The sequence below is a fragment of the Xenopus laevis genome, chromosome 9_10L, assembly GCF_017654675.1.
Source record: "Xenopus laevis strain J_2021 chromosome 9_10L, Xenopus_laevis_v10.1, whole genome shotgun sequence".
NCBI lineage: Eukaryota > Metazoa > Chordata > Amphibia > Anura > Pipidae > Xenopus > Xenopus laevis.
Window position 1 is genome coordinate 117,139,142 of NC_054387.1, and position 60,948 is coordinate 117,200,089.

General features: G+C 40.4%; 3 protein-coding genes across 3 annotated transcripts; 2 read left to right on the top strand and 1 right to left on the bottom strand.

The window, feature by feature from the left end:
- Nucleotides 1-8,206: 8,206 nt before the first annotated feature.
- Nucleotides 8,207-24,861, top strand: dnase1l2.L (deoxyribonuclease I-like 2 L homeolog). The gene is made up of 9 exons (XM_018236544.2): nt 8,207-8,369; nt 15,166-15,305; nt 18,653-18,741; nt 19,510-19,596; nt 20,057-20,172; nt 21,243-21,355; nt 22,168-22,322; nt 23,493-23,589; nt 24,281-24,861. The coding sequence occupies exons 1-9, from the start codon at nt 8,357-8,359 to the stop codon at nt 24,332-24,334; spliced, it is 864 nt and encodes a 287-aa protein (XP_018092033.1). The 5' UTR covers nt 8,207-8,356; the 3' UTR covers nt 24,335-24,861.
- A 1,838-nt stretch (nt 24,862-26,699) lies between these two features.
- On the bottom strand, nt 26,700-35,820 carry eci1.L (enoyl-CoA delta isomerase 1 L homeolog). The gene is made up of 7 exons (NM_001091567.1): nt 35,745-35,820; nt 31,624-31,725; nt 30,421-30,548; nt 29,427-29,573; nt 29,023-29,144; nt 28,027-28,205; nt 26,700-27,121 (listed from the first exon to the last, which is right to left on the bottom strand). The coding sequence occupies exons 1-7, from the start codon at nt 35,797-35,799 to the stop codon at nt 26,958-26,960; spliced, it is 897 nt and encodes a 298-aa protein (NP_001085036.1). The 5' UTR covers nt 35,800-35,820; the 3' UTR covers nt 26,700-26,957.
- A 12,419-nt stretch (nt 35,821-48,239) lies between these two features.
- Nucleotides 48,240-59,785, top strand: ndufab1.L (NADH:ubiquinone oxidoreductase subunit AB1 L homeolog). Its single transcript, XM_041576715.1, has 5 exons — nt 48,240-48,989; nt 55,050-55,172; nt 57,224-57,311; nt 59,219-59,338; nt 59,554-59,785. Exons 1-4 carry the CDS (start codon nt 48,843-48,845, stop codon nt 59,308-59,310), a joined length of 450 nt encoding a protein of 149 aa, XP_041432649.1. The 5' UTR covers nt 48,240-48,842; the 3' UTR covers nt 59,311-59,338; nt 59,554-59,785.
- Nucleotides 59,786-60,948: the final 1,163 nt, after the last annotated feature.

Consider the following 60,948-nt stretch of genomic DNA (forward strand, 5'->3'; position numbering starts at 1 on the left):
AGGTTAGTGCAACAATTACACACACAAACACACCAACACACACTTATTACAGTAATACACACTTAGATTCACACTTACACACACTTACACATACATTTTTGGGGATTGGGGGGGTCACTTACACTCACTGCACTTACACACACGTGTACACGCGCGCACATAACATGTAATTTACCATTTGTACACACGCACGCACATACATGGCATTGTGGCTTTTTTTTTTTTTTTCTTATCGCATCGTCTCTTTTTTTGGCTGAAAAAAATGTTTTATTGCCATTACGAATAGCGTATTCGCTAACCGTACTGTGCAATATCTTTTTTATGTTATTTCGGTGATTATATTGCAATTTTGGGTATTTTGGTGCATTTTTAGCCATTTTATTGAATTTTTAGCCATTTTATTGCATTTTCAGCTCTGCGTATGTTGTGTTCACTTGTTTCTAGCCGTATAACCTGTTTGGCCCAGCTAAAATATTCAAACTGTGATTCTGATGGCCGATAACACTAGTCTGGAAAAAAAACATTGATTTTTGTGGTTTTATTGGATTTTTTTGCATTTCACTCTTTACTGCCTTATTTTGTTTTACCTTGTAAATTTTATCTACTATATATCCATTTGGGGGTCTCTGTGCGCCACATAGTTTGGTATATCTATGCATATTGGGCATCAAAGTGTTCAGTAGACCCCTGGCGTTCATATTTAGGATGTTTTATGCTGATACGTTACGAAATGTGGGGCATATAATGCGGTAGAATTCAAGCTTTGTGACGATTTTCAAAAATTTGATAAAAACCGTTACGTTCAGCGTTGCTTTGCAGTTTGGCAGTTTGCAGTAGAAACACTTATTTACCCATATTGGATTCGTCAGAATGTGTACTTTCTGAAAATATATGGTTTTCTGGGGTCTCTGTACTGTTATGGGGGTCTAATGTCGCATAATACACACACCAGGTGCTCATATTGCAGCAGCCAGCGCGTCAGCCGTGAAAATGTATATACACTATTGTCATTTGGGGGTCTCTGTGCGCCACATAGTTTGGTATATCTATGCATATTGGGCATCAAAGTGTTCAGTAGACCCCTGGCGTTCATATTTAGGATGTTTTATGCTGATACGTTACGAAATGTGGGGCATATAATGGGGTAAAATTCAAGCTTTGTGACGATTTTCAGAAATTTGATAAAAACCGTTATGTTCAGCATTGCTTTGCAGTTTGGCAGTTTGCAGTAGAAACACTTATTTACCCATATTGGATTCGTCAGAATGTGTACTTTCTGAAAATATATGGTTTTCTAGGGTCTCTGTACTGTTAGGGGGGTCTAATGTCGCATAATACACACACCAGGTGCTCATATTGCAGCAGCCAGCGCGTCAGCCGTGAAAATGTATATACACTATTGTCATTTGGGGGTCTCTGTGCGCCACATAGTTTGGTATATCTATGCATATTGGGCATCAAAGTGTTCAGTAGACCCCTGGCGTTCATATTTAGGATGTTTTATGCTGATACGTTACGAAATGTGGGGCATATAATGGGGTAAAATTCAAGCTTTGTGACGATTTTCAGAAATTTGATAAAAACCGTTATGTTCAGCATTGCTTTGCAGTTTGGCAGTTTGCAGTAGAAACACTTATTTACCCATATTGGATTCGTCAGAATGTGTACTTTCTGAAAATATATGGTTTTCTAGGGTCTCTGTACTGTTAGGGGGGTCTAATGTCGCATAATACACACACCAGGTGCTCATATTGCAGCAGCCAGCGCGTCAGCCGTGAAAATGTATATACACTATTGTCATTTGGGGGTCTCTGTGCGCCACATAGTTTGGTATATCTATGCATATTGGGCATCAAAGTGTTCAGTAGACCCCTGGCGTTCATATTTAGGATGTTTTATGCTGATACGTTACGAAATGTGGGGCATATAATGCGGTAGAATTCAAGCTTTGTGACGATTTTCAAAAATTTGATAAAAACCGTTACGTTCAGCATTGCTTTGCAGTTTGGCAGTTTGCAGTAGAAACACTTATTTACCCATATTGGATTCGTCAGAATGTGTACTTTCTGAAAATATATGGTTTTCTGGGGTCTCTGTACTGTTAGGGGGGTCTAATGTCGCATAATACACACACCAGGTGCTCATATTGCAGCAGCCAGCGCGTCAGCCGTGAAAATGTATATACACTATTGTCATTTGGGGGTCTCTGTGCGCCACATAGTTTGGTATATCTATGCATATTGGGCATCAAAGTGTTCAGTAGACCCCTGGCGTTCATATTTAGGATGTTTTATGCTGATACGTTACGAAATGTGGGGCATATAATGGGGTAAAATTCAAGCTTTGTGACGATTTTCAGAAATTTGATAAAAACCGTTATGTTCAGCATTGCTTTGCAGTTTGGCAGTTTGCAGTAGAAACACTTATTTACCCATATTGGATTCGTCAGAATGTTTACTTTCTGAAAATATATGGTTTTCTGGGGTCTCTGTACTGTTAGGTGGTCTAATGTCGCATAATACACACACCGGGTGGTTATATTGCAGCAGCCAGCGCGTCAGCCGTGAAAATGTCTATACATATTGTCATTTGGGGGTCTCTGTGCGCCACATAGTTTGGTATATCTATGCACATTGGGCATCAAACTGTTTAGTAGACCCATATGTTTATATTTAGGATGCTTTATGCTGGTAATGATACATGGACAATACGATGCTGAAAAGTTGAAGCTTTGAGGCAATTTCCAGATATTTCACCAAAACCGCCAAATTTGGCAAAGCCTTGCGACTCAGTAGTTTGGAGCAGAAAGGCATGGGTACCCATTTTAGATTCTGTAGAATGTGTACTTTCCAAAAATATATGGGGTTGGGGGGTAAACACATATTTTTGTGTTTTTACCCCACAAAAATGCAGTCAATGTGTTGATTTTTCATTAGCTGAAGTTACCCACCGGACAATTTGTATGTGCTAAATTCATTTTGGGGCCTCTAAATGCCATATACTTTGGTAAACTTATGAACAATGGCCACCAAAATGTTCAGAGGAACCCTGGCAATCATATTTAGGGTGCTTTTTCTTAGTACGTAATGACACATGGGTGATATGGTGCTGGGAAGTTGAAGCTTTGAGGCAATTTTCAGATATTTCACCAAAACCGACAACTTTGGGAAAGCCTTGCGACTCAGTAGTTTGGAGCAATAAGGCATGGGTACCCATTTTAGATTCTGTAGAATGTGTACTTTCCAAAAATGTATGGGTTTGGGGGGTAAACATATATTTCTGTGTTTTTACCCCACAAAAATGCAGTCAATGTGTTGATTTTTCATTAGCTGAAGTTACCCACGGGACTGTCTGTATGCGCTAACTTCATTTTGGGGCCTCTAAATGCCAGATACTTTGGTAAACCTATGAACAATGGCCACCAAACTGTTCGGAGGAACCCTGGCAATCATATTTAGGGTGCTTTTTCTTAGTACGTAATGACACATGGGTGATATGGTGCTGGGAATTTGAAGCTTTGAGGCAATTTTCAGATATTTCACCAAAACCGACAACTTTGGGAAAGCCTTGCGACTCAGTAGTTTGGAGCAATAAGGCATGGGTACCCATTTTAGATTCGGTAGAATGTGTACTTTCCAAAAACGTATGGGTTTGGGGGGTAAACATATATTTCTGTGTTTTTACCCCACAAAAATGCAGACAATGTGTTGATTTTTCATTAGCTGAAGTTACCCACGGGACTGTTTGTATGCGCTAACTTCATTTTGGGGCCTCTAAATGCCAGATACTTTGGTAAACCTATGAACAATGGCCACCAAACTGTTCGGAGGAACCCTGGCAATCATATTTAGGGTGCTTTTTCTTGGTGCATAACGATACATGGGTGATATGGTGCTGAGAAGTTGAAGCTTTGAGGCAATTTTCAGATATTTCACCAAAACCGACAATTGTGGGAAAGCCTTGCGACTCAGTAGTTTGGAGCAGAAAGGCATGGGTACCCATTTTAGATTCTGTAGAATGTGTACTTTCCAAAAATATATGGGTTTTGGGGGGTAAACATATATTTCTGTGTTTTTACCCCACAAAAATGCAGTCAATGTGTTGATTTTTCATTAGCTGAAGTTACCCACGGGACTGTTTGTATGCGCTAACTTCATTTTGGGGACTCTAAATGCCAGATACTTTGGTAAACTTATGAACAATGGCCACCAAAATGTTCAGAGGAACCCTGGCAATCATATTTAGGGTGCTTTTTCTTAGTACGTAATGACACATGGGTGATATGGTGCTGGGAAGTTGAAGCTTTGAGGCAATTTTCAGATATTTCACCAAAACCGACAACTTTGGGAAAGCCTTGCGACTCAGTAGTTTGGAGCAGAAAGGCATGGGTACCCATTTTAGATTCAGTAGAATGTGTACTTTCCAAAAATATATGGGTTTGGGGGGTAAACATATATTTCTGTGTTTTTACCCCACAAAAAATGCAGTCAATGTGTTGATTTCTCAGTAGCTGAAGTAAAGTCCTGAACAATTTGGATGTGCTAACTACATATTGGTGTCTCTAAATGCCAGATACTTTGGTAAACCTATGCATAATGGGTATCAAACTGTTCAGTGGACCCCTGGCAATCATATTTCAGGTGCTTTTTCTTGGTACCTAATATAGTTTGGGATATGCGGAGCAGCAAAATAAAACCTTTGAAATGATTTTTCAGAATTTTGAATTTTTTGTTGAAAAACCGCTATGTTCAGACAAGCTTTTATGTTTGGTAGTTGGGAGTAGAGAGACATAGTTACCCATTTTGTAATCGGCAGGATGTGTACTTTTCAAAAATGTATGGTTTTCTGGGGTAAACCTACGGTTTCAGGATTTTTTGCCTTGGAATCTAAAGCATGCCGTTTTCTGCCTTAGTGCTTTCAAAATTTGGTAATATACTGCCGGGAGTTTTTGCTGTACAGAAATCCTAAATCTCCCTAAAACTATACATATCTGGTATTGGCACGTTCGAGAGACATAAGGCTTTCCAAATCAGTTGGATTTTCATCCGTAAAATGAAATATTTTTCTGGTATAAATTGATATACGATGAAAAATGGTAATTTTTCATTTTTTTTTGGTATTTAGCACTATAAATTTTTTTGCACAGGTGTAAATACATGAAAACTCAGGCAGATTTAGAAAGCTCAGTTTCTACCGAAAAAAACAATGTATAGTTTTCCTAGGTAAACTATAGGTTTCCCCTCAGAAAATGCCCCTAAAGTGAGAGAGCACAAAATGTTTCAAAAACGGCTGGCATTTCGCGTAACCAAAATGTGAAATTCTGCTGGCACTTAAAGGGTTAAAAACCAGGCATAGGATGGATTAGTGGGCTATTAGTATAGTGAGCGTTATAATTGCACTAAATACCCAACAAGAGGCATTTACATTGGAGAAACTGGACAAAGCCTCAGAAAAAGAACCAATCACCACCAATTCAATAAACAATAAAAAATTGGACACACCAGTGTCATCAAAGGCAATTTCAAAACAAAAAAATGAACGCAAAGTGTGGGAATACAAACTTATGCAAACCTTCAGGAGTCTGGAGACAGGACTAAATTTAGACCATGGATTCATGGCAAATTACCAAGACTAGCAACAAACACATTCATTTATTCTGTGGAGACAACAAACTACTACGGGAATCTGTTATCTACTTCACACTGTGGGTCTAATTTGTGCCTAGTCTTCACTACTTTGCATAACCCACCTCTCTGTAAATCTGTCCCTGCTTGTAATACAAATTATGCTTATGTGTTGTTTCTCCTTTTGTCCCTCACAGTCTTCTTTGTAAACAAAATGCTGTATATATGTCAGTGCCAACAGAGCTTCATTGTAATCAGCTTTGAAGAAGGAACTGCAATGTTCTGGAAGCTTGCTGTGATTATCATCTTGGTTAGCCAATAAAGGTATCACCTTTACACCACTTTTGTTATGTTTCATATAAAAAGCTCTTCCCTATAACTTTCTCAACGGGCTAACACGGTGCAAAAAAACTTAACCTGACCACCAAATTCTTTAAACATAAACTGTGCTAAGTAGCAATTCCAGAACCCTCCCTTCCAGCCATTCCCCACTACGTGGGGAGCAAGTGGGAGCTATCTGCCCACCGTCCACCTATGCCACCCGCCCAACGCGTTTCACCGTATTAAACGGCTTCTTCAGGGGCATAAGTGCCGGGTGCGCGTCCCAATAAGGTTTAAATAGATGTCCATAATCACTCGATGCCAATGTTATTAATAGAAAAAAATGGCAAGAATATAGGAAGGCCGGTATTTTTTTCCAGAAAAGGTGGCAACCCTATTGGGGACCCCTGCTGTATATTGTGATTACTTTCTGTGCTTCATGTTAATTTGAAGAAGGTCCCATATGGAGCTCTGCTGGATGCTGTCTTACAAAAGGATCTTACAAAAGGCCAACTTCGGTTTGTCAGCTGAATACTCCTGGGCAGCATGACAGTCACTGCCCAAATCCTGGAAACTAAAGTCAATACATTTTCACAGGCTTCAAACCGAAAATAGACTGGATGTTTGTTTGAAAAATCAACTATTATTACATTAGACCAGGGGTCCCCAACCTTTTTTTACCTGTGAGCCACATTCAAATGTAAAAAGAGTTGGAGAGCAACACAAGCATAAAATAGTCCCTTGGGGTGCCAAATAAGGGCTGTGATTGGCTCTTTGGTTGCCACTATGTGGACTGGCAGCCTACAAGAGGCTCTACTATACTTAGTTTTTATGCAATTAAAACTTTCTTCCAAGCCTGGAATTCAAAAATAAAAATTCTGCTTTGAGGACACAGAGAGCAACATCCAAGGGGCTGGAGAGCAACATGTTGCTCGCGAGCTACTGGTTGGGGATCACTGCATTAGACTATCAAATAACCAATTACAGCCCTTATTGGGAACCCCTAGGAATTTGTTTCATGCCTGTATTGCTCCCCAACGTTTTTATATTTAAATGTGACTCACAGGTAAAAAGTGGGGACCCCTGCATAAGACAAACACACACAATTTTGGAAAATATAGCAGCCCTGGATTGCTTACAGGTTTACAGCCTCCTCTTAGCAGAGAAAGGCTACCTTTTCTATTTTATTATTCACCTGTTGCATTTTTGGAATGATCATTAATGCACTGCTTTAAACTTCTCTTGTTGTACACTTAGGGGCAGATTTATGAAAGTCGGAATGGTAAATTCGTATTTGAATTTGAATTTGAAAGCACCAACTCGAAAGTAAATTTGAATGTGAGATCAGTTCTAATTCAAATATTCGCCACCTAAATCTGTTGAATTAATTTACAAGCCATTAATTTACAGAGGTCTGTTGACCCATTTGAAGATGTTAATAGCCTTCCTAACATTCGAGTTTTTTTCAGACGAAAATTCAAATATTCAGATAATTCGTATTCGATTAGAATAATATTAGAATTTTTGGGTCCTTCATCTTCGATCATATTTTAGATGTTCACAGTTTTTTTCATAAATAACCTCCAAAATGTGAGTACATTTGAATTTATTAGAATAAAATCAAATTCACATCAATTCGAAATTCGACCTTTGATAAATAACCCCCTTATTGTGCAATTTTTTCCTATGATTAAAAAATTAAAAATGATTGAAACAGAAAAGAGACTATGAGAAAAAAGAGGTTGAGTTAGGAGAGGAGGAAAAAAAGTTTGGTGAGGGATCCATGCTCTAATGTTTTCTGGTGGGCCCCTGGCATCCCAGTACAACACTGGCTATAAGGGGGTAGACCACACAGCTATGGGCTTGCACTAGGGGAAAGATGGCCCAGTAAGTTTCTGGAAGTCTTCCACTGCTCTCAAGCCAATCTGTATCATACCCCTAGCTGAAGCACTGTGCTTATTTGTTCCCATTTAATTAAAGTCTGCATAAGTATCCTATATGAAGCACTGCAATATCTTTCTGATGATAAAGACATTTGACTGATAAATACATTATAATGTCTGTCTGGTCTAACCTAAGTTTCATGTAAGGTGGTTTCCTTGTATCTAGTATACCTGGTATGATCAGATAATATTTCTACAGTTACCATTCATCTGGCCTTATCTCAGTGGACCTTGAGTTTTGTTATAATGAAAACAAATAGAGTGCTGGAGTAGGGCAGTAAGGCGTGCCTAGAAATGCCTTTGGGTATGAGATAAAAGGAGCTTGGGATGAGCAGCATTACTAAAATTTGGGTGACATGCATTTGTGTGTGGGAGGATCATATAAATACTATCAGAGGCTCCCATTAAGCAGCAATCCCAGAGACACCCGTGTCAGGTAGAACAGAAGGCAACACCAGCAAGATCACAATGGCTCCAGCAAGTGAGTACCGGGGAAAGGCACAAGCACTGATGGACTGTCTAATAACCCAATTGGTATTATTCCATGGGTGCACAGTCTGTGTATTTATACAGTATTATCTCTGTTTCTATGGCTTTACTCTAGTTATGTCATCATTGCTCCTTGCAAGCTCATCAATTGTTTCCACATCTATAGTTTAATGTAGGTCTCTCTGTCCTTACATAGCTACCTATCAATTGTATGTGCCCCTTACCACTGTCTCTACCGTTATACCATGATCTGTCTTCCAACAGCACAATCTAGTTTTGCTTCACTTGAGTACTTACTTTCACTCTCCTCACCAATAGTAAACTCTCTGTGTATCACTAAATACTCTATACTGTCTGTCTCCTCACCTCCAGAAAGTACCATGTTGCTCTTGCATGTTTTCTAGCATGTTTGTTGTATCTCACCCATAGTAAATTATACTCCCTGAAACCTACTGTATTGTCTTGTTTTTCATCAGTATTCTCCCTTATCACAAGTATTCTGCCTCTTCCTGCTAATAGTATTCAAACTCATTCATAGTTATGGTTTTAAGTATTTTCTCTTTCTTTTTACCTAGTATTGTGCTTCTCCTGATCATCACTTTGTTAATTGTGTGTGAGTGGGGGGGGGCAGACATTATTTGTTCTATGTATATACAGTAAGTAGCAATAGTGAAAATGGGTTTTATGTTTTGTTGTTTTAAACATTTGTGTATAATATTACAAAAATCAATACTATGACTGTGAAATAGCAGGTATGCTAGGGAGAGATGGTGCCTATAGTAACAGTTGGATAATAATCTCTGGGAAGGGAGTGTGACTGTGGGATAGCAGGTATAGTAGGGAGAGATGGTGCCTATAGTAACAGTGGAATAATAGTCTCTGGGAAGGGACTGTGGCTGTGGGATAGCAGGTATAGTAGGGAGAGATGGTGCCTATAGTAACAGTGGAATAATAGTCTCTGGGAAGGGAGTGTGACTGTGGGATAACAGGTATAGTAGGGAGAGATGGTGTCTATAGTAACAGTGGGATAATAGTCTCTGGGAAGGGAATGTGACTGTGGGATAGCAGGTATAGTAGGGAGAGATGGTGTCTATAGTAACAGTGGGATAATAGTCTCTGGGAATGGAGTGTGACTGTGGGATAGCAGGTATAGTAGGGAGAGATGGTGCCTATAGTAACAGTGGGATAATAGTCTCTGGGAAGGGAGTATGACTGTGGGATAACAGGTATAGTAGGGAGAGATGGTGCCTATAGTAACAGTGGGATAATAGTCTCTGGGAAGGGACTGTGGATGTTGGACAGTTAGATAGTAGTATGACATGGTGCCCATAGTAGCAATGGTGATTACACTTGTGTGTGATGTCACAGCATCTGGAGGGTGAAATTATAAAATGGGAAAATAAAGCAAAGTTATCTGACAGTAAACCTACAGCTCTGTGCATTGCATTGTAATGAAGCTGTCCTGTAATTTGCATTGGAATGCCAATTATTACTATTTCTTTGCAGCACAAGAATCCATATGATGTTGTTTAGCTTGTTACCAATGCCATGTCGTAGAGATATGTTTTGACCTGCTTACAGCACCAGTTTTCCAACTGTATATATCTGGGCCTCTTTTCAATCATTTGGTCAACATGCCAATATGTAAACAAGAAAATCTATCAATCCCAGGAGATCACATGCTGCTAATGTGCAGCTAATAAAGGTTATGGGTCACAATCAGGGAACTAATATAAAACTCATCTCCAAATCAGATGCTCCATCAAAATATATAGAACTGACCACAACCTCCACCCTGCATCTGTTAGTTCTAGCTTGCACACTATTTAACTCAGTAATCCCCAAACAGTGGCTCATATTGCTTACCAACCCCTTGGATGTTGCTCCCAGTGGCCTCAAAGCAGACACTTATTTTTGAATTCCAGGCTTGGAGGCAACTTTTGGTTGCATAAAACCAGACATATTGCCAAACAGAGTCTCCTGTAGGCTGCCAGTCCACATAGGGGCTACCAAATAGCCAATCACATCCCTAATTTGGCACCCCCTGGAACTTTTTTCATGTTTGTGTTGCTTTCATTCATTGTGGCACATGGGTAAAAAAGGTTGGGGACCCCTGATTTAACAGATACTATGCAACATCCCACAGACATAGCAAAGTGTTGCAAAGCTTGCTCCATACAGAATTCCATAGGAACCAATCAGCAAGTAGCATTTACTCTTCAACATTTTATTGGTTGAAATGAGTTACTAGTACTAAAGTAAACTTTGCTCTACCTAAAACTTTAGCCTCATAGTTTCATAAAAAGTGATTCCTTCCTTGTTTGTTATATACATTAATTCTGAAACTGAATTTGCTGTAAATAATTTACCTAGAGCCAACAATGGAATTCCAGGGGTTTACTTCTCCTTTAAAGGTTTCATCTGACATGGGTGGTTTAAAATGGTACTACAGGTTGTAAGATATGCTATGTTAAAGGAAACAGTTGTTAAAAGGTTGCATAATCTAAGGAGAGCTAAAGAAGCATTTAATGGTGGCCATACCTATGGAGATCTGCACCTTCCACCCCTTCAGGTGGGTGATATCAGGCTGATCTGATCTTGCCGCATCAACGAACCGTTGCAGTCCCTGATCTGACGGGATTTTTAAGCCCAGCCAATTGACATCTGCCCGACTTTCGGCAAAAAATCATAATCATATAAACATAGTAAAGTGTTGCAAAGCAAGTAGCATTTACTCTTCAACATTTTATTGGATGAAATTAGTTACTAGAACTAAAGTAAACTTTGCCCTACCTAAAAGGTTAGCCGCATAGTCTCATTAAAAGTGACTCCTTCCTTGTTCGTTATATACATTCATTCTGAAACTGAATTTGCTGTAAATAATTTACCTAGAGCCTGTCGTATTTACTTTTATGTCCAACTCCAATATAATATATATTATCAAATATAAATGATCATATGAATATATTCTTATATATATTATTGCTCGTGTATTGATATGATTCTCAACTAGGGATATATGATTCTCGCCCACAATGAATAAGTCTCTCTTGGATTTAAATAAATACTTACTCAAATCGAGCCTGGCCCCAAAGTTCCCCCTGGGCCTGACTTGAACCATTCAGATTCACTCAGGATATTAACCAGACAGCTTTATTTGAGGTATATTTTGAGCCCACTGAGCATGTGAGTGTCACAGACACTTTCCAAGATGGTGACCCCCTGTGACAAGTTTGAAGTCCTGGATCATTGCTGCTATTGACAAGCTGAAACTTTAGGCTGGTGCAATAAGTTCACTATATAAAATATGGCATTTTTATTCATATTCATGTTTAGGGTTTACTTCTCCTTTAGAGGTTTCATCTGACATGGGTGGTTTAAAATAGTACTACAGGTTGTAAGATATGCTATGTTAAAGGAAACAGTTGTTTAAAGGTTGCAGAATCTTAGGAGAGCTAAAGAAGCAAGTAATGGTGGCCATACTTATGGAGATCTGCCCCTATATGCTGATCTGATCTTGCTCAACAATCACATCACAACAAGGTGAAAATGGGGCAGTTGGATCGAGGACGAACCGTTGCAGTTCTCGATCTGACTGGATTTTTTAGCCCGGCCAATTGACATCTGCCCAACTTTCGGCCAGATATCTATCGGGGAAGCCCATTGGATAGCCCCATACACTGGGCTATAAACTGCCGGCTTGATCTGTCGGCAGTTTATATCTGCCCGTGTATGGGGGCCAAGGCATTTCCGGCAGCAGATTTTGTAATAGGCTGTAGTGGGCAAAGGTGAAGAGCATGAGATCCAGAGGTCCAAGTGGGATGGGATTCAAGTAAAAATTAATACATTTATAGTGGCATGATAGAGGAGATGATGGATCTTGGTGGTATTGTAGAGGGGGATTGAAAAGGTTTTAGAAGGGTCTAGTGCTGATATAGTGCTAAAAGAAGAGAGAGAGAAAAGAGCCCCATGAGTGCCACGGTTGCAGCAATGGCGTAAGGTCCATCACATAATTAGCATCATTATTCCTGAAGCTTACAGCACAGTCTTTCCTAATAGCACAAACTATTTGTAAACACCACTCTCTGTTAAAGAGGAAGTTCCTGCCATGAATACCTACATATGAAATGCATTAATTACCTTGAAAGCCAATTAAACGTTGCCAACCAACAGGCAGCCAGGTGGAACGTCCGTGTAGATGTGTCACCTGCATACTCATATGATAAAGCAACAGGCTTATTAGAACACCACAGGCATGTTGATACATGTTTTGCGACTTAATGTGGGACCTTCTTCCTCCTTTAGAATGTGACACCCATTTCTTTATTTCCCTACATTTGCATCTGAAGACTATATATATATCTGAAATCCAATGGGGTTATGCTGCTGGTATTAATCATTCGGCTGGCAGGAAAAAAATTATTTATGATTCATTTCTGTATAAATATCCCTTCCTGGTAAACAGGAGGTTTGCATAGTGTTTGTGTTTTGGTTATTCTGATTCATTAATATTTTGCTGTGCATAAGCAACAAGATGGGGCCCCACATTCTGGTTTTATTTTAAGGCAGCCTTTCATTGTGAGTAGGATCCCCTCTCTAAAAGGCGTTGTTCACCTTTGTACGTTGCAGAGAGTGATATTCTGAGACCATTTGCAATTGGTTTTCATTTTTTATTATTTATGCTTTCTGAGTTATTTAGCTTTTTATTTAGTGGCTCTCCAGTTTGCAATTTCAGCAACCATGCATTGATTTGAATTAGAGACTGGAATATGAATAGGAGAGGCCTGAATAGAAATATTAATAATAAAAAGTGGCAATAACAACACATTTGTAGCCTTACAGAGCATTTGTTTTTAGATGGGGTCAGTGACCCCCTTTTGAAAGCTGAAAAGAGTCAGAAGAAGAAGGTAAATACTTAAAAATGAAGACGGATTAATTGCTTAGAATTAATAACATACTAAAAATATTTTGAGGAATCTTGGAAGAACCATGTTACACTATTATAGACCAGATAGTTCTCTTCCTTCTTTCTATTAATCTATATACACACGTGTAGGCAAGTGCTTTGTCTTTGAGGAAGATTGTGGAATTCAACAGAATGATACAGGTTATGTAGAAGTCTCCCAGATTAGGGGGTTTACATTTTACATCCTCTGATTTGAAGTTTCCCCTCATATTACACCATTGTGGTCCCACTTATATATAATGCATAATAAAAAAATTCTGGTTCCCTGAAAAATGCAAAATGGGGGTTCCACTGCTATCGTTACACCACCTGAATACACTTCTCACTCCATTTTTAACTGCTCACATGGGTAGCATTAATTAACAAGACTTTGCAATTTATGAGAGATGCCCTATATTGACATCTCTAGTGATGGGTGAATTTGTCCTGTTTCGCTGAAAAATTTGTGAATTCCCCTTAAATTTTTTTGACGCTTGCATAAATTTTCACGCCGGCGTCAAAGTCAATGGGTGTCTGAATAATGTTGACAAGCGATGGTTTTGACTTTTCCAACGCAAATTTTTTTTGACACCGGCAAATTTTTGCGCGCAAAACATGAAAATTTGCCGCCAATTCGCACCGGCTGAATTTATTTGCCCATCACTATACATCCTCAAACGGTAAAGCCATGCCAAAGCTTCCCTCCATAGAAGGTGGTGTGAAGGTTAAATTCTGAAGCCTTACTTGTAGCTTCCAGGTAGGGAAGTAGGATCATGGAACCAAATTACAGAGGAGACTTTTTTGTGGTTGATATAATGAATAGATATAATGTGTTTCTGGGCATGTCATTTTTATTGAATGGTTTATTGATTGGGAGGTTTCTTTGGGACCATAATTTGAAAGTGAAATATGCACTGTGCCTGCTACAACCACTCTGTGAAAACACAACTTAGTAGTAGGTAGCTGTAGGACCTCATACATCATTTTAATTATCGGCTGTTGTTACTGGGGAGGTGCTGCTTGTCCGCTCCAGGGGGGGCAAGAGTCTAGAAAGTGTCCAGAACTGAACAACGATTTCACCATGCCTGAATGTGCGATAGTATTCCAGAGGTTTTCTTTTTGTTTTTTAATTAATCTGATGTGTGTATGTGTTTTTACATTTTTAAGTATTGCTCTGGGGTAATAAGAAAATTCCAGTGTGCCCTATATAAAGAATCTCTTTTCCTCTGCTGAATATGTCATTTTTATCCAGGTCCGACTAGCAATCAGGGAACTCTGGCAAATGCCAAAAGGGCTGCTGTCATAAATCAAAACATTTTGGGCCGGTTTGGGACTATATGGGCCATTGTGTACTTTAAATGGCAGGCCCTATTTTGAATCTCAATCCAGACATGTCTTTGTCATAACATTTCTCATTACCAAACTGGAAGGGAATATAGTTCAGAACATTCATATCATATAAATACCATGGATTTTATATGGACCCTAGAAGCCAATCTACAGTCTCCTTACCTTGTAGAAAACAGATACAGTCCTGATAAGGGCACCTCCGTATTCTGGAAAGCTTCCAATTAAAAATTCCAATTTTAATTAACTTTTTTGAGAATAAACGAGACTAGCAACAGCAGACTTGAGTGTCCTAGAATTATACAGAGCTCAACATGAGAATTTACTAAAGGACGAAAACCACGTACAATATATTTAGAGAAAACAGATCATTGGAGGGCCTTAAAATACATTTGTTGGCTTCACTGTGCATAACTTGAAGTCTGAAACAATATATACACAAATATATTGCAACAATGGACAAATGTGCAAGACTGAATGTGTTTGTCTCTTGTAGGGGTGATGCTACTCATCTGTGGCCTGACACTGATTCTTAACTTGAGCGACATCTCTGCTTTGAAGATCGGGGCATTCAACATTAGGGCTTTCGGAGACTCAAAGATAAAAAACCCAGCAGTATCGTCAGTTCTTATGAAGGTAGGACGTGCTATATAGTAATGTTTGCTTTGTATTTGTTCATAGAGTGATGTTGTATTTTAGGGAATTAGAAACACTGAGAAAGTCACATGACCATATCCTCAAGCTGAGTACATTTATATAGATCTTGTATACAATCTTGTATTTAAAGCTGAGACTTCTATCAAAGTCATATTGGATAGAAGTGGCATCACAAAACACTAAAAAAATCTAACTTATTTCTACACCACCATGGAAGGTTAGTAATGAGGTGGACTATAAGATGCCAGAAATCCCTATGCTGGTTCGTTTTTGCCATCTTTATACTAACCTTTCTGGTTCTTCTGTCTGGCTAAGTTCCAAATCTGAATCCTAACATCTTGTTTAATAGCATAATTGCAATAACTTGTAAGTATGGATTTATGGTCACGTTACATCTGATGAAAGAGTACACAGAGCTGAGACAGGGAGTGTCCAAGGAAGGACAAACATCTACACCACTACACCTTCAGATTAATATGTGCATATAAATCTAAAGGCCACAGCCCATGTGGGACACTAGACAGAGAGTTCTAAGGCCATTATTGCAGTTGGAGATACACAAGATTTGTTGCATTTAATTGAAAATGGACAATTAAACAGCGATACAATCCAATAATCATTTTCTGGAATTGAGCCCCTTCTGTTTCCCAAAATGGTTGTGCCCTAGGCAGCTGTTTATGTTGCCTTCCCATTGTTCCAGTCCTGGTACAAACCAGAAATACTTTTGTGTTATAATCCATAAGGCAGAGGTTCCCAAGAGGTGCTAATTTATGTGATTATTTATTAAGGTTTGAGTAGTGTTTTCCACAGAAGTTCGTGTTTTCGTTCTGATTTATTTGGTCAAAATTAAAATTAAAAACTCAAATTTTTTGAGATGTATCATATCATACCCTGACCTTGGAAATAACTGGAATCCAAAAAAATACACCATCTAAAACCTATCATGTAGGAGTCAATGGCAGAGGTCCCTTCAACCATTTGAAGATGTTTGAGATTTTTGCTAGGGATTTGCCCAAAAACTTGATCAGTTTGAGCCACTCGATCAATTCAAGTTTTGGGTTTTGCAACTGGAATTTACAGAATCAAGTTTTTCCCAATGGAGTTTTTTCTTAAATAAGAAACCATTCCAGTAGTGAGTTCATTCGAGGTATAAAAAACTCTTCCTCTCTCTAAGCATCCTGGGATTTGTGTTTTTTTTAGACATGTTAGCCTCTTCCTTACGTAACCTTCAGTTAGGGAAGGTAATTTACAAGACCACAGTCCCAGGTACATTGTGGCGTCCCGGAAGTAGAAAAAGAACAACTTAGTTTCTTGGGACAACTCCACCCTCAATTAATTTCATTTTCTCTTCTTTTTTAATGAAATGAGCTGCTAGTTAACTGATTTGAAGGATTGGTATTTTACTATTTAACAAGGTATCAGCACAAGCCACTTTATTATTAATGGTTACATCCTAAGGACCTATCCATTTATTTATTTGAGCACTGCACTTTAGTTACCTCAATTAATTGAGATAGGTTTTATTAATTGCACTAAATTACCGCTTATTGAAAGGTTTTTGTTACCGTATATACTCGCGTATAAGCCGAGTTTTTCAGCACCCAAAATGTGCTGAAAAACTCGACCTCGGCTTATACGCGGGTCATACCGTAGCAACAGTAGCCAATCCCTCACCGGCCGCAGATACGCTCCTTCCGCGGCCCCAACACACCTCCCTCTCCCATAGCGCAGGACTGTCTGTGTGATCGCCGCCCGGAGCAGGTCCAGGAGCTCCGGGCGGCGCGTCCTTCCCTGCCGGCGTTCGCTCTCAAAATGGCGGCGCCCATGGCCGCCACGTGGGTAGCGGCCGGCGCCGTTTTAGATAGATTTCTATGCCATAAAACATGATTACACATTTACACATTTTGAAATCTGACATGGGGCCCCTAGGCTTATACACGAGTCAATACATTTTTCCAGTTTTCTTAGGTAAATTAGGTACCTCGGCTTATACACGGGTCGGCTTATACACGAGTATATACGGTAACCTATATCACGGATAATCAAGTTGTTGGGACATCGGATTAAGTATAAAAAAAATGTTTTGGTAATTTTAAATTAATTACGGTTATTAATGGGTTTATGAATTTGAGTTGGTAAATTAATTTATTAATAGAAAACCACATTATCACGGGAATCAACTGTATAAATTGATTAGATACCTAACATAAATCAAAAGGGGTTCTTTTTCTTCACAAACGCTGAAGTTGGGGACCCTGCCTGCAGCCAAATTAAAGTGAACTTTGTGTAAAATGATTAAATCTTTTCTATACAGATCTGGAAATTCATACTGGGGGTCAGTTAGGGTGAGAAGCAGGTTGAAGTATTACTTGAGCTACTAGATTTTTGTGGAACCAGCATTGAGTTACTGATAAAGATGCACCAAATCCACTATTTGGGATTCCGAATCCTTGGTGAAAGATTCGGCCGAATACCGAACCGAATTCTAATTTGCATATGCAAATTAGGGGCAGGAAAGGAAAAAGTGGATAAAATTCTTCTTTTGTGATGAAAAGTCATGTGATTTCCCTACCTGCCCCTAATTTACATATGCAAATCAGGATTCGGATTTGGTTCGGCCAGGCACAAGGATTCTGCCGAATCCTGTTTGTACATATGTTTGTAACCTTATTATAGACTGTGGGTTCCTGAGTAAATATTGGACCTTAAAAAGGGGGTTCAACCAAAAGAGTCAGAACCTCAACCTTTAGTCAATACAGTAATTAAGGGCAGATTTATCAATGGTCGAATTGAAAAATCTAATTTTTAAATTCGGATTTCGAGCTAATTTTAGTGTCTATATGTTAATATCAAAATTTATCATGTACTGTCTCTTTAAAAATCGACTTTGCCATCTAAAACCTGCCAAATTGCTGTTTTAGCCTATGGAGGACCTCCTAGAACCTATTTGGAGATATTTGGTGGATTTTTTTTTTTCTAAAATACTTCAAATCGAATTCAATCAAAGACAATCCAAATTCGATTCGAACGATCATCCATACAGCTTATTCACTCGTATTTAAAAAATTAGATTTTTATTTTTTTAATACATTTCGGTTGTTCTTTTTTTATTCGAATTTCCAGTTAATGGAAATTAAAAAAAAACTCCCATCACCTCGAAATTCAACCCTTGATTAATCTGCCCCTAAATGTAGTATTGAATTAAAAAAAGCTTCTATTGTTTTTATGCACAGTGGTGGGATTTTTGGTTTCTTTCAACCCAAACCATCCTAAGCTTGTTGTTTTTTCCAAATGGCCATGTCATACCTCCTGTGTGTCTGTTGCAGATATTGCCTCGCTATGATATCGTCGTTATTCAGGAAGTCAGAGATGCTGACCACAGCGCGGTGAAGTTACTCATGCAGAAAATAAACAGGTTCGTCCAGCCTGATCCTTATGAAAAGAATGTGACAATTATATACTGAACATCTACTAATCTTATATAACCATTTAAAGGAGAAACAAAGCCACATTTCCAGATGAAGTCATAGATTGTATATTTATAATAAGGCTATTAAAAGGGTAGCTTAAAGGAACAGTAAAACCAAAAAATGAAAATCGTTTAAAGTAATGAAAATATAATGTATCGTTGTGCTGTACTGGTAAAACTGGTGTGTTTGCTTCAGAAACTCTACAATAGTTTATATTAACAGCCTGGTTTGTAGCCATGGGGGCAGCCATTCAAAGCTGAAAAAGGAGAAAAGGCACAGTATACATAGCAGATAACAGATAAGCTCTGTAGTATACAATGGGATTCTTCAGAACTTATCTGTTATCTACTGAGTACCTGTGCTTGAATGGCTGCCCCCATGGCTACACAGCAGCTTGTTTATATAAACTATAGTAGTGTTTCTGAAGCAAAACAAACCAGTTTTACCAGTGCAGGGCAACACTACATTATATTGTCATTCTTTTAAAACACTTTTGTTTTTTGTTATTGTTCCTTTAATGCATGCTGATAGCAAATCTTTGAACTGCCCAAGCCTGATGTTGAACTTCAGTTTCCAGCTAAGGAACGCTGGGATTCACAGTGCAGAAACAGCTGGAGAGACAGTATAGCCATAGGTTGGGAAACCTTGTTTAGATATCTGCAAAACCAAACCCTGTCTGAAACCTTTGCATTTCTTGACCTGTGGTTCCACAGCTTGAACACCGGACCTGTGTATTCCCATGTGATCAGTGACACGTTAGGACGGGACGCATATAAGGAGCAGTACCTCTTTGTCTACAGGTGAGCTTTTCATGTGGTTTAGGGTATTGCAAGGTCCTACACACAACATAGTGCTGACACTTTCCCTGATTTATAGCCAAATGGAACCCATATAAATTCTTGCACCTCTTTCCTGCATCATTATCTACAATAACCAGTGCAACTATGGGTGTTTGGGGTGCGGAAGAAAGGGTGTTAGTGCTCCTGTTTTATTTTTCCTCCCCGATCAGCAACACATATGTATAGGTTAACAGGTACATATAGCTATTTTCTGCTTCTATCTTTCTGTCTGTCAGTCTGGCTGTCTATTTATTAGATATGAGAGCCCTATTGTTTTACTTGAGTTAGAAAATTCATGCAGGAACATTGATTCATTCCAAGTTAGTGAAATTGTTAGTAGACTAAGCATATATTTATGCACTTGCGATTTGAGCTTGCATAAAATGCTCATGATTAAGCTGTTATAAACCCTGCCTCCCAGGAATGACAAAGTGACTGTGCAAGATTCCTACCACTACCACGACCACTGCATGTACACTGGAGAAGACACTTTCAGCCGGGAACCTTTTGTGGTCAAGTTTAACGCTCAAGGCACAGGTGAGAGCCTATGGAATTGATTTAGTCTCAAGATGGACAATAAGGAGGTTCTGACATGATCAGGGCCTGAACAATGGTTGGGCAGCAGATGCACCTGCCTAGGGTGCAACCAGTTCATGGAAACGTATTTATTGAGGTGTCCCCAGCAGTATACTCTCCAAGTGGTTCATCATTAGACCATCTCTTTATCTCTGCTCACCCTTCCCATGTAAACTGTTTGGTATCCTTCAAGACTGGGTATAATGGTGTGGTGGGTCTGTGGGGGCTTTGAGTTCTACACCTCCCTGTCCTGGCTCTAGTGATTAGAGAAATATTCTTTGTTTTGCCCTGGTAGAGTTTCCCATTGCAACCAATCAATAGCTATCTAATATAGCACACAAGAATAAAACCCACACATTTGAGAGGATGTTTTTACTAGACTAGGTTGCAATGGCTAGTAGATAACGCTGTTGGTCAACAGCATATGCACTAGGGATGCACCAAATCCACTATTTGGGATTCAACCGAATCCCCAAAATGCGGCCACATTCTCAACTGATTCCTAATTTGCATATGCAAATTAGGGCTGGAAGGGGAAACATTTCTTACTTCCTTGTTTTTGTGACAAAAAGGAATGCGATTTCCCTTCCTGACCCTAATTTGCATATGAATTTAGGATTTGGGATGGCGAGACACAAGGTTTTAGCCAAATCCTGCTGAAAAGGCCGAATCCCAAACCAAATCTTGGATTCGGTGTATCTCTAGCTATAACAACAGGGACAGTAGTCACACTACATCTGCCTCTGAGTGTTCACAAGAGATGAATTTTGACCTGAATATACACAATTGTGGATTTTCAGGTCAAAGTAAGAACTGAGAGGAAGATGCGGTTCGTGTGAGTGCTCGTGTGAGTGCTCGTGTGAGTGCTCACAGAACTTGGATCATCTTGCCATTTCTCTGCCCTAGTTACTGTAGGTGTATGAAGCCCCAAGATTTCTGTTGGAGGACTTTGGTAATGAAAATGTCACTCTGTGATCTTCTGGCCCCTATTCCTTCTTGTTATTAGGTGCTTCCATGTCTCTGTCTTTCAGTTATTGAAGACTTTGTGCTGATCCCACTGCACTCTGCACCCAAGGATGCTGTTCGGGAGATAGATGCACTGTATGATGTCTATGAAGATGTATGGAACAAGTGGCAAACTGATGTAGGTGGTATGGCGTTTTAAGTGGAATGTGGTGTAACATAACCCTGGTGTTACATATAGCATACAGTGGTGTTACATATAGCATACAGTGGCATAACTATAGAGCAGGAGTCCCCAACCTTTTATTACTTGTGAGCCACAAGTGTAAAATAATGTTGGAGAGCAACATAAGCATGCAAAATGTTCCTGGGACTTCCAAATAAGGGCTGTGATTGGGTATTGGTAGCTCCTATGTGGACTTCAAGCCAACAGGATTATCTGTTTGGCAGTACACATGGATTTTATGCAAGTAATGCTTGTCTTTAAAGTAGCACCTGCTTGGAGGCCACTGGGAGCAACATCCAAGGGGTCAGAGAGCAACATTTTGCTCATGAGCCACTGGTTGGCGATCACTGCTATAGAGGAAGCAGACCCTGCAGTCGCAGGGGGGCCCAGATTGTGGGGTCTGCTTCCTCTATAGCTGATAAAAAAAACCTCCTCCCCAGCCGCTCTCTTACCTGCAGCAAGGAAGGGGGCAAGTCGGGCGGGAGTGAGTGGGGAGTAGGCGGGCGGAGACGGGACATGGACAGATGAGACACAGGAAGTAGATGGAAGGATGTGGATCGGAGTGTGTCAGGTCCCTCTGAAGATTTTTTTGCAGGGTGGCCCAGCGCACTAGTTATGCCACTGATAGAATACAAAGGCCAGCTTGTTAGATTTATTGTGCTGGCACCATGAAGTCTCTGGCCAAGATAGTGAGCTGCGGACCCCAATTACCAAATGTTGGGGTAATATTCATTAAAAGTGTTGCTGATACATTTTTCTCATTATAGAGCATGATTTTCCTGGGGGATTTTAATGCTGGCTGCAGCTACGTCACTAAGTCTGACTGGGACAACATCCGTCTCCGTACCAATGAGGAATTTGCCTGGCTAATCCCCGACTCCACTGATACCACTGTGGGAAATACCTGCTGTGCCTATGATAGGTAAATGTGCAACCTTTACACAATTCAAATGTGGGTTTATATTTTAGTACAATATAACATCAACATATTCTGCAGCACTGTAGCAAATACTCACTGGAAGAGATCTCACCACACACAGATCGCTTTCTTCCATACTTCAATGTATATGATTTTTGGGTGTTTTGTACAGGGATGCACCAAATCCAGGAAGAGGTTCAGCATTCAGCCAAATCTGAAGTGTTCAGCCTTATGCGATACAAACATTTTGTTCACAAATGACACAATTGATTTTTTTTTAAGTATTTTTCTAGAGGTTATTAACTTACCCAGGATGCAAGTGCTAGAATGCTAAGGGGCAGATTTATTAAGGGTTGGCTAGTAAATCAGTAGTAGTAAACATTAGTTATTTCTTAAATAACCTCCTATTTAAGTTGTGAATATATTCGAATTTATTAGAGTAAAAAAAAAATCAAATAAATTTAGGGATGCACCGAATCCAGGATTCGGTTCGGGATTCGGCCTTTTTCAGCAGGATTTGGCCGAATCCTTCTACTTGGCTGTACCGAGTAGGAAAATCGCGTGACTTTTTGTCACAAAAACAAGGAAGTAAAAATGTTTTCCCCTTCCCACCCCTAATTTGCATATTTAAATTAGGATTCGGTATTCGGCTGAATCTTTCATGAAGGATTCGGGGGTTCGGCTGCATCCAAAATTCGGTGCATCCCTACATAAATCCGACCTTTGATAAATCTGCTCAGAAGAGCACTTGTTCTCACTTAAGAAGCACTTGTGACCTGGGTAAGCTGTGCTCTGCTCTTGTGCTGGATTGGGCAGGCAGTAGAGAAGGGCACAAATGCAGGCTGTATCTCCTCACACCCCTAAATTGGGCAACTAAATGACGTGCAAGTTAGGGGAATGCCTACATCCCTCCCACTGTCTGTGCCTCTTGGATCAAGCACTGCCTAACGTTAAATCTGGCTCTGACTCCTGCATAAAGAGGGACAGATGCTGAGAGGGGTAGAGTGGAGAGTAACTTGAATTTTTTGCAAACGTTTCAGAATTTTTAATTTATTATATTTCGAAAATTTCTTATTTCAGTATGTTGAAGCTTATATTCAAATTTTGTGATAGTTCCCCTTTAATGTGAATTGTGTAGGCAGGGACTGATGCAGTGTCATTTTATTGTTCCAGGATTGTAGTCAGCGGCGCAGACTTGCAGGAGGCTATAGTCCAAGACTCAGTCCAAGTGTTCGACTTTCAGAAAAAATACAAACTCACACAGGAGGAGGTAAGCACAACTCCCAGCATCGCACATGGATCTGGTTTCATTTAAGCCTCTCTTTTTATCTATGATTAAACCATTACCTTTAACTAAAAAAAAGAAGGCTGCGTTTCTTCATGCTGTTCCTTGTGGTGGAATGCATTAAAGATCCAGCGAAAGGAAACGCACAAAGAAACGTTCATGTGTAAGAGCCCTCAAACAATTTCTTCCTGAATTTAAAGGAGAAATCAACCTGTGGGGAAGCCATGCCTCCAGGCTAACTAAGGAAGCAGAACCCCCAGGGGGGGGTGTAGGGTTTTTTTCCCCACAGGTTGATTTCTCCTTTAAGGTCTTAGAATGTCGTACCCATGTAAGACTCACGTCCGCTTGCTCTTTATAGTTCTTCCCGCATATGTAACATAAGGCACTAAGTTTGCCCAGGAACAGTAACCCATGGCATCCAATTAGATGCTTGCATTTAAACAGGGGACTAGTAAATTCTACCTGCTGATTGGTTGTTCTGGGTTACTGCCCCTGGGCAAACTTAGTGCTTTATTCTTACATACCCCCATTTGAGACTTCTTGTGTATGAAATTCTGCATGCAAAAGTGTGGGTGCTCTTTGTCACTGAATCTTCTGCTGATTTCACTCCCATAATCTCTAATGAGTTGGGCATATGCATATTTTCCGATTACAATGTCTCTGTTTGTTTCTGCAGGCTCTCGCTGTAAGTGACCACTTCCCAGTAGAACTGGAGCTGATGTCGGATTGAATCAGATCACCGTGTACCAGAAGCTAGAATTCTGTTTCTACAAGGAGAATTATATTACTGTGCCTTCCTGTAACTAAAGCGTAAATAACACACACATTTCTGTATGCAATGCACTGTTCCAAAGACTACAAAAGAAACATGAACTTTAACTACTTATCAAAAAGTCCCACTATTTGCAGCTATTTATTTACCTCACTAAATCAATGGAAGGGAGACAGCTATAGTTGTATATTTGATACGGTCCCCCAGATATTGTCTTACTTTATAAGGTCCGAGCACTCTTATTGCAGTCCAGGATGACGTTCGGCTTAATGATTGCATCTTCATTCTCCAGCCATCAACAGAACCATCTAATTCACTTAAGACCACTACATGGTGCAGTCCTATCAAGGTCTATGGAGAAAGTCATTGCCATACATGAGATCAAGCTCACATAAATAAATGTAAATACAGTATACTATGGGGCAGATTTATTAAGGGTCGAATTGAAAATTCAAATTTTTTTATGGTCAAAACAGTCAAATTCGACAAGGGAATTATCCAAACTAGATTTGAGTTTTTGCAAAAATGTTAAAATCGATTTTCGAGATTTATCATACTCTGGCCCTGTAAGAATTCAAATCCAACTATTCGCTACCTAAAACCTGCCAAATTGCTGTATAAGTCAATGTGAGAGGTCCAATAAGCAATCTGGAGATGTTTGCAGCCTGCTTCCTGACAGAGTTTTTTTTTGGAGAAAAAACTTGAATCCAGTTTGATCAAATTCGAAACGAATTCGATTAGAGTTTGATCAAAATTCTAATCAAATTCGAGTGTTCGAGATGTTTAAATTCGTCTGAGTTCGATTCGATTTTATTAATTTGAATTCAATCGAATTTAAGGGAGTTTTAAAAAACTCAAATGAATTCTTAATTCGACCCTTGATAAATGTGCCTCTATATGTCCTGTGGGCATTATAAATGCCTTTATACATTAGTTTTTATTGCACAACTTGTGAAATATAGAAGAGGATTCTTTAAGGACCTATGTAAACTTGATTGATACTATAGATTAGTCTCACATACAAGAGATGAAGCCACACAAAGAAGTACATGAAGGCCCTGGCCAGGCAGTGGGCTAAATAAATACCTTAAAGGGCCAGTGGCATTTTTATACAACATACACTCCAAAATCTGCTGTTAGCAAAGGATTCTGGATTTAAAAATACCTAAAGGGCCTCTGACTCGTTTTAACTGTTGGTGCTACACGCATTCCTGTGGATCATGCTCGAGCAGCAGATTAACTGTATTATATCTAATTCTGCCAATATTACAAACAGATTATTGTATATTACATCTTATATTTTAATTGTATATCTGCTATGCGAAATAAACATTTATACATGTGACAAATAAGTGAATTGATTCTTGCACACATGCCAGAGTTGTCATGTCAGTTAATCATAAAATACTGGAACATGGCTGTGATTTCATAGGCATTTGTATCAAATAAGAAAAATCAAGGTCACATATAAGTATGGCCGTAGGGAAAGAAAGAAAGAAAGAAAGAAAGAAAGAAAGAAAGAAAGAAAGAAAGAAAGAAAGAAAGAAAGAAAGAAAGAAAGAAAGAAAGAAAGAAAGAAAGAAAGAAAGAAAGAAAGAAAGAAAGAAAGAAAGAAAGAAAGAAAAGCATTATGGCTGTGATTTGATGGGTTCCCATGGGTTAGATACTTGGAAACTATTTCCCAATACATAAACCATAGATTCGACAATATCTCTCTGAATTATTCTGGTTTTACTAACCATCATAAAAAGCAGGCGATACTACCCATCCACCACTCAGCAGCTTAAACTTCCCCACACACTCACGTTACTTGCCGTACACAAAACCTGCTCATTATTATTGAAAATCAGTTATTAACTCATTATTAAAATCAGTTACCCTCCGTGCTGTGGAACTTCTCATTCGTTCTCTCTTTTCCCTCTGCCAGATGCTCAATTACAAACACTCGTCCACCACCAGAAGTGAATTTGTACTTTCATTTATCTCCTTCCAAATTGCAGTCTATGCAACTGCATCTTCTGCTAACCCTGGCATGGCAGCTTCCACCCACATGAGTAAACAAAGACATTGAGATAAACTGCAATCATACCACAATCTGAAGCAAGTAATGTGCAGCTGAATTAGTTCAATGCTGTTTGCTCCCATAAAGAATCATGTTAGATGATACTTCCCATTAGAGCTTCTGGGAAATCACTGACTGAAAGGAGGTGACAAAGGGCACGGACACATGTGGAGATCTGCCCTGTTTTCGGTGCGGTTTTTAAAATTGGTTTCTTCCATAAAAAATGTTTCTTCCACATTTGATATTACAAAAAAAGAAGGGTTTTTTTTTTTCCTCAAAATATCATTTTAATTTCATACGTAGGAAACATGGAGTTTTGTTTAATCGATTAGTGTGTACCCCAAAGCTAAACATTTAGAAAAAATTAGCAGCATTAGAAAGCAGGTTAATGAACTGATGTTCTCCATACTTATCACGGTCACAAACCGGAACCAGAAACGCTCAAATGGTAAAAGACCCTTTTCACTTTCTCAGCATGTTCGGTTTGTCAACTGTTATGGCTTCTCCTTAAGTAAACTACTATTTCCTTTGCTTCAGTCTTTCCATGTACACCTGCAGAGACTTCTGAATAGAGTCCCTTGTGATAAAACTGACAAAATTCTTGATGTCAGCTTCTCGGTTGTTCACTAGCTTGTCTGTTGTCTGCTTGCGCATCATGGACTTGGTGATCTGCCTGGCGTGGTCTGTTGAACAGAGGGAAGAGGAAGAAAGGATACAGGAATAAGAATCATTATTCTGAGCCTAGATGAGCCACACAGAATCTGAATGAGTGACTTCTGTCCAAACAAAAGAAGAGAAGATGAGGAGATAAGGTTTAATTACACTGTTAAACTTATATGCCCGGAAATTTCCATATGGTTGGCTTAAGTCTTCTGAAACACACAACACAAGAACTATATTTGTCAACTACACGAGTAAATATTGGATTAGATATTTCACTACATTTCTTTTTTTTTTTTTTAAAAAGATCAATATTAAGGGGCATATTTATCAAAGTGTGAATTTAGAACTCACCATAGAAAAACTCACTGGCTTTCTATTCATTCCTATGGGATTTGTAGAAGCATATTTATCAAATGGTGAAGTCCAATGATAAATACTAGGGATTTTAAGCAGGATTCGGCCAAATCCTTCTGCTCGGCCGAACTGAATTGGAATCCTAATTTGCATATGCAAATGGGATTCTACACATCCCATAGGAATGAACAGAACATGGCTGAGTTCTTCTGTCGTGAATTCTAATCTCACATTTTGATAAATCTAAATGTATTGGAAAATACAGGCTATTGATTGAAACCATATCAATACAGAGTAAAGAGCCACAACTGCATATGTCTGGCAATCTTAACCTTTGGGTATAACAATCGGCCTGGTACAATTAGGCACATGTGCAATATCCAGTTTTTGACCCACAGAAAAACAAAAACAAATGGATTGCCCAAGCAGTCAGTCTGTGTGTGGACAGCTTAACCTGTGCACAAGTGAATATAAAAACAATCAATTGCAAACATTCGTGGTACCCCCCAAGAAACAAGTTTCTAAAAGAAACGATACCACACAGTGTTCCATTGTCTTCATAGGTGTGTACCTGGGATGTTGAGCCAGTGGGCCATCACTGAGGCTGCGGTGCTCTGTACCTTCTCCTCTGCCACTAACTGATCCACAAGCCCAAACTTGAGCGCTTCAGGAGCAGGAAACATCTGACCCAGCTGAAGGGCCTGCTCAGTCACGCGATTTCCAACTACGTTTGACATTGTGTCCTTGAACCTAACAAAGAAATAAAACTGCTTTACATACAGGGGTATCACTGCCATCATCAGTCTGTATTTCACATTAGCTGACATCAATGGAGAGTAACCTATGAGTCAGTGCTCCATATGGGGGTCGAGAAGGGTAAGTGTCAATCCTGGAAAAATCATAGTGAAAGTGGATTCATGAGCCTAAATTTTTATTGTGGATGAATTTAAAGCTAGACTCAGACTAAAAGATCTATGATACATAGGGATGTACCGAATCCAGGTTTTCAGCAGGATTCAGCTGAATCCAAGTGCCTGGCCGAACCCAAAAAATAACATGACTTTTCGTCACACAAACATGGAAGTCAAATTTTTTTTACTCTTTTTTTACTTTCTTTGCCCCTCATTTCCCTAATTTACGTATGCAAATTTGGGTTCAGATTAGTTTCTGTCGAATCTTTCACAAAGGATTTGGCTGAATCCTAAAATAGTGAATTCGGTGCATCCCTAATACAAACATTTTGATCAGTAATGTACTCTCAGAGAGAACCGTGGCATTCAAACTTGAACCTACTTCAACTGAGCAATTCCCATTGGACAGTGACAGCATCTGCCACAGGCAGTGCCTTTTGTATTCAAACTGCCGGAAGGAAAGGGCATTGTGATTGCAGATATTCTCCAAGAGTTCCCTGGTACTCAAAACCCCTTATGTGCCACTGGCCTACAGCAACTGATCATTTATACAGATAAACATATCACCTAAAACAAACAATAAATATAGCCTAACAATAAAAGAGAAAATGTACATAAATGCAGAAAGCATTTGTCATATCACTGGTCAGCATTACCAAAATGGAGCAACTATGCCCAACTGGGTCTCGTTCAGACCAATAGCATATTTTGGATTGTCTGCCATTATCCGGTAGTCACAGCACAAAGCCATAAGGCAACCACCTGCCGGACTCGAACCCTATATGAAAGACATTAAACAGAAACATACGATAAACTTTAAACATAAGTAAGGTGTGTAAAAGACAACTTTAAGGGCTATAGCACACATGCGACAGAAGCAACAGGCAAATACAGCCCTGTATGCCTGTCACCACTGTTGATGGAAGTTAGGATAATTGTTGCATTGGACAGACATGGAGTAGTGATAGGTGGACCCTGGCTCCATAATTTCGGTGCCAAAGTCTATGTATTACCAGTCCATGTGCTTTCAAATAGGACCTTTACATTCGGCACCACTTACATTAATAGCAGCTATTGTCACCATGTTGGATCCATACAGCTTCAGCCACATCTCCTGGACTGCTCTCCAGAACTCTGCGTAGTGTTCAGCACTTTTCCCATACATTTCCATTATGTCCAGCCCAGCAGAGAATATTTTGGGTGATGCCTTAATAAGCATATTAGAATATTAAATGCTGTGTAATAACGAGATTAGCACACAGTTTATATGCGGCCTACACTAGCACTAGACAAGCAAAGTTATAAGTTAGTATATATAATAGGGATACAAGCCCATTCAAAGACTACATTAGCCATTAATAAAGGCATATCATGTTTTTATTATGTGCCACAACAAACAATTGAGTCTACTTTTACTGAAGTTATGTCATCAAAGTTTATTACTTTAAGAAGACGGAAAGTCGTTTTGTGCTTGGGGGTGCCAAAAGTTAGGCACCCCCAAGTAATTGTAGTCACTTACCTAATAACCTGGGCCGGTGCTCCTATCAGCAGAAAACTGCACCAGCCTGGGGTTATTCCAGTGAGCACCACAGATGGATCCTCTTTCTTCTTCTCGCCGCTGCACATGCACAGTAGAGTGAAAAGTCGAACTTAAATGAAAAAGCCGGCTATTTCATTCTACTGCCCATGTGTCTGCCCTGGGAAATTTGAAAAACGAAGAAGCGGAGAAGTTCTGTGATACTCGCTGGCAGAACCCCGGGTCGGTGAGGTTTTCTGCTGATAGGAGCACTGGCCCAGGGTGTCAGGTAAGTAAATATAACCACTTAGGGGTGCCTAACTTTTAGCACCCCCAAGGTAAAATTACTTTTCTTCTCCTTTAAAATGTTATTTGAAATGAAGTGGTCAGTATGCCATAATAATAATAATAATAATAATAATAATACCAATACACTAAGAAAAAAATATATATTTTATATGAGCAGAATTACAGAATAACAATACTACTTGTGAATGCTGGTTTGAAGGGATAAGCCAGGATATGTAAATACACATACAGATGTGAGAATAAGACCCCGGCAGCCACGGTCCATCTCCAGCTTTTCCAGACTGATAGAGAACTCCGTTAGGAAGTCCAAACTAAGGCTGTTCACGGGAGGATTTTTCATTTTCATGACTGCTACCCCTAAAACACAAACAATGATTGATTGCTGATTGCAAGTTTTTATCAGTAAGATGATGCCTTATCTGTGACCCTTGATCAGCAAAGCACAGCAGCAACCTGATCCCAGCATAGCATGGCTTAAGGCCCCCATACACAAGCCGATAAAAGCTGCTGACAGACCGCGTCGGCAGCTTATTGGCCCGTTTGTGGAGACATCTGACTAGAGCCCTAGAGGCCCACGATCAGATCAGCAAGATATCACCCACTTCACTGTGGGCATATCGGGGAGAGATCCGATCCATTTGGCGACATTGCCAAACGAGTGGATCTCTACGTCTATGGCCAAGTTTAGTCCGAGAGGCCTCTATTCCTTCCTTGTGCTGTGGATGAAATGAATATATATCTGGATGAAATATATATCTGCATGAAGTTCAGTCAAGCCTGTGTGCACCTGCACATTTTCAGGCAAGGATCATACCTATGCCTACGTCTTCACACAAGATGTTTACTGCAATGTTTTGATCATGGAAATTTGATCATGGATTGCCGCGCCGCCGGTGATTTACATTCTAGCTGGCGGGAGGCAGTTCGCGGAGATTAGTCCCCGAAGAAGAGATTTTCAGGGCGACTAATCTCCCTGAATCACAGCGTGTGTCTATGCCCTAAATCTACTGATTAAAGGAAACTGAGCCAGCAGCCAATTTTGGCCTGTGTGTTACCTGCTTTAGTACTTATAAAAAAAAGAGACAAATCAACTAAAGTGTTTACACTTTTGCATTATATTCTTTCACATTGCACAGAAGTGTCAGAATAGAATAAAGAATCAGTCAGATGCAAATGTTCTATGGTCAATACAAACCTCATTGTAAAACCCAGAAGTAAAATGTACTTCACAATTACACTTCAAAAATTCACCTCCTAGGTCTGTAAGACAGGACAGACTAGTTACCCAGTGAACAAACACAAGGCACCAAGCCCAGGTCATTTTGCACCTTCAGGAAAACAATCCTAAGCACCTGCCAAATCTGCCGTTAGGGCTCCCAGGTGTGCACTCACCAATCAATCATAAAAGGAGATTTTATTGCATATAACTTACCTGTTGCTTCATCCAGCTCCACAATGATCTTATTATTACTGAAATGCCTCTTAATGCCAGTTTGACAGAAAGCGAGTCGATTGCTGTGAGCATGTAATGAACCTAGAGATGCACAAGAGAAAGAAATATGTTAAAGGGGATGTAAACCCAGCCGTAACATTGTCCCACATCGCTCCATAGTTTTATGTAGAAGTTGCCAAAAATCCTAATAATAGATGCAAGAAAATTCCCCAATGAGAATTCTACTGATCAAAAACTTTATTATAAATGCAAAAGTACCGACCAATAAGAAAGCTGATTCCCAGCACCATGTCAGGCATCTTGCTGTTATCTTACATATAGAGATAATTATGTCATTTATTTCTTCATTATATGACACTGGAATCAAACATGGGGATAAAGGACAGACTTGTTCAGTGCTGGGAAACTCTGCTTTAAGCTTACAAATCCAGTTGCAGGAACAAAGAACATGGAGCCAGATTGATACAGATCAGCTGGGATTCTCATTGGAGGATTTTTTTTTTTTTGCATTATAAAGCAGTCGCTGGCTGTGGAGATTTGGGGAAAAGATGTATTTAAGAATACAGCCCTGATGTTGCTGGACTACAGCTCCCAGCATGCTTCAACCTTGATAATATTTTACATTATTCTGGGATTTGTAGTCCAGCAACAACTGAGTAAAGTTTGGCTGAGCAGTGCAGCGCAGCAGGGTTTACATCCCATTTAATGTCACAAAAGACGACTAAAGTAATTAGGCAAAAATAATGATTTCTTAATTATTGCAATCAAAACATGATTTGTTCTTTAAAGGGCAAATCAACCCCAAAGTAAAAATTTGCCAAATAAAAGAAACCATAATCCTAAGAAACTTTGCAATATACAATAATTACAAAAGATCTATGTTTTTTTACATTTTGTATATGTATCGCTATTTAAAGCAGTGCCTGTTCTTTTTCTATTCTCTGCCCTGGTGACTCAGACTGTTGATACAATGCAAGACAATGTTGCAACATCGTTTAAAAAGTAACAACCACAAGTTAAAGGGGTTGTTCACCTTTGAATTAACTTTTAGTATGATGTAGCGAGTGATATTCTGATACAATTTGCAATTGGTTTTCATTTTTTAATATTTGTGGTTTTTAAGTTATTTATCTTTTTATTCAGCAGCGCTCCAGTTTGCAATTTCAGTAATCTGGTTGCTAGGGTACAAATTACCCTAGCAACCATGCACTGATTTGAATAAGAGACTGGAATATGAATAGGAGAGGCCTGAATAGAAAGATGTGTAATAAAAAGTATCAATAACAATAAAGTTTGTAGTCTTGTAGAGCATTTGTTTTTAGATGGGGTCAGTGACCCATTTGAAAGCTGGGAAGAGTCAGAAGAAACTGGGATGCACCAAATCCATTATTTTGGATTCGGCCGAATCCTTTGCGAAAGATTCAGTCCGAATACCGAACCAAATTTGCATATGCAAATTAGGGGTGGGAAGGGGAAAACATTTTTTACTTCCTTGTTTAGTGACAAAAAGTCACACGATTTCTCTCCCGGTCCCTGATTTGCATATGCAAATTCGGATTCGATTTGGCCAGGTGGAAGGATTAGGCCCAATCCGAATCCTGCTGAAAAAGGCAGAATCCTGGATTCAGTGCATCCCTAGAAGAAAAAGGCAAACAATTAAAAAACGATTAAAAAGAAATAACGAAGACCAATTGAAAACTTGCTTAGAATTAGCCATACTATAACATACTAAAAGTTAACTTGAAGGTCAACCACCACTTTAAGCAAATGCTTCTTTCAATAGCAATTGTTTTTAAACTGAAAATTTGTAAATAATATATATTGGAAAGTTGCTTAGAATTATGTTTTCTTTTATTAGGCACATTTTTATTTTGGGGTTGACTTGTCCTTTAAGTCTAATTATCACCTGTCTCTGGCATCAAATCAATCCCCATAGATAATAAAAAGGCACTAAGTTTGCCCAGGAGCAGTAACCCATTACAACCAATAAGATGTTTGCTTTTAAACAGGTGACCATTAAATGCTACCTGCTGATTGGCTGCTATTAGTTACTGCGCCGTTGACTAAAATGAAAAGGCACAGAACTGGAGGCATGAGATGTTATAATCGTGGAGGGACATATGGAAGAAGAGTCCTGTAGAAGAAAGGGGAAGGTGGTGAATTGTGGGTCAACCCCTGGGTGTGAGCACATTAATAGGCAAAAACAGCCTATTGGGTTTATTTAATGTTTACATGATTTTCTACTAGACTTAAGGTATGAAGATCCAAATTACAGAAAGATCCATTATCCAGAGGGTACAAATGTACCAGGCCCGGGCCCATTTTGTTGAACGGGGCCCCGTGATTTCTGATGGCAGCCCTGGTCCCGTCCTTCCTATTTTGACCATTGACAGGCCAAGGGGTATGACAAGTGAAGACCCTATTTAAAAACCAAGCACACAGCTTGAAAATGCCCTTTTTCCCTGTAGAGCAGTCGGCGACTGTGTAGAGATTTGTATTGGATTTTATTTTTGCTTTTACATCCCCTTTAATGTTCCAGCTGCAGGGACAAAGATCATGGAGCCGGTTTAAACAGATAAACTGGGATTCTATTTGGAGGATTATTTTGCAACAGCCACTGGTTCTGCAGAGTTGGAGAAAGTTTGTATTAAACAATACAAAAACTATAAAATCCACATTAGATTACATGACAACACAGGACCCAGTGCAGTCTGTATATTCTGATTATTAATGAGTCTTGCTGTATCGGATTCTGGCAGTTATTATTTTTCTTGTGCTGTTTTGATAATTTATGATGATCCCTAAGCAGCCCAGACCACACTGAGCATGTGCACAGTCTTGATCTTGCAAAGATGTTTAACAAAGTTACAAGATGGTGACCCCCTGTGGCCAATTCTGAAAGCATAAATTATTTGTTTGATTAGGCTTGTGGTGCAGTAAGTTTATGTTTATGTTTATAATACAAAATACAGCATTTCTAGCCTTATTCTATTTTAGACTCCCCCTTTAATTTACTTATCCTTTAAGTGAACTTTTAATATGTTGCAGAATGGGCCCATTATACGGATGCACCAAATTCACTATTTTGGATTCAGTCAACCCCCCAAATCCTTTGCGAAAGATTTGTCTAAATACCAAACCGAATCCCAATTTGCATATGCCAATTAGGGGTGGGAAGGGGAAAACTTGTTTTGCTTCCTTGTTTTGTGACAAAAAGTCTCGCTATTTCCCTCCCCACTCCTAATCTGCATATGCAAATTGGGATTCAGTTCAGCCGAATCCTGCTGAAAAAGGCCGAATCCTGGATTCATTGCATCCCTAATTATAAGCAACTTTTCAATTGGTCTTCATTATTTATTTATTTTTATATAGTTTTTCAATGATTTGCCTTCTTCTTCTGAGCCTTTCCAGCTTTCGAATGGGGGGGTCACTGACCCCATCTAAAAAAACAAACACTCTGTAAGGCTACACATTTATTATTATTACTCATATTTCTATTCAGGCCTCTCCTATGCATATTCCAGTCTCTTATTCAAATCAGTGCATGGTTGCTAGGGGAATGTGGACCCTAGCAATCAGATTGCTGAAATTTGCAAACTGGAGAGCTGCTGAATAAAAAGCAATTGCAAATTGTCTGAGAATATCCCTCTCTACATGATACTAAAAGTTAATGTAAAGGTGAACAACCCCTTAAAGCTTTGCTTCTCCTTTAATGGTCTCACTATCAGAGGCTCATTTAGTTGAACAACAAGGTCAATGACATATTAAAGTTGTCCTTCAAATGACACAAGAGGAAAAAGATAAGATATATATTTGAGGGACATGAGAGCAGCTCTTCGCCTTGTGCCCCAGCAGGCTGCCACTGTTCTACTTATTGCCGCGTATTGCACGTGTAAGTGACAGGAGTAGAACTATAGACTTGTTCCCCCTCAGACAGTCCTTGTAAAGGACAAGTATAATTACAGCGACTGCGCTGAGGCGGGAAACCTGCTGGTGGCGCGTTGGAGTGAGGAGAGGGCAGGGTCACTGTGTGTGGCGCCATTACAGCTGGAAGGGAGCGCGCGGGCTGTGGCGGGTGTTTTGGGCGGGAAGTCACGCACCTGACAAAAGCCGGCCTGAAGCCCAGCAGCTCCTAAGCGCTCCCAGTGCCGCCATCTTCTCTGACCTTTCCCCAAGTCTCACACAGGAACTAAGTGCTCGCTACATCCTTTAACATCTACGACGACTTTTAGTAGCGCGGCCCCTGCTGGGGGAAATTGGTATTGCTGAACACTGTTGGGCTGTCAGGGTGTAGCTACAGATTAGTGTTATTTCATGAACATGTGATCGGCTGTGACGTGAAAGTAGACCAGTTAAAGGAGACATTTTGTGTAAAAAATAAGAATGTACCAGTGTGTTATACTCATTTAGATATAGAAGAATTGTGCCACAAAAAGTAGTGTTTCAGCCTGATTTATTGAATATTTCTGCAAAAAGCCTAATCCTCCCTTCTCTTCCACTTCCTGCTCCCTGAATTCCCAGGCTGTGCAGGGGAGCCGGCGGCACTCACCTCCCTACTGTCCTGTTTTTAGAGGGACAGTCCCTCTTTTGACAGCTCAACCCGCAGTCTCTTGTTTGTACTGGAAAGTCCTGTTTTTTTCTGCACTGAACAGGCAGAAAAAGAAACAAAGTTTCTAACTTAATTGGCTTTTGGCAGAGAGTCCAGAACAGCCACAGCAGCAGATAAGATACTTTTGTAACAATTTTGAGATAAACAAATAAGTAATCAGGATAAATAAGATAACAGGTCCTTTGGGAGAAGTTACACTCACAGCTTAATGGGCAATTCACCTTCATTTGCAAAACTGTAATAACTGGAAAAAAAACCACAGAAACTTTCATAACCTGCCAAATTCAAACTTTCATAACCTGCCAAATTCTGTAAAATTAACATGGTAATTAGGGGGTGTGACCACAAAAAATGGGTGTGGTCAAAGAATTAGCGGCAACTTTTTTGTCTCTTTTTATTTCCAAAATGTTGGGAGGTATGCAGCTCACTGCACTGTAGGACAGGGATCAATCAGCAGTTAGCAGGAACTGATAGGGAACTGAAGCCTGTCTGCACTTGTGTGACTGCAGGGCTGTGATTGGCTGTCCCTTTCCTACTGTGCTTCTAGCAGGGACGTTAGGACATACCCACCCCTCATTGGAAACACAGACAGTAGTGATGTGCGGGTCGGGTTTTTCCCCGACCCTAACCCGCCCTCCCTCAGCCCACTCCCGCTCCCATCCAACTTCCAGGTTCCTTTTATAGACCCGCCAATGATGTCACAAAAGGGGTGGGGCAAGCAGGTGCGCAGCTATAAATCCACAAGTCGGCATTTGAAGGTGGCGGGCAGGGAGAGCAGGAGAAGAGCTCAACCCGCACCCGCCTACCACCAGCGAAGAGGAATGTGAGGTCAGCCCCAACCCGCCAGACCAACGGGTCCCGCGGGTATTGGCCCGGCCTGCAGACCACTAACAGACAGGGACCTAGGGTTGGGGTGGAGACCGGAAAACTGGGCAGGAAGTTTTGACCCGGGCTGACCTTCAAATACCTGGCTGTTCTAGTCAAAACCAGACAGGTGGCAACCCTACAAGGACCAGAGAACATCTATAGGGAGCTCTAATAAAGGGAGTATTTTTAAAGACAATATTAATTTTTAGCACCATGTAAAAGCAACACCATATATTAGTTATAATTGCCTACAAAATTAGGGATTTTTCAATTATCCTATATGTCTCCTTTAAGACTGCTTGGGATACATAAAAATGGCTAAATAGAAACGTTTAATACAATGTTAATTAAATTGGCTTTTAAAGAAGTTCACCTTTGAGTTAACTTTTATTCATGATATTCTGTTTTTTGAGTTATTTAGCTTTTTATTCAGCAACTCTCCAGTTTGTAATTTCACCAATCTGGTTGCTAGGGTCCCCATCAGGGATGTAGCGAACGGCAGAAAAAATGTTCGCGAACATATTCGCGAACTTGCGTCAAAAATGCGAACGGTTCGCGAACGTCGCGAACCCCATAGACTTCAATGGGAAGGCGAATTTTAAAAGCTAGAAAAGACATTTCTGGCCAGAAAAATGATTTTAAAGTTGTTTAAAGGGTGCAACGACCTGGACAGTGGCATGCCAGAGGGGGATCAAGGGCAAAAATGTATCTGAAAAATACATTGTTGACACAGCGCTGCGTTTTGTGCTGTAAAGGGCAGAAATCACACTACGTCACTCAGGTGATGTTTCTGGACACGGAATGTGAAAAAGCTCACACAGCTAGGTGGCACTTGGTTAAAGACTGGGCAAACAATGCCTGCAAGGGCAACGTATACAGTAGTGGGTACGGAATATATTATTGCTGCTGTAAAAACATCACTCAGGTGATGTTTACGGACACGGAATTATTATTGTTATTTAGACAGAATGTGAAAAAGCTCACACAGCTAGGTGGCACTTGCATGGGCGTCCACAGAGGGGGGCAAGAGGGGGCAGTGCCCCCCCCTGGGACTGTCCACAAAAATCTCTCTGCTGCTCTGCAATTAATTAATTTTACCCATGACAGGCCACAGCCAGCGCTTCCCCCACATGCCACAGCCAGCGCTTCCCAGCTGGCGCTGCCAGTGCCTCCCCCAGTCTCCGGGCGTTGCCGACGCAACGTGACGTCGCCGACGCAACGTGACGTCGCCGACGCAACGTGACGTCGCCGACGCAACGTGACGTCGCCGACGCGACGTCACGTCGCCTGGTCGCCACTCGCCAGACAGGGTGCGTGCTTTGTGAGGACGAGTCGCATTCGCGCGGGACTCGGGAGCTATACCCTTTTTTGGAGGACAAAACAATAACCAGGAATTCTCTGGACTGCATATACTGAAGACTAAGAGGTAGATAGATCAGTACAAAAAACACCTGTGTTCCATCTGTATGCAGGATACCTTAGGAATCATTAACACACATGATTATTGATGGATAAGGAAAGGCTAGATAAGCAAATATAAACATTAAATGTTCATCAAGGGAATGCAATTGTAGTATATATTCACAGACAAAAGAGAAGGCTGACATTACCATCCATGGTTTGTCTTGCCCGGGTGACAGCACTTATTGTGATTGCTATAGAGCATCATGTTTACTAATCAACACTGACTATTTACTCGGGTGAGACACATCCCTTTCTACAGAACCTGCACTGACTATTATGTGATTAGATATTGTTCTTATATATTTAAAAAAGGCTGTATCCCAGAAAGTAAAGGGAGATGTTGTTATTATGCATTCTAGCAGTGTTTCTCCACTTCTCAACTGATAAATAATTTAAAGCTAACTACAGAGATAAATAGCTTTTTTTCTTTAGCCGCTGCATATCAACAGATAACTAGGAGTAAAACCATATAAGCAGATAATTGGGGAAGCTGCTAAATGAGTTGTATAGCTAACAGACCATCACCATGAATCATGCATGTACTGATGATATAACCATCGGCCATTAATATGCATTCATTATGCCATCATTGCTGAGCTGAGCCTGGGCAATGAAAAAGAAATAGGTGAGGAGTGGTCGAGTGGACCTGCCCTTTTCTCTCCCCAACCTGATCTCAGCCTGCTCCTTCCTGATTCACAAGGTCCCCCATCCCTGGCCCCTGCCTTCATGTCAAGACCCTGCCTCACATTAGTAGTACACTCCATCTACTTCCAAATCTGCCAATAAACTATCCCAACCACTTCCACACTGGGGCACCTAAGCAATTACATTCCATAAATTCATTCCACCCTTTTATATAGATATATATATATAGATATATAGATATAGATATATATATATCTATATATATCTATATATATCTATATATATATCTATATATATATATAGATATATATATATCTACAAAAATCCAAAGGAATCCGCACTCACAGGTCTTAAATAAAGTTAAAAATATTTATTAGAACAGATGTGACTAACGTTTCGGCCTCTCCGAGGCCTTTCTCAAAGTGAGAAAGGCCTCGGAGAGGCCGAAACGTTAGTCATATCTATATATATAGATATATAGGGGAGGCAGTTGGGAAGAATATAGAGTGCAAAGGTCCATATTTTCTGGAACCGATCTTTTCACTCCCACAACCCCTATCTGCATTAGATATATAATATATTTATCTCATACAGGGACAGGGTGCTCATAGTTACAGTGGCTAGTGGATATCTCTATGTCACAATCACATCACATGCCAATTTCCTAAGTAATTCATTATTCGTTTTTTAATATATAAAATGCATCGGATCAGTACATTAATCACTAATTCTCTCCAATAAGCATTCTCTCCAATAAGCATACTCAATCACTATAGGTGAATTGATCAATGTATTCTAAAACAACTTTATTAAATTTTAATGTCACCCTAAATATCTCCCATCAATTCATTATTCAAATTCATCAATTATAAAGTGACTTGTATGATTAGTTAAAGGGGTTGTTCACCTTTGAGTTAACTTTTAGTATAATGTAGAGAGTGATATTCTGAGACAATTTGCAATTGGTTTTCATTTTTTATTGTTTGTGGTTTTATAGTTATTTAGCTTTTTATTCAGCAGCTCTCAAGTTTGCAGTGTCAGCAATTTGGTTTCTAGGGTCCAAATTCCCCTAGCAACCCTGCATTGATTTGAATAAGAGACTGGAATATGAATAGGAGAGGGACTGAATAGATTGATAAGTTATAAAAAGTGGCAATAATAATACATTTGTAGCCTTACAGAGCATTTGTTTTTAGATGGTGTCAGTGACCCCCATTTGAAAGCTGGAAAGAAAGAGAAGAAAATTGCAAATCATTCAGAAAACTATGCAAAATAAATTATGAAGACCAATTGAAAAGTTTCTTAGAATTGGCCCTTCTACAATATACTAAAAGTTAACTTGAAGGTGAACCACCCCTTTAATACTAATGAATTAATTGAAGTAAAAAATTAATTTATCAGGACTTGAATACCCTGTGCTTTTTCCTCACAAGGACATACTGTAGAAAGGTAAAAAATGTATAGACGGTGGAGAGTTGCTCCCAAGATTCTAACTATTAGGATTTCCCTAGGAGCACCAATAAGTTTCCCTAGGAGTACAAAATGTAACTTTTTGTTCTGTATAATGGTACTGTGTAATTTTTATAGATCATTAACATATGTATGGAGTATATTTGCACTAGTAATGCACACACTACTCTGTATGATGGTATGGAGTACCTCAGTATAGATAATGCACCCACTCATCTGCTCTATATGATAGTATGGAAGCTGAAGGTCCCACACCGGCTGCAGTTTATTATTTACACAGTGGGTTAGAACTGTCACTTATTTTACTAATTGTATTTATACTTTGACTTTAGGCTGCTATACAGATGATCACGACATTCTTGGCCTGTCACAAAATATTACAACACGGGACCCCAACACCAGCACCAATCCTTGTCTAGGGGAAGGTTCAGAAACTGCTGGTCACTCCTCAGGAAACCACACACTGGTACGTACCTGGGGCAAAACTATTTTGTGCATATAATGGAACTAAATGCCATTTAATACAATAGCTTGTCATTTTGCCTCCCTCAAGCACACTATTTCTAACCAGTTATTTCTAATAGAGTGATGTGTGTGGCACCTATAATTTGTATTGGCTGCACGTTTACCTAGGCTGCCATGCAGATGATCATACCACATTCTTGGCCTGCCACAAAATATAACAGTGTTTTTTAAGTTCTTCATTACTCCTGCAGTGTGATGTGTATAGTATGTGTTGTTGTATAAATAGAGTCATGGGGGCTCATTTATCAACACTGGGCAAATTTACCCATGGGCAGTTGCCTATAGCAACCAATCAGTGATTAGCTTTTTAAAGCCAGCTGCAAGTAGAATAATGAAAGCAGCAATTTGACTGGTTGCTACTGGTTACTGCCCATGGGCAATTTTGCCCAGTGTTGATAAATGACCCCCTGTGTACTATTTAGTCATTTCTTGGCTGCTACTAAATCCTTTACTTTTAAGTGAGTACTGATTTTGCACTGATTTTTGTAAGAAATATTGCACTTTCGCCATAATATTGCAAAACATTTTTCAGCTTTTGAGGAATGGATATCCGACATTACTTTAAAAGACAGAAGCTTCATGAATCAGAGGGAACTTCAGCAACTTCATGTCAGGAAACAGCAGCTGCAAAATGTTCATCTCAACAAAAAGTGGTGGCACTTGAAGTTCAGCAACAAGGATCATTGGCACTTCCACTCCAACAACAAGCAGCAAATGTACTTCCCTTTGAACTGCAATCTGAAGGTCTTCAAGTTCCACAAACAGGAGAACAATTTCAACAAACAACTGGATCATGTCCACCTCAGTTTCCATCATCTTCACAGGAGGAATCATCAAGGTCACTTGAAGGTACAGATACCCATGAAGGTGCTGATGTGAATGACATTGGGTTATATGTTAAGTTGGCATCACAACTTGTAGATGAGAGAAAACACGACCTGCTTATGAAGGTTTTCACTCCCCCTGAGGCCTATGATTTTAGGAAGGATGCCAAAGGGCCACGTTGTTTCCGCCATGTGTGGTTAAAGCAATATAACTGGATTAGTTATTCACCATACCTTAAAGGAGTACTATGCAAATATTGTGTAATTTTTCCCCAGCCTGTCCATCGTGGCTTTCAAGGTGCCTTTATAACTGCTCCTTTCTTGAAGTATAGAGACTTTCACAACAGTGCTAGAAAACACTCTTTAACTACATGGCACAAACAAGCAGATGATGATGCAACACATTTCATAAATGTAAGAAGTCACCCAGAACAGAGCATTGTGTGTCAAGTTAACAGTGCACTTAAACATCAGGTTGAAGAAAACAGAAAAAAACTGTATTCAGTTCTATCAACAATCGTTTTTTGTGGAACTCATGACATTGCTCTACGAGGGAAAACAAGCACATCAGGCAATGTACAAGGCCTCTTTGAGTTTCGTATTGAATCAGGAGATGAGATCCTAAAAAATCATTTGAAAAATGCACCTGTTAATGCACGTTATACATCAGTTCGTGTAGAAAATGAACTGATAGCACTCTGCGAATACGTCTTACGGGAGAGAATAATTTCTGCTGCAAACAGCTCTTTTGGCTTCTCAGTTATTGCAGATGAAAGTGCTGATATATCTGGGCATGAGCAGTTGTCTCTTGGTGTAAGATTTGTAGATCTAACTATTACCCCAGTTAAAATCAGGGAAGAATTCCTTGGGTTTGCTACATTAAAGGCATTTGATGCCACATCCATTGCTAATGTAATTATGGAACAATGTATAAAGTTTGGTCTCAATATGGACAAACTATATGGTCAAGGCTATGATGGTTGCTCTACAATGGCTGGCAAGGAAGGTGGAGTACAAGCAAAAATCAAAGGAAAATACCCAAGAGCAATTTTTGTTCACTGTGCTAGTCATAAACTGAACTTAGTAGTGAATGATCTTAATGCTGTTCCTGAGATAAGAAATGCTATTGGTAGTGTGAAGGCCATTATCAAATTTTTCCGTGAAAGTCCAAAACGTAGATCTCTGATTCCTAATGTACCATTACTTTGTGAAACACGCTGGACTGCCAAATATAAAAGTATCAGGGTTTTTTCAGAAAACTTTGACAGAATTTTTCAGCAACTGCAGGATCTAGTTTCTACAGCTTCTGGTAAGACGTCACAAGAAGCACACCAACTAGTATGCTGCTCGAGCACTTCAACATTTCTTTTCTGTCTTGTTATTATGGCTACTTATTCAGCAAGACTTGAGCCTTTAACTCAAGCTCTGCAGGCTGTTCAGATGGATATAACAAAAGCACATAGCCATGTTCAAGAGCTTATACAAATGTTTCTTAACCACAGACAACGGGCAGAAGAATATTTCAAAGATATTCTTGTAAATGTTCAAAATATTGCAGACAGAATTGAAACTGAGCTATCTCTTCCAAGACAATGTGGCAGACAGAAGCATCACTCAAATGTTCCAGGCTCAACTGTTGAGGAATACTATCGTCGTGCCATCTATGTGCCATACCTCGACTCTCTTATCGCATCATTAAAAAGCCGGTTTGATTGCCACAACATAACCAATTTTAACCTTTTCTCTCTTCACCCACACCAAATGGCAAAAATAACACAGCAAGAATTCAAACAAAAGATCAAACAAATTACCAGCATATATAACATTGATAACTTGGATGCTGAAGCATTGACCTGGTTTGATATGTGGTCAGGGAAAGAAAAACAAGACTTTCAAAATGGCCTTTTGGATTTATTACCATACACCGATCTAATTCCAGCTGTTCGACAAGCAATTTTGATTGCCCTTACCTTACCAGTCACTACTTGTACTGTGGAAAGATCCTTCAGCTCAATGAGAAGGGTGAAAACATGGCTCAGGTCAACAATGACCGTGAATCGTTTGTCTGGACTCTGCATGATGAGTCTTCACCGTGAGATAGTGAATGAAAACAGGCCACAGTTCATACAAGAAGTTATTGACAAATTTGGCCAAGATCACAGACGTCTACAGTTCCTTTTTCGTGCTAACTGAGTATACGGTTTTTGGTCGATAGAACATAATTCAAGCTAAACAATCCTACTTCTATTTCAGGACTTCTTGAAACTGTATGTTGTCAGTATATGTGATTTACTGTTCTACGGGTTCCTTGTCTCAAGTTTTGTGACATTTGCACATAGCTTTGCACTTTGTTCAATGCTATTTATATTATTTTTGGAGAGTAACATTTTTACATATATATATATATAAAGTGTTGTGGTTGCAGATTCATCAGTAGTTTCAATTTAAAGGAACAGTTCAGTGTAAAAATAAAAACTGGATAAAAAGATAGGCTGTGCAAAAATAATGTTTCTAATATAGATAGCCAAAAATGTAATGTACAAAGACTGGAGTGAGTGGATGTGTAACATAATAGCCAGAACACTACTTCCTGTTTTCAGCTCTCTAACTCTGAGTTAGTCAGTGACTATAAGGGGGGCCACATGGGACATAACTGTTCAGTGAGTTTGCAATTGATCCTCAGCATTCAGCTCAGTCAATTATGTCCCATGTGCCGGCCCCCCCCCCTCAAGTCTCTGATTGGTTACTGTTTGGTAACTAATCAGTGGAAAACAAGAGAGCTGTAAAGCAGGAAGTAGTGTTCTGTTCTGTTACACATCCAGTCACTCCAGCCTTTACACATTACATTTTTTGGCTAACTAACTATGTTAGAAACATTTTTTATTTTGCACATCCTATTTCTATTTACCCACTTTTTATTTTTATACTGAACAATTCCTTATACTGATGATATATTTTTCTTATTTATTTGCTGCTTAGAGCAAACCTGTTTTGTGCCATGCTCAAACAGAGCACGGGCGTCAGTTTTATTATGTTTTAAAATTTATTTTTACAAATAAATTATTATTTTTGATCCATCTATTGTGTGTATCTGAGTACTGAATGTTAATAGTAGGTTGCTGAGTAGAGCAGAGTAGCCGTAAAAAGCACTCACTTGTGTTACAGTTGTAAATGTATTCAGTAATCAAAATAAATTCAGCTAGAATTGTTTTTTTTTTTTTTTTTTTTACATACATACATACATCTTCTTGATCTTGTACCTCAAAATCTCAAATTGGGCATTAGCGCTGGTACATTGGAACTTTATATGTATGTATGTATGTATATATATATATATATATATAAATATATATATATATAAATATATATATATATATATATAAATATATATATATATATATATATATATATATATATATATATATATATATATATATATATATATATATATTTGTCTGTTGGGGGATGCTAACCTAAACTAAATTACTTGCCCCCCCCTGGAAAATTTTCTGCGGACGCCCATGGGCACTTGCATACCTCCCAACTGTCCCTCTTTTGACCACTCAACCCCCTGTCCCTCTTTTGTACTGGAAAGTCCCTCTTTTCTCTGCACTGAACAGCCAGAAAAAAAACAGTTTCTAACTTAATTAGCTTTTGGCAGAGAGCTCAGAACAGCTAACAGGTGCAAATAAGATACTTTGTAACAATTTTGACTCTGGTTGGTGCTGGTGGTGGTGAACTACTAGGAGGAGCAGCACACCAGTCCCTCTTTTCTCTGAACTGAACAGCCAGAAAAAAAACAGTTTCTAACTTAATTAGCTTTTGGCAGAGAGCTCAGAACAGCTAACAGGTGCAAATAAGATACTTTGTAACAATTTTGACTCTGGTTGGTGCTGGTAGTGGTGAACTACTAGGAGGAGCAGCACACCAGTCCCACTCCCCAACACAGCTAGACTAATAGCACTGGGCTCTTACAGTAGCAAAGTAAAAAAACAAAAAAGAAAATAAAAGCAGTCCTTACAAGGACTATTGGGTTACAGGCAGCAGTCAGCAGATGAGAGATCAGAAGCAGTGCCCACAGCAGCTACATACAGAGCACTGCAGTAGAAGGTAGATTACTAGCCAGCAAAGCTACCTAACCTAAAATGTCCCTCAAATCCCTGCAGAGTTCTGTCCCTACAATACAGAGCAGTATCAAGTAGATTACTAGCCAGCAAAGTTACTATCAACTGTCCCTCAAATCACTCAACAGCTCTCTCCCTACACTAGCTCTTCCAAGCACACACAGGCAGAATGAAAAAGCGCTGCAGGGCTTCCGTTTATATATGGAAGGGGAGTGGTCCAGGGGGTGTGGGGGTGGTCCAGGAGGGAGAGCTTCCTGATTGGCTGCCATGTATCTGCTGCTCTGGGGTGAGAGGGCAAAAATAAGCGCCAGCTAAGGCGAACCCAAATTGGCGAACGTCGCGCGACGTTCGCGAACATTCGGCGGACGCGAACAGTCGATGTTCGCGCGAATTAGTTCGTGGGCGAACAGTCCGCGACATCCCTAGTCCCCATAGTGGTGCCTGTCAGTGATTGAGAAGCTTTGGTGTGTAGTAGAGACATCTTGTGGTTACTGGGCGCAATGACAACTGCTTTCTTCTTGTTAAAGACAATGTATTCCACATACAGTTATGATATTTCTTACAAATGACAGCAGCTACTGACAAACAAGAAACACAGTAAAAGAGTGGTGTATTTTTTCTATATAGGGACCAAACGCTGGTGTCAAATCGCATGCGACGGAAATAAGGTTAGAGATAGAAATGTCAGATGACGTCGCAGCGTTGATCCGACGCGACACAACTGTCGGATCAACACTGCGCTGAGGGGTAAATATAAAGTATGGGGCATTTCCCCCGGGGGGGGGCAGTTAGGCTGGTGGGAGGAGGGAGGGTGGTCTCTGTGGGGTGGGGGTATGGGTTTTTTTCTTAAAGGGTTGAATTCTCCTTTAAGGGGTGGCACTTGGGCTGTTAAAAGTTGTCTACTCTTACACCCCTCATTACTGTATCATTCAGGGTTGCCAGGTCTAATTAATAACCAGCCAAAGTCAGCTACAAAACCAGCCCACAACTAGCCAAGAGGCACTTTAAAAGTAGCCCAAAAATAGCACATAATGTGCAGTGAAAAAAAGTCTAAAAAAATAAATGAACATATGTGAAAATATACCTTTTTCAAATGTTCACTGTTTTGCAAATTTTTTCATGAAGCAAAATGGGACAAATTCGCCCATCACCAGGGGTGTATCGACAGAGGGGGCCCAGGAGGTATAGGGGCCATGTAAGGTATTGGTAAAACAGGTCAACCTCTAGATATTTTGGTGCCCCAAAATTGTCTGAAATTGAGGAAACTCCCCGGAAAATGCAAGAATGCTGAAGAGGGATGGGGACAGGGGTACAGAGCCCAAAATCTGGTAACTTCCAGCTTCTACACAAATCAGTGCCATTGCATGCTCGGTATTGTAGTCTTGAATTAAACTTGGCAGTCTGCAAATTGTTAAACAAAAACGACATTACCCAACATGCATTGGGAGACGCAGGCTTGGCACATTAGGGCAAGAAAAAACTTTGGCTGGTTTCCAAAGTACAAACCAGCCAAAGGCCCAAAAGTAGCCCAAATCCATACCTTACTAGTTTGTACGTTCAAAACCCGCCTGGGCTTTAAATTAGTAGCCCAATCTGGCTGGAAAATCGCTAACCTGGCAATAGGATTGCTAACTTTAAAACTTTTTACCGGCTGGTGGGGGGGGGGCGGGAACAAAAAGAGCGTTCCATGAGCCAAGCAACGTGCTGCAAAAGGGGGCAGAGCCACATGATGGCCAGAAGGCCAAAAAAAAGGTAAGTTCTAAGCGAATTGAGGGCAGGCCAAGGGCTTTTTTTTAAGGGTATTACAATACTAGGGTTGCTACCCGGCCGGTATTTTACCGGCCTAGCCGGTAAAGCACCTGCCAAGGCCGGTATATGCAATGTAGCTGCCGGTAAATTTGTAATACCGGCCGGGTAGCAACCCTAGTATTGTACAACAAACAAAAGCCCATGGCCTGCCCTCAGTCTGGTCAAAACAAACCTTTTTGCCGGCTTCTGGCCAATAGCGAGCTGTGGCTCTGCCCCTTTAACATCACAACCCGCCCCCTTTGACGGCACGGCCCGCCATTTCGTTTCCGCCCCCTCCACCGGCCAGTGGAAATTTTATTAAAAGGTGGCAACCCTAGCAACTACATTGCTGGTAAATTTGTAATACCGGCCACAGTATTGGCAGGTGTTTTACTGGCTATGGCGGTGGCAACCCTACCTGGCAACCCTGCCAGATATCTCAACCCCAAGAGGCTGTTTCTCAGAACCATTTTGGCCACTCCCTGTTACGCCTCTGTCCATCCTGTTTCCTATCTCCAACCAATGAAGCCGGTATCTGAGGCTGAGGGGGATTTGGGAGGGTATTAAACCTTTTCAATGGCGTGCTTGCAGTTTGGGTGCAAATTATAAGAAGCAGGCGACGTGGCGAAAAAAAAGTTTATATGTACGTGTGTGTATTTCATATGTTACTGGACCTTTTCATCACTATTTGGTATGAACTTGTCATCCCTGAGACTTTCTATCCACTACTCTTCACTATCACCTCAGCGCGACTGAAATCTGTATGGGACTGTCTATCCAGTCATCTCTATGGTTAAAGGCTGCAGCGCTCTAGCCAGCGCCGCCGGAAGTTGTATTGGTTCAGTCAATGCCGTGGTGCAGCTTGGGTAGCAGCTGTCCGTCATGGCTTCCCGTGCCCTCTGTGTGTGTGTCCGCGCTGCTCTCCGCCCCCTCCCGCGACGTTCTTTGCCGGCTCTGAGCCTCGCTGCATGCCGGTCACGCTCAACCTTGACACGGCCTTCCACGACTGCTCCTATACTCGTACCCCAGGTAAGAGGGAGCCTAGGGAATAGCCAGGGCAGGCCGGGCAGGGGTCACTGGGGATACCGGCACCTGTGTCAGTAGAAAGCTATAGAGTCACTATATCTGTCAGTGTTACGTGCCGGGCGTGTGTGTAGAACTACTGCTCCCAGTGTCCTTTGCTTGAAAGATTGGGGGAATTCTGTGAGCTGTCAGGTGTTAGACTGTATATCTCCTGTTCTGTTTCTTAGTTTGTATCACTGACCCACGTGCAAGTGATCAGCATGGCCTGTGCCAGAGACTTGTATCTATTTGTATATGAGCTGCATCACTAGTTACTCAGGGTCAGTCAGAGGGGCAGGGAGAGCAGCTTGGGTTGCCCTGTGTGGCCTCATAGTCATGTTAAGACCTAGTAGGGTTTCCACCTTTTCTGGAAAAAAAATACCGGCCTTCTTATATATTCATTTTTCCCTATTAATAACATTGGGATCAACCATCATTTTTACCGGCCAGACAGTAAAATACCGGCCTACTTATGAGACGTACTTACTATAGGTGACACTCATTCAGGGACAAGCAGCTGTTGGCAGATAATAGCTCCTAACATTCCTACAGACTGGGGCCTGAACTGACCTTCACTCATGTGCCTGCAGGTGCATTTACACTCCCTTTCTCTTGTTGTTTAAACGGGTTGTTCACCTTTGAGTTAAAGGATAAGTCAACCTTAAAAATAAGTAAATGTAAAATTATCGAGGGTGCTATTCTAAGCACTTTTGCAATGTACATTCTTTATTTATTTTTTCTTAATTCCAAGATATTAAGGGATACATGTACTGTTAGTATGAATGAATTTTGCTACAACAGCGCCACCTGCTGGTTATTTCCCCACCAGTCTGACCATCAAGCATACCTCCCAACATTTTGGAAATAAAAAGAGGGACAAAAACATTTTTTTGCCCATTTTTCTGGCCACACCCCCTAATTACCATGTTCATTTTACAAAAACTTGCAGGTTATGAACATTTGAGCATATTTCTGTGTTTTTTTTTCCCAGTTATTAAAGTTTTACTAATGAAGGTGAATTGCCCTTTAAGGTGTGAGTCTAACTTCTCCCAAGGGATCTGTTTTTTTTTTTTATTGTTACAATTACTTATTTGCTTTTCTCAAAATTGTTAAAAAAGTTTCTTATCTGCAGCTGTGGCGGTTCTGAGCTCTCTGCCAAAAGGCAATTAAGTTAGGAACATTGTTTCTTTTTCTGGCTGTTCACTGCAGGGAAAATCGGGACTTTCCGGTACAAACGTGGGACTGCGGGTTGAGCTGTCAAAAGAGGGACTGTCCCTCTGAAAACGGGAGGGAAGACAGTTGGGAGGTATGATCAAGTAGTCAAGAAAGTTGTCAGGAGAAAGAAAGAGGCTGCTCTGATGTTCTTCTGCTTAGGAAAAAATTAGAAACCTTTCTCAAATCTTTTCTAAGCAGAAGAACATCAGAGCAGCCTCTTTCTTTCTCCTGACAACTTCCTTGACTACTTGATGGTCGGGAAAATGACCAGCAGGTGGCGCTGTTGTAACAAAATTCATTCATATTAACATCACATGTATCCCTTAATATCTCGGAATTAAAAAAAAAAAAGTACATTGCAAAAGTGCTTAGAATAGCACCCTTATCAATTTTACATTCACTTATTTTTAAGGTTTACTTATTCTTTAAAGTAGACATTTTATATAAAAATACAAGAATGTACCACTGCATTTTACTCAAGGAATGTGCTTGAAAATGTGTTTCTGGTTACTTTGTTAATATTGTGAAATATCTGAAAGACATCCAGCATTACATTTCCCAGCATGCTCTGCCAGGGGGATGCATGGTTGTGTGATGCCACCTAGGGCTTGAGCCTAAGCCCATGGCCTTTTAGAGGGGGAAAAAAGAGCTGTTTAAAGGGCTTTTGCTCAAAGTTTTGCCACAAGATAGTGATGTGCGGGCTGACCCAATAGCAGTGGGTTCGTGCCAACCTCGCCCACCTTCAAATGCCTGCTTCCAACTTCCGGGTTCGTCTTTTATAGACGCTGTGCCTGCTCTCCCCACCCCTTTTGTCATGTCATGGGCGGGTCGCGCTGGTCCATAAAAGCAACCCGGAAGCGCAGATGCAGGCGTGTTAGGGTCGGGGGAAATCCTGACCTGCACATCACTTCTACAGGAGTCTGAGGTTCAGGGAATTATGCCCATGTCAGTCACCCTATGTTACCCTCGCTCATGGAAATGGCTAAGTGGCTGTGCTTTGAGCAGCTGATTTGAGGAAAATAATTTTCTTGATTGAAGCTGCCAATTGTACCAAGAGCCTGTGGGAGTTTTAAATGGTTCCACCCATCCTCCCTGGCAGTATTGAGTCCTGGCACAATGAGTAAAGACTGCTGTGCCTCCCTGAGATGATGTTCCCCTATTGAATTGGGCACATAAATGTTATACTGTGAGCATTTGCACTAAATTGTGTGTAATTACATGGTAAAGTGTGGGACCTGTAACTACCGTATATACTCGAGTATAAGCCGACCAGAGTATAAGCCGAGGCACCTAATTTTACCTACGAAAACTGGGAAACTGTATTGACTCGAGTATAAGCCTAGACACAACTACAGCCCTGTCTCCCAGCAGCGCACATTACGCCAAAGCAACCCCCCCCCAGCGATCAACCGGACTTCAGTTGATGGTGACAGAGAATTGCCAAACGGATTACTGTGTGCATTGTCCCACTGTCCCACTACAATGTGCAGAGGGTGCTGTGTGATATTGCCATTACTGTTAATCCTTCATATAACCAACAGAGGGCGCTGTGTGATATTGCAGTCACTGTTATTCTTTCATATAACCAACAGAGGGCGCTGTGTGATATTGCAGTCACTGTTATTCTTTCATATAACCAACAGAGGACGCTGTGTGATATTGCAGTCTCTCCCCAAGCAAACTGTTGGTATAGGAATGATTAAAAGTGACTGCAATCTCAGCTACTGCCCACTGACTCCAGTATAAGCCGAGGTAGACTTTTTCAGCACATTTTGGATGCTGAAAAACTCGGCTTATACTCGAGTATATACGGTAAATGTTTAGTTGGGTACTACCTATGAAAACGCCTTACCTTCCCATGTTGAACTTCAAGTCTACGTAAACCTTCATACCCAGAATATTTAAAGGAAAACGATATTCTCTTGTGCATAAGAGTTTACCATAAGATATGACCCTCCTTCCCCCTTTTCTTTCCTCGTTTGTCCCATGTTAAGGTGGCCATACACTGAGCATCGCCAAACACGCAAATCTCTCCCCGAAATGCCCACCTTGAGGTTGGTGATATCGGTCTGATCCGATCGTGGGCCCTAGGGCCCATAACGAAGAGTAACAGGCAGTCAGATCGCTGGACCGTATCGGTTTGTTGATGCTGTCCCGCAATCCGACCGCTCGTTACCCTTTGTTATGATCCGATCGTTGGGCCCTAGGGCCCAAGATCGAATCAGTCCGATATCTCCCACCTCAATGGGATTTGTAGTCCTGTCCGATTGACATCTGCCCGACTTTCGGCCAGATAACGATCGGGGAAGCCCGTTGGAGGGCCCCATACACTGGTTAATAAGCTGCCGACTCGGTTTGTCAGCAGCTTTTATCGGCCGGTGTATGGCCACCTTTACTCCTTTTGTTCTCCCCTTCCCCATTAAAGTAAAAAGCAAAGTATTCTAGTATAGGCCTCATGACATGGTTACTGCAATACTTATATTACTTCATGATACAGCTAGCGGTTCTCAAAACAGACACCTCCACACAAGTTTGATGGAATTTCATAAGAATTTATTCAATTGAAATGTCAAACTGTTCCAACTTTGTGTAAAAAGTTAAGTAACCTTTAATCCTTGGATGTGTTCTGTTTGTACATGTACAATTTTTAATAAAAACTGAATTGTTATAATTGAAAGCAGTGTCTGCATGTAAAATGCAGGGAAACTTAAAATCGAGGGTTCACTGTAGTTTTAATGCATATTTATTAGAATGAACATTTCTTTCATTGGGCAAAATGTTATTTTTGAGCTAATTTCCAGGCCTTGTTATTAAAGGAAGAGCCAGTGAATAGGGTTGTTTTGTATGGGATTCTGTACTAGTCACATGGCAGCAGGTTAAATGAAGGTAATTTGACTTCTGATTTGTCTTCACTAACACCCGGCATGGGCACAACTGCCTCTGTTCTGCTTCATGTCACACAAGCAGTGTCTTTGCTGCTCCAGAAACAATCACATGGGAAGACACTACTGTATTTTAACTTTATCATTTAATCTTTGTTACTATATTGCAGCACTGCCTGTACAATTAGAGGCAGATTTATTAAAGGAGAAGGAAAGGCTAAGGGCTTTAGCAAACCAGCAGATTCGGGTAGATTTAGTCGCCTGGCGACTAATCGCCTCTTCTTCGGGGCGACAATCTCCCTGAACTGCCTTCTCCCTGCATTCCGCCTGCTAAAATTAAAAATCGCCTGTGGCAATGCTTCGATTTCCGAAGTCGCCCGAAGTTGCCTCACAAGGAAACTTCGGAAATCAAAGCATGGCGGAATGCAGGGAGAAGGCAGTTCAGACTTGTCGCCCCGAAGAAGAGGCGATTAGTCACCAGGCGACTAAATCTCCCCAAATCTGCCCATGTGCTAAAGCCCTAAAACTAAGTAAGCTTTATCGGAAAGGTCTATATAAATACATCCGTAAACCAGTAATGTTGCTTTGAGTCCTCTGTCAAAAGTAACACCACATTTATTTCCATCTATTGTGTACTCATGGGCTTCTGTATCAGTCTTCTGTCTTTCAACTTAAACCTCTAGGGCTTGAGCATGCTCAGTTTGCTTCGCTTCCTCTCCCCCCTCTCTGCTGTAATCTGAGCCCAGAGCTATGAGTGAGCAGGGAGAAACTCAGGCAGGAAGTGATGTCACACCAAGCTAATACTGCAGCTGCTATCCTAAACAAACAGAGCTTCTAGAGTTTTTTACTCGGGTATGGTAAAACATACTACAGAATAAATATAGCATTCTAGCTTGTACTATTGCAGCTAATCAATTGGCAATAAAATGCCTCCGTAGCTTTCATCTCCTTTAAGAAAAAATTAGAACGTCTAATATTTGATCGAATAGCCCTGACCCAAAAATTCTAATCGAGTTTTACCTCCGTAAAAAACTTGAATGTCAGGAAGGTAATTAATATCTTCAAATGGTTCGACGGACCTCTGCCATTGACTTGTAAATGAACTCCGCAGGTTTAGGTGTTGAATATTCGAATTAGAACTGTTTCCATGTTCGAGGGGTGATAAATCTCAAAAATTAAAATTTACATTTTGAGTACATTTCAGTTTTTATGGCCAAAACTGTCAAATTCAACTAGAGAATTGTTAAAATTAGATTTGAGTTTTTTTGTTTTTTTTTTTAAATCGAATTTTTTTGAGATTTATCATACTCTGGTCCTTTTAAGAACTCAAATTCGACTATTCACCACCTAAAACCTGCCGAATAGCTGTTTTAGTCAGTGGAAGACGTCCTGGGTTCAATATGGAGTTGTTTGCCGTCTTCCTGACATTTTTTTTTTTTTTTTTTTTTTTTCGGATTGAATTTGATTCGAGTCTTGGGTTCGATCCTATTTACCCGAGTTTTGAAAATGTGTTCTTTTTTTAATAAATTACGATTGGTCGAATTTCATGGTCGAGTTCATGGCCGTTTATGTGAGTTTTTAAAAACTCGCATGAGCTCGAAATTCGACCTTTGATAAATGTGCCTTTAATACATCATCTTTTCAGAGCTGATTAAAGCAGAGACATATGGAGCTGGGAGCAGATATTAATCAAATGCTTTTATGAGGAAGAGACAAATATTTCCTAAGCCCTGAAGGTTATTTGCCTGATAATAACATACAAGGGACCTGTCAATCCTCCTATAAAAAGACACAGCCTGTGGCAATCTAATGATTTATATGGGAAGGGTGTAACTGCGTCTCAGTCCAGTATAATTGTATTGCACCAGGCAAGCCTCTGATAATCCTCTTTTCTCCAAACTAAATGGCATTTCCATCTTATTTTGTGTAGGTTTCCACCTCCTTACTTCAGTTATGCCGCCAGTATGGAGACCTCCCTCCCCTCACGCTGGAGAACATCGCTGAAAGGGTTTTATACGTTTTGAAGTTGTACGACAAGATTGACCCCGAAAAGGTAAATTGCAATCGCCGATATACTGCTGCCCTCCTGCCAGTGCAATCCTAACTGAATGGCCCCTGATCTCCTTATATCATTTAACCATAGTGATATGGCAGCTAGGTGGCTGTAAATTATTCCAGCTCTTCCAGCTTGCCATTATCATATCACCCTTACCTTTGGAATATTGTATTGGGATTTATAGATATTATTTCCAGCTTAGCTCTTCTGCTATGTCTAAGCACAAAATGATCATTTAAAGTTAAATTAACTTTTAGAATGATGTAGAGAGTGACATTCTGAGGCAATTTGCAATTGTTCTTTGTTTTTTATTTATGGTTTAAGTTATTTAGCTTTTTATTCAGCAGTTCTCCAGTTTGCAATTTCAGCAGTCTGGTCGCTAGGGTCCAAATTACCATGAATTTATTCAGATGAAATACTGAAATATAATTAGGAGAATGCCTGAATAGAAAGATGATGAAAACAAAGTAGCAATAATAAGTTACAGAGCATTTGTTTTTAGAAGGGGTAGGTGACCCCCCCATTTAAAAACTGGAAAGAGTCAGAAGGCAAATAAGTCGAACTTTAAAGAATAAATAATAAAGACCAATTTAAAAGTTGCTTAGAATTAGCCATTCTATAACATACTAAAAGTTAACAGAAAGGTGAACCACCCCTTTAAAATAAAGCATGAGCTTCAGTGGGAGGTGATAATGAGGTGATGGTTGCAGTCTGAGGCCCTGGCATGTGACTAACAATATAGCTGTGTGTGTCAGGGCCATTCGCCTTTCCTTTATGTTGCATGATTTTAAAGGGCAAGTAAAGTCCCAGCTAAATACATGGATAGACTTCTTATAGTAGTTCATGGCAGTTAGGGATAGTGGCAATTGCCATTTCCTATTTGTGAAAATGTGGTAGTTCACAGTGCAAAGCAGTTGTTAGACTGACCACTAGAGGGAGCCAAACTCAAATGAATTTTACAGTAAAACCAAACCACACATTTTCATGTGTGAAGTGTTTAGGGATTTAAATCAGGGGACATAATCTAGAAGACCTATAAGCAAGGTCCCCTTGTTTGGCACAGTCACTATATTAGCAAATATGTTTCCTGATTTGGCCACACGCACTGGGCCAGATTCACCCACTCGTTGGTAGTGGTCGTCTGCATCAACAAACTGACATGGTCCTGATCTAACAGAAGGTCCTGTGCACGGGCCAATAAACTGCTTTATACGTTTGGAGTTGCCCTTCCGGTAGCTTTTATCAGCCGATGTGTGGCCACCTTAAAGGGATGCTGTCATGGGGGAAAAATTTTTTTTTCCAAAACACATCAGGTGCTGCTTCAGCAGAATGCTGCACTCAAATCCTTTTCTCAAAAGCGCAAATAGATCTTTTTTTTATATTTACGACATATTGTCGGTTTCCCAGCTGCCTCCAGTCATGTGACTTGTGCTCTGATAAACTTCAGTCACTCTTTACACCTGTACTGTAAGTGATATCACCCCCCCAGTAGTCCATCAGCAGAACAATGGGAAGGTAACCAGATAACAGCTCCCTAACACAAGATAACAACTGCCTGGTAGATCTAAGAACAGCGCTTAATAGAAAAATTCAGGTCCCACTGAGACACATTCAGTTACATACATAGAGTAGGAGAAACAGCCTGCCAGAAAGCAGTTCCTTCCTAAAGTGCTGGCTCTTTCTGAAAGCACATGACCAGGCAAAATGACCTGAGATGGAGCCTACAGACTAATAATAATATAAATTAAAAAATTCACTTGCTGGTTCAGGAATTACATTTTATACTGTAGAGTGAATTATTTGCAGTGTAAATTAGAAATAAAAACGACATCATAAAAATCATAGAATCCCTCTAAGATGTGTGTTGCTGTGGATGATGGGAATAATGCCCCCCTGTCATGTGACCACTTTAAACACAGGATATATTTTTAACTTGTCCTTTGTGTAACATGGATTGTTATCTATCAGCATATCTATATAGTGCCATGATTAGTAATGTGTCAGATTTTCATCTCTTGACTGACTTTCTCTCTCCCTGTCTCTCAAAGCTCTCTGTCGGCTCCCATTTCATGAAAGACCTTGGCTTGGACAGTTTGGACCAAGTAGAGATAATCATGGCCATTGAAGATGAGTTTGGTGAGTTCTGGCTGATTTAATCATTAATCCCATACAGAGAAGCCAGTCCTTTTGGGAGGCCATAAAATCCTCTTGGAGGGCTGAATCTGACCTAATACCTAAAACTCCTCACTTGCTGCAGAACTGAATGATTATGTAAATGGGTGGGTGACACACAACTGCCTAGAAACCAATCAGTAATGCTCCTTACTAATCAATTTGCTTCATGGGGGCTTTGTAGGATTTGCACTTGAAGTAGATTAAAGTGAAGCACCTGTTTGATTCAGTAAAGGCTCCGTTAAACTCAATCATGGATTTACTTTATTAAAAGGTAGGTTTATTTGATAATTCTGTCCAGCCAAGTAAATAACATATACTCCTGCCATTGACCCTGCGCAGGATTACTGAGTACAGGTAGAAAACTTCCCAATAAGAGCAGAGACAAGAAGATTCGGGGAGATTTAGTCGCCCGGCAACAAATTGCCTTTTCTTCAGACGACTAATCTCCCTGAACTGCCTCTCTGCTGGCTAAACTCTAAATTCACGGCGGGATGGCACTTAGAGCGATTTGTTTTCCAAAGTCGCCCGAAGTTGTCTCACGAGTAAAGTTTGGGGCGACTTTGGGGAAAATGAAGCGCTCCGAGTGCCATACCGCCAGGGATTGAGTCTAGCTGGCAGGGAGATAAGTCACAAGAAGAAGAGGCGATTTGTCACTGGACGACTAATCTCCCAGAATCTTCTCGTCTTTCTCTGTCCTTAGAAAGATGGGGAGCAATAACTCCCTGAAATGCTGTCCCACCGGCAAGAATGCGAATCGCCAGCGGGATGGCATACGAATCTCTTTGGATTTCCGAAGTTTCCTCGTGAAGCAGCTTTGGGCTAAATATGCCATCTTGCCAGCAATTCCTATTGTGCCGGTGGGAAGACAGTACGGAAGATTTGTCGCTGGGGGACTAATCTCCCCGTCTGCCACCACCCTAGGGGCAGATACACACTCTGTGATTCTGGGAGATTAGTCGCCCAGCGACAAATCCATTCTTCTTCGGGGCGACTAATCCCCGAACTGCCTTTCCACCGGCTATAATTGGCGGCGGGATGGCACTCTGATTGCTTCGGCTTTCCAAAGTCGTCTGAAGTTTCCTCGTGAGGCAACTTCGGAAAACAAAGTGTTTAGAGTGCCATCCTGCCGGCAATTTACATTCTAGCAGGCCGGCAGGCAGTTCGGGGAGATTAGTTGCCCGAAGAAGAAGAGATTTGTCGCCAGGCGACTAATCTCCCCAAATCGCAGCGTTTTTCTCTGCCCTTATAGAACAAGTAGCGTGAAAAGGGAGTAGGAGAACTCTTTAAACAAGCTAAATATAATTTGGGTAGAATTAGCTCAGACACAGACAATGAACAGGACTCCACCTTCTATCTGGAGTAGATCTGATTGCAGAGTGCTAATTAGCAACACATTTGTATTGTTTCAGTCGAGTATTTTCCATTTGGACTGCACAGGGGGAAGAACGACTTAAGGAAGTCGACACGTGTGCAAGATTTCCTCTGCGGGTGCTCAGGAGCATGGATTTTGGGCTTGGGTGCTAAACCAGGGTCAGGAGTTAATTGGGCGAGTAGGAGCACGTGCAGGAGGACAAAGCACTGCTATGGAAGTTCATAGGGTTGGAACAGGACACGAGTGGGAAGGGCAGTAATTAGGAAGATCTTTAGGGATGCCCTGCCTATATTCGTCCATATGTTTTTATGCTGAATCTTAGCATCCCAGACTGAGTACAATTCAAAAGGGATTAAAGGGGAAGCATACCTCATATGTACTTTGGTGTTAATTCTGCCTCCGACAGTTCTAAAAAGTGGGTAGGCATTGAGAGCTATTTCCATGCACACGCCTGTCCTGCTGTGCTGGTAGGTGACGCTCTCCTCTTTCTCCACAGGCTTTGAAATTCCAGACGCAGACGGAGAGAAGCTGATGACACCGCAGGAGATTGTAGATTACATTGCAGATAAAAAAGATGTCTATGAGTGAAGTACAAATGTCAGTCTACTTGTTCAGTGTGAGTAGAACACCGTTGCTATTGGAGATGCCTTTCCAGTTACTGATTTATTACTAAACTGACATGATGCCGGTCCTATGTGAGGGTCTCATTGTTACATTCCCAAATATGGTACCATATGTTATAACATTAAATTCAACATTTATTTAGAAATGATTTGCTTCAACCATCACATTTGCTGCGTCTGACTTTAGTATCTCTTCTTTTTTTCCCAGAATGCTCTCTTTCTGCCGGTAGCTCGGATTTGGCGCAGTACGACCGCGCCTGCATGTCGTGGCACCACAGTTGCCGTCACCACTTCTTGCAGGATCCTGTATTTAAAAATGTCTGAATATATGGTGGTCTTTAATGTAAAAAGGAAAAAAGATTTAGTTTTAGGTTTGTGCTTTTTTTTTTTTTTTTTCCACCCCTAAAAAATAGCACCGAATAAAAACCTGTTGCCATTTCCATATAGTGTTTCTTTCATATCTACAGATTCATTGATATGGTAGCGGACATCTTTAGGTGCCAAAATGTTATGGGAAGGTACACCCATCTCTTAATGTGGTTTTTATTCAAAGAGAGAGTAAAATATGAGTGTATTGGGTTACACATTATTTGCATACATACATTTCTATTAGGGATGCACCGAATCCAGGATTCAGTTTGGGATTCAGCCTTTTTAGCAGGATTCGGATTCTGAATCCTAATATGCTAATCTTTAGCGAAGGATTCCGGGGGTATGTGGGCGCTGACATATTGCTAACCTTCAGGAACAAACCTTGTACACAAATATTGTGCTTTACTTATGTGATCCACTAGTTGATCATTGAGACCCATGCAGAATATATATGTATTTTTGTCTCGTCTAGATCAGGGGTCCTCAATTTTTCTTTCTTTTCTTTTTTTTTTTTTACCCATAAGCCACATTTAAATATAAAAAAAACACAAGTTTGCAGAAAGTTCCTAGGGCTGTAATTGGTTATTTTGTAGTTTCTATGAGGACTGGCAGACTGCAGATGGGTCTGTTTGGCAATACACACAATCTTTCTGCCTCCAAAACTTGCCTCCAAGTCAGAAATCCAAATCCAAAAATAAGCACCTGCTTTGAGGCCACTGGGAGCGACATTAGAGGGCTTGATGAACATCATGTTGCTCGCGAGTTGTTGGTTGGCATCACTGATCTAGATGGGTGGTCATACTCTTATTTAAATACAGTTAGGGCCACTATAAGGAGGAGGGGGTATTCCAGTCAGGGGCACAGAAGAGTCTTAAGAGACAAGAAGGTAAGAATCACTGTCTGAAAGTGGGGTGAGACTTGTATGCAGATAGGGTTGCCACCTTTTCTGGAAAAAAAATACCGGCCTTCCTACATTTTTTTTCCCTATTAATAACATTGGCCTCAACCATCATTTTTACCGGCCAGGCCAGTAACATACCGGCCAGGTGGCAACCCTATATGCAGAGGATTGGTTTGTGCAGACCAAGGACAAGGTGTTGACATATTGTGTGTGGATTGAACCAGGGCATGACTGTGTGTGTGTGAGGGCATTTTTTGTCCCACTGGAGCCCCATCATGTTTTTAGCCAGGGCCCATTATCCAGAGTACCCAGATGACTGGCAGCTAATAA

Coding starts and splice junctions, on each gene's coding strand:
- eci1.L (NM_001091567.1), bottom strand. CDS start 35,799: ATGGCGGCACTGGGAGCGCTTAGGAGCTGCTGGGCTTCAGGCCGGCTT. Junction 28,206..29,022: donor GGCATAGTTGCTCCATTTTG/GTAATGCTGACC, acceptor TTTCTTTGTTAG/GTTCAAGGACACAATGTCAA. Junction 27,122..28,026: donor CCACTGGCTCAACATCCCAG/GTACACACCTAT, acceptor TCTGTTCAACAG/ACCACGCCAGGCAGATCACC.
- dnase1l2.L (XM_018236544.2), top strand. Junction 18,742..19,509: donor CTCATGCAGAAAATAAACAG/GTTCGTCCAGCC, acceptor GTGGTTCCACAG/CTTGAACACCGGACCTGTGT. Junction 23,590..24,280: donor ACAAACTCACACAGGAGGAG/GTAAGCACAACT, acceptor TTGTTTCTGCAG/GCTCTCGCTGTAAGTGACCA.
- ndufab1.L (XM_041576715.1), top strand. CDS start 48,843: ATGGCTTCCCGTGCCCTCTGTGTGTGTGTCCGCGCTGCTCTCCGCCCC. Junction 48,990..55,049: donor CTCCTATACTCGTACCCCAG/GTAAGAGGGAGC, acceptor TATTTTGTGTAG/GTTTCCACCTCCTTACTTCA. Junction 57,312..59,218: donor GGCCATTGAAGATGAGTTTG/GTGAGTTCTGGC, acceptor CTTTCTCCACAG/GCTTTGAAATTCCAGACGCA.